The sequence below is a fragment of the Galendromus occidentalis genome, unplaced genomic scaffold, assembly GCF_000255335.2.
Source record: "Galendromus occidentalis unplaced genomic scaffold, Mocc_1.1 scf7180000077524, whole genome shotgun sequence".
Taxonomy (NCBI): Eukaryota; Metazoa; Arthropoda; class Arachnida; order Mesostigmata; family Phytoseiidae; genus Galendromus; species Galendromus occidentalis.
Genome location: NW_003805512.1, coordinates 444,302 through 511,570, shown reverse-complemented (window position 1 = coordinate 511,570; position 67,269 = coordinate 444,302). Strand labels below are relative to the sequence as shown.

Sequence of the window (67,269 nt, the reverse complement as noted above, 5' to 3'; positions counted from 1 at the left end):
TTGAACCTAGTGAGTCATTATGCATCTCAAAGAGAATTCCGACGTGGTCTTTGCAAAACTCCGACCAGCTCGTTGCAAGGAGTGTAGGATATGCGACTGGATTCCCGCGTTTTGCAGGCCCGCTGTGAGCTTTTGATCGTCTCGGACGAATTCTCGGTCCAAAATTTCCATTCGATACTTCAAGTCCTGATTCCTGATCTCGATGTCTCGTCCCCTGGCCAAATCGAATCGTCGAGGGTTCCACAACTAAAAACCATCATCAATATCGGTTCAGAACAAAAAAGGTGAGACGGTTAGATATTGAGGAGAGCTGCATCAGGAGACGCATATGAGATTTCGATCATTCAATGTGTCGCTTTCTTTCTCAGCGGCTGTATCCGATATACTGATGTTCTTGCCTCGGCGACCGCGGCATTGGAGAACCTCGCTGACCAGGTCAATTCGAGTCTTGACATGGATTCGATTGTTAATGTGCAATTCACATCGGGCACCACCGGGAAGCCGAAAGTGAGTTCTTGCTTCGTTGATCGGCCTTGACGTCAGGCTCCCATTCGGGTCGCGATCGGGTAGCACTCGAATACGTCACCAACCTCGACCCTCGGAAGAAAGGTTCCGAATATCGCTTGAGACTTCTTGAGGTGGTTCCTCGATTCAGGGTCCTCTTTGTCAACAGGCTGTTCCCTTGACTCACCACAATATTGTAAACAACGCCTCCACTCTCGGACATTGGTCAGGAATAGCAGAAGACTCGCATGCTGCAATTTGTCTAAATGTGCCCCTGATACACTGTTTCGGCTGCGTCATTGGATCCTTGAACTCGGTCATCCATGGCGCGAAAATAGTCCTCCCAGCGCCTCGCTTCAATGCGAAGGCCGCATTGTCGGCGATCTCAAAACATAAGTGAGTTTGGACGCTCTGCCCGCCTCCTGAAGCTTTCTTCTGGCGTCAATCATACGCCGAAGTCTTTCGCCCGTTGACCGGAGTGACTGCCTCCACAGATGCACTATAGTCTACGGGACGCCGACGATGTACGTGGACATGCTTTCCGAGCTGACGCCGGATCACAAATTGGACTCTCTGAGCACTGGACTGATGTCCGGATCGCCCTGCCCTCCCCTCCTGCAGCGCAAGGTTGCCGACAGAATGGGGATCAAGACGCTTCACGTGAGCAGGGACCAAGGGAATTTCGGGCGGAATGTTTCGACTCTGATTCCCTCGTCAACCGGACGAATACCCATGTCTGATATCAGAAGAGATATCGAATTGCTTGCAGATTGCGTACGGAGCCACGGAGCTGAGCCCCGTCACGACTTTCACTCGACCCGATTCTTTGATGAAGCGTCCCGATACCGTCGGGCAACCGATCGATCACACTGAAGTCAAAGTCGTTGACAAAACAGGCAAAGTGGTTCCATTTGGTGTCCGAGGCGAGCTTTGCTCTCGGGGCTATCACGTGTTTGGGGGTTATTTGAACGAGCCGGAAAGGAGCGCGGAAATTCTCAAGGATGGCTGGTATCACTCAGGGTGAGTGGGGGAAATCGTCCTGACTGAGAATACTAGTTTTCGGTCCGCCGTAGCGGCTGAGATTGCCAGATGTGACGCACGGGCTCCTACTGTTTCCCCAACTCCGCAGAGATGAAGCTACAATGCACGAAGACGGCTTGATAACGATCACTGGCAGAATTAAAGACATGATAATCCGAGGAGGCGAAAATATTTATCCGACTGAAATCGAGGATCATCTTCTCAAAATGCCCGGGGTAGGTGGAGGCAGACGACGTGCACGCTTATTCCCGACGATGCTAAGATCATCCGATCTCTTTAGAGCCAACCTGAGGGAGACATTCACAGTCGTCCGTTTCCCGGTGATATGAGCCATTGAAGCAATGATCGCGACTCGAGGCCAACCGATCGCGGCAAACTCCGATTCTGACGGAGATCGGCGATCTTTCGGAAGATATTTATTCTCGAGACCTGCTATCCACATCAATGCCCACCGCAAACCGCCCGTGTGCGAGTTCTGGCGGATGGGGCTCTCTCAGAATCAGCGCAGAACTGGAGACATTTCGGGCATCCCCAAACCAAGAGATTCGCTAATAAGAGGTTCCGGGAGAGCTCCGGCGGCGATGCTCGTGAATCATCCCTGAACGGACCCCCGTACTTGAGCTTTTATCGGCGGACTTTCGCATGAATTACTAGTTTTCCGTCGCAGGTCACAGAGGTGAACGTGTGCGGTGTGCCCGACGGCAGACTTGGCGAGGAAGTCTGCGCGTGGATAAAAGTTACCGCCGGTCATTCAATCGCCGAGGAAGATGTTCGGAAATTCTGCAAGGGACAGGTGATTGAGAATCCGAGGAGGACTGGGAACCGATCACGGTAGAGCCTCATTTCTAATTCTCGTATTCGACTTGATTCCAGCTGAGCCACTACAAGATACCTCGATATGTTGTATTCGTTGACTCATTCCCGAAAACCCTGTCGGGAAAGATTCAGAAACATGTCATGCGCCAAGAAATGTGTCGACGCCTAGCCGTCAACGACCGATTCTGAAAGAGACACCTGAGGCATAGAGCTTACATTCCATCATGTTGACAAGTGCGCTCTCCCGGACCCTCAGATGGAATCGCGGAGGGTTGGGCTCAAATCCATCGCAGCCACAGTTGGGAAGATTAGAAAGAATAAACGAGTTCGTGGCTCTGAAACCGGACGATATCGCCTCTTTACACTATTGGCTGAAATCACTCTCGATTTTGCTCGTCGAACGACGCTTCGTCTCATCGTCTGCAGACTGGCGCGCCATGCTCCATTCGAGGCTCCGTCTCCCGATTCGATATCCGTCTCGCTCCTTGTTCCGATCGCAAGAGTCACTTCAGATCGGGACCCGCTCTGTATAGGGAGCCACTCTTGGTAGGGTTTTGTCCGTAGGGTGACGCTCACCCAGACGCATTTCGACTTCTCCGGTTCAGATTCGACGGACTTACGGAAAGTTTGAACCATTATGGAGATCCCATCGAGATTACGCATGCGTTCCCTGGAGCTGCGGAAATGGCTCGACTATAACGGGTCATTTTTTCGGACTCTCCCTATGCGAATCGAGATAAAAGTTTTTCTCATCTCTGAGGCTCTCGAATGATCACGCATAATGCTCTGCACAACCTACCCAGCTGGAAGCGCAAAGTTTCCTCACCCTTCGCGGATTGGATGGAGTGTGATTCGCCCATCCGTTAGTGCCCGAACGAAGGAGGTCGATTCAGAACTCGTTTCTGCGGACTTCCATCGGAAACCTGATTGATTGCATTGACGCGCTATCGTCGATTGCAAGATGACGATAGAGAGCCTGGAGTGGGAATGGCCAGTGAGATCTTCCCCTCTGTGCTCAAATGGGTATCGTTGCCCCCTCTTCGATCTACTCAGTCAGAGATGGAATTGAGTCCGAGGTGGCACCCAATGAGCATGTCTTCGATTTCCGGAACGAATGAAAATCGCAGTGCTCTCTGCTCTGGATTCCGAAGTCAACGATCGCTATGTATCGCTTGACGTACTCCGGGGCTCCATTTTCGTCGGTGCTTTTGGCCCAATTGCTCTATGTGTAGCTCCTTCTCTTGAAGATATAATCTATCATTTGGCCACCCTCGCGAAGCTTCTCTCTACCATCCAGCTCCATTGCTCTCGTTTGTTCAAGTATGCCGCTCAACAGACGCATTCTGCAGCCTAACTGTGGCGTAGCGAGCCTCTGCGCCCCCTAGGCGGCTCCGAACCTCCTGCCGCCCCTTCTCATGCGGCGCCGCCCCCGGAGAGGCTTTGAGGGGCTCCCCGGTAATCTCCCAGAAAATCAACGTTTCGTCGGTCGTCAGAAAGTGCCGGCCCTCGGAAGTGCCGCCTCAGGCGGTCCGCCCCGCTTCCGGCGCCCGAGCTTGGGACATTCGGCGCGAGTTCAGTGCCTGATCCAAGAATCCACCGGAGGGAAGGGGAAACGCGACCAATATGTCGAGGAGGCGGCAGATTGATATGTATGTCCTGCTCTAGGAATCCAGCCTGATGGGGACTTGGATCCAGCCAAGGAGGAGTATAGAATCCTAGCGAAATCTGAAGTTCAGGCTTTGGACAAGACACCCGAAGATTAATTCGTTCGGGAGTTCCATCTGCGGAACGCAGTACCACAGGACTACAGAATTTGAGAGGAAGTCGTATCTGAGGATGCTCGGCATAAGGAACCGGAAATCCTTAGAGTTTCACCCACCGAGTGCTCCCAGACTCACAGAGAGGGGAGTCCGCGCCAGCCGAGTCTGTGTTTGTTTACGTAAAAGCCATAGCAGTCGACATCTCTCTCTCCCTCTCATCAGCCCGGCGCTCCGCCGACAGACGTTCTACGAATTATTTGCTCCACTGTCAGCCGTACTCACCAGAATGGATGAGAGGGAAGGAGGTGTGATTAGAGAAACGGGAAGTTCAGGGAGCGCTCTCCTGCGTGTGGTCGTGAGAGGCAGCGGATTGCACTACGAGAATCCTCTAAATCTGCGTCAGCTGTTTTAGGGAGGCCTGCTGCTTGCTGGTTCCTACGCTCCAGCTGAAACTGCTCAGCTGGAGATTGTGCTTGTTTGGATGATCCTCGTGGAGACAACTCTCGGAGAGAACTCTATGCTCGGCACAGGCCAGCGTGGAAAGGCCCGAAGCCTTTGGACTACTCCTGCCATTGGGGCAGTTCTCATCTAGCGACTTCAGTGTGCGGCTAAAGAGATATCGGAGTCCTCTCAGCAACATGGAATCGTGCGGAACAGGCCGTGCTGATATCCGTACGATACTCGACCACGCGGGAAGTGATAGCCGTTAGCTTCTGTCTGAGGCGTCAAATTACGCGGAGTGTTGAGTTTCCCAGACCTTGCCCGCTGTTCGATGACATCATGGCAACATCCCATTCCCCACAAGGAGGAGAGGGTGAGATTAATCGGAAATTGCTCGAGAAAACTCATAACAGATGAGCCTTAGCGGAATTCTGGGGCGATTGGATCACCTGCACCAGGGCCCGAGCACCGGGAAAGCTTCCGGTGCAAAGCGGTTGAGGCAGGAGGGAGGGGGGGGGTTGGGAAAACATCACCGCTTCACGCCAGGGCGAATAACCTCATCGTCGTGGGATACCGTTCAGCGAAGTACCACCCATAGCTCGACGCTGCTTCGCTGTCAGGAAGAAGTTGACACCTCTCCTCGGGATGCGAATGCCGAGTCTTGGTGGACGAGTGTAGGAGCTCACGACTGACTTCTTCGATTCAGAGGCGGTATCGGATGGGGTCGAAGAAGCTTTCGCACCCACAGAAGAGAATGACGGAGAGAGTCCCTTTGATGATGCTGTCTTCCACGCCCAGCTTAACCACCATTTCCTCACTCATTCTCGGTAAAGATTCTTCTCGAGTCCCATTGCGGCGGAACATAGTTGGCAGAGTGAATATCCGGCTCTGATTTGAAATTCTAGGGGATCGTCCATCAATTTGTCCTTCGACCTTTCGTCGTCGTCATCTGAGGGGGACGAGGATTCGGAGGGAGATGAATTCAGGGAGCAGATTCTCACCGATCCGAGCCGTGTCCGGTTGTACATAAAAGTTTGTGTCTAGCTCCGAATATGTACATTTCTCCTCGGGCCTTCCGCCGATGACAACAGACGCAAGTCTAACGATATCCGTCACGTCATTCCCCAGGGGAAACTCCAATATCACTTCATGAGTCCACTAGAGAAGTGGCGTTACAGACAAGTATTCCCGTGGAAATTGATCTTCCAAGTTGTTAAGATATTCGTTGTCACATTTCAAATTCTCTTGTTTGGCATGGACAGTACTCAATTCTACAAAGAAGAAGCCGCAACAGCTACAGCCCTCAAAGTGAGTCCAGGCGATCCGAGTATTTTATAAATCCTAATTCGGCGAATCATTCCAGGGGACGTCTGGGCTCAATAAGGATCAGTGATCTCTCGTTGTAAAAAAAATCTGTTACCGCTTGCAGGCGTATTTCCTCACGGATTGGGATCCAATTCGAGATGTGTATTTCTATCCGCCCACGGACGGCCCTTACGCAGTATACACGATGACGGAACTCTTTGATAGCATCGATACGGTCGTTCAACGATACGCGAATATAACGGAGGAACCGATTGGTAAGAACTCTGCTTTGAATGAAGTATTTCCGGGCCCGGGAAGGCTAATGAAAGTGAAAAACGAGAAGCGATATGAACTCGGTCAATTCCGAACCGACCTGTTGCATAATTATTGATCATGACGCTGGAATGATGGTGACGAAGCGATTCCTCTGGCTTCCAGGCTCGTTTCGTTACGACTCCGCCGATGGACATCTGGTTCCCCCGAAGCTTTGTCTTGAATTCTACGAAACTGTCAAAGTGTTTCCCTTCAACTCATCGATAAGTTTCAACAACAAGGTAAATTGAAGCAATGAACAGTCTTCCAGAGGGCGGCACTGAATGGCCATGCTGCACACAGTATTCTCTTAACGAAAAAATCGTTCTCATGAAGGTCAAGTTCCGATGTCTACCGATTGATCCGCCGAGCTACAACAACTTCTCTATCCTTGCCTTCCTGAATGAGACTGCCGCACTTGATCTTCAGAGGTTAGTTCCTGAGCACGACCCATGGTCTTTGAAACACCTCTCGGGGAAATACATAAGTTCCTCTGCTTGAGGGGATCTCCCAATCCAGAATCCAACCTTTCTCCCCATTCCTTCCAGATTGATAACAGCCAGAATAAACTTCTCGCTGAGAACTGTATATCGACGGTCTCGACCCGTACATGACTATTTTGTTGCCTACCGAATGGATACAAACATCATTTACGACAATATGCATCATGACGGAATGATCAAGGCGAGTCAGGAAGATGACCTCGTTTCACGGCTTCTCAGGAATTCTGGATTCGTGGAGCTTCGGAGGACCTCCAAGATCCGTACTTAAGATGCTTTCCAATTCACAGGTTCTGCTGAAAGTCAGCGGCGCGACGAACGAGGGTGAGAAGACATTCTTGGATGAGGGCGTGCATCCAAGCGAGCTCCTTGCGCGACAGGCTTTGAATGTCTCCGTCATAGTCCTCTGTGTGATATCACTGTTCCTCTGCTTGCGATCGATGGTGCGGTGCAATTACTTGCTGAAAAAAACCAAAGAATTCTTCGTCACCAACATGGGGACCGAACTCTCGTTCGGAGACAAGGTGGAATTCGTTGATTTCTGGCTCTGCTTGATCGTCTTGAACGACATTCTCGTCATTTGTGGAACCGCGGTGAAAATCACAATCGACCTTCAGATCATTTCAAAGACGCGCTTCATGTGCGCGTCCGTTCTGCTCGGAACTGGGATTCTCCTCGTTTGGTGTGGCGTTTTGAGATACCTGGGATATTTGAAAACATACAATGTCCTCATATTGACTCTGAAGCGATCGACGCCGAATCTTCTCAAGTTCTTGATCGGGGCCATGACCCTTTTCTTCGGCTACGCCATCTGCGGATGGGTGGTGCTGGGCCCGCATCATCTCAAGTTCAAAACTTTTTCGACGAGTATGGAGTGCCTTTACGCCATAACGAACGGTGACGACATTTTCGCAACCTTCGCGCTCGCCACAGACGAATACGCTAGTCTGCATATATCGCCGATGATCTGGTGGTTCACGAGATTTTTTTGTACTCGTTCGTCATCTTGTTCATCTGTGTTGTGATCAATTTGTTGTACGCGGTAATCATCGACGCATACGAATCGATAAAGGAGACGTCGGATGCGAGTAGGCAGCCTAAGAAAAGTCTCGTTAGAGACTTCATCCAGGAACGTCTCGAAAAAGCTTCGAGCATCAATTACATCCTCGATGAAGAATTCGAAGGGCGAATGAGCACGCTGGAGGTGAGCTCTATGGCCCGACGATTCCCGTACTGTTCCTATTGTTCGTCTCCGATTCTTCGCCGTATAAGACCCGCTCCCTTCTTCCAGCTCCTCTTGTGCTGCTTCCCTTCGTGGTTCAGAAGGGGAGCGCAATCCGACGATCAAGCTCTGATGGCTCGAAGGAACTCACGGCGACAATCGCGCTTGGTTAGACAGGACGCGATCGTCATCGACGAATGAAACCCACAGTCGCGCCAACGGAACTCCTCCAGTGATCAGCTGCCAAAGTTCATAAATCGAGTCCCTCGAAGCCAATGTTCGGCGGGAGGCTGCGAAGCACGGAGTGGTCGTGTGATTTATCCGCTGGGCGAGAGTCTGAAATCTCACGGAGAAAAGATCAACCAGATACGTCAAACTTCTGTAAATACGTTACAACAGATATAGCGGGGGCAGAACAAGGATTCACGATGAATCGTACACCCGGGTTCATTCGAGAAATTATTCGACGGATACGTCATGAATTGAGGCGAAACACTGATTACGTATGTGAATTACCCAGTGAATATTGAAGAAACGGTCGCTGGAATTTTTCATCATTGTCTTCGCAATATGAACAATGTGCCTAAACGCTCGTGCAAGGATTTCTCGCCAATTCGGAACAACAACGTCATCGTCGCGATACGGGTGGAAATCATCTCCTGCCCATCCAGTTAAATTTCTTCATCATGTTATCCCACAAGTTCTTATTGTCCTGAGGCCGGGAGCTGTTCGAGTCGATAAACTCCAGAACTCCGCTCGGCCTCGCATCTTCGGGCGGAGGGGTAGATTTTCTGTTCGGCGAGTTTTGAGTGACCGCCTGAGGCATGGAGTGTGCGGCGTATTGGGGCCTATGATGCGAGAGGTCGGGCCGTCGATGAACTTTTTCAAAACTAGGCTCGGTTATCTGGAACTTCTTCGGCGGATCCTGAGGTCGCCGCGAATCCGAATCCTTGTGCGATTTCGACGGCAAATCAAACTCGGGCGAACGATCAGCTTGATCTTCGTTTTCGTCGGAGGTTTCCGGTTTCCCAAAGTTGTGCCAAGGCTTCTTGGGTCGAGGAGACGCAGGTTTCCTGTCTTTGTGTGACATCTCGATGATTCCTGGGTCGACGTGCATAGCGTACTGCGGCTTGTGTTTGCTGTGACCGTAGGAATAATGGTAGCTGCGGTGACGGTTTTTTCCATATGATGGATGGTGATGGTAAGACTTCCTCCTCACGTACACTGGGTACGGTACATGTATGTGACGTTTAACGAACACCGGTTTGAAAATAGGAATAGTCACCGGCACATGGTACGGCTTTGGTACGTGGATCACTTTGTGAATGTGGACCGGATAGACATGTGGCACTTTCACGGGCTTGGGCACGTACATCGTTCGCTTGTACGGCACCGGTTTGTAGATGGGCAGTGCTTTATGACGGATGTACGGTTTCGGTACGGGTATGCCGAAATACTTCTTCACGATCCTGATCTTGGGCAGAGGGATGATTTTCGCGATGGGCATAATTTTCGGGACGTGTTTCGTCACGGGTATCCAGTAGGGAACCTTGACGGGATAAGGAACGTGGACCTGCTTGTAGACGGGATAATAATGCGGTACTCTCACCGCTTTGTACACGTGAACAGGATGCGCGACCGGAACCACTCTTCGGATAATCTTCACAACGCTCTCGGGTTTCCAGATCGACGCGACAGATGAAAAGAGAGCGTGTATAACAAGAAAACTAATCCAATGAGGTCTCGGGATCATTTTGGCACGGGAAGCTGGGGATTATCTCCGATGAATCGTCACATATCCTCGGATGTCGGAACCTCAGCCTTATCATACCGGAATTCGGCGCCTCGGTTGACCACACATGGCAGAGGGTTTAAGGCTCTCGTACGCTTCGACACCGATGCCTTATGTTTTCGGGAGTTCTTGGTGTCGGCAGTCCAGAGATACAGTCGATTTTTCGAGCACTTGATGAGCACACGTTATATCACCGCTGAGGGGAATAATCCGCGACGTACGGTGCTTCGCAGAGCATCACCGGTACCAGAGTGAAAGTCCGCTTTGCTCCGGTGGGATCTTTCCCCCCTTCTCGATTGGGGCTAACGAAGTTCCGAGGCAGAGAGGGAGAGAAAGTTAAAATTTGTCACCAGAAAGAAGTCGAAAGTGAAGCGGATAGACTCTCTGATGTTAGACGTAACGCATCACTGGGCGGCCCAGTGAAGTCGAGGAAGCTCTCGGGAAACAGCTCTGGGGATGAACAATGAGCACATCTGAGCATGGTGGAGAAGAAAACACCTCCTATGCAAAACGCTCGGGACCAACGTCTCTAGCCGAAACAGACGGAACAGGTAGCCTGCCTAGCCTTTCAAGGAAGAGAATAAAAAAGAACAACCAACTGCAGGCCGAGCATTTTTCCGCATTCGAAGCGAGTCTCTGCCCCAAGCTGACAGTGAATGAAATCGCAGCTCGGAAACACGCACACCTTCTTATTCTCCCTTCATTAGAAACCGCTAAATGTGAATGCTCGATCTATTCCGCACCACGCCCCTATCAAGGTCCCTGCTCTTGGAAGAGATTTGCTTTGGGCGCAATGTCCCGACGTCAATCCGAAAGGAAAAGTTGGCCCTTGGAAGTTTGGGTTGGAATTTCCAGGAATCGCACCCATTGGATGGATCGTGAGCTGCACGAAATGATGTCTTCCGAAACGAAATAGGAGCATCCATAGAAGGTTGTTTCCAAGGAGCCTGATCCCCAAACTTGATGGAAATGAGAGTCATCGTCGGAATATTCGATATTTTCGAAGGGGATATTAAAAAAATCGAGCATGAGAGCGATTCCTGCGAAATGAGAAACCGAGATGATCTCTCGAATTTCAATGTTCCGCGAGAACGTTCAAATTAGTTTAATGGACGAGATTCCTTGCCCACTATCATATTGTACGACGAGCGGGAACTCCCCCGGGGATGAAAGACGGTGCTAACCCTCCTCGCTTGGGATGCGGGAATTTCGAAACACCGGATGGATCTGAGTGAGTTTGCAGGTCTTCTTCCCAGAAACTAATGTCGCGAACTTCCGCATTTTTATGATAAGCTTGACTGACTCCGAAGTTGGGGAAAAAACGCTCCAGTTTTTTCCCTAGGTCCTACTCTTCATTCTTTCCTCCAGTTCTGTGAAAGTTTCAGCAGACCTTTCTCCCCCGAGCCGAATTGCGGCAGGACACGTAGCTTCCGTATGCTTCACGGGAAACGGAATCACGCAATAAGTTTTCGGAATGAGCGAGTAAGGGTCCGCCCGAGAGTCGACGGCCTCCGGCTAGCTTTATCGTTACAATCGACTCTGCCATTCCATCCGGAAGCCCTCACAAATATTTTCACGATTCGGACTGCCGAAATCGTATTCCGCTCTGCTGATCGAAACCCAGTTTCTCGCGTCGATGATAATCAGACGTCTCAGCGATGGTGCAGTCTCTACGGAACATTCCGGGATGTGTAACCGAGAAAGTTGGAACGTCTCCGCACCAATGGACTCGTGCGACGAGGCCCGAGCGGAGTGAGCAATCATCGAAACTCGGGTATGTGGGCCCTAGAGACGGACTCGCGAATCGACGCGACGCTCTCTGGGGCAATGTCGCCTCCTCCTCTCGCATGTTAGCGACCCCGGTCCCGGTGGAGAAGGAGGGAGTGAGACTTGCTCGCTCGTTCTCTGCGATTTTCCGATGAACGCTCATCCAGGGAACCACGAGCGGTGGATGATTCCTTCTTGCTTCCTTGTGTCTCATCCCCTCCCCTCTTCTTCCCCTTCCGATATTTTGCGCTTCGAGGATTGAGTCGGGGAGAGTCCAAGGAGAACGAAGAAATACGTCGGAGAAGAGTAGTCGATGAATTGGAGCAAGTCTCCCCAATACATGAATACGAATGTATGTATGAAAGTTTTTCTTTGATCTTATCGGTATAGGAGACCAAAACGGGGAGCCTGACGATATGCAAGCTCGGAATATCGCGCAGGACTCCATGCGAATCGCGCCTCCATGCGCCTTCCAGATTTGCGAAGGGATAAGGCAGTCATTGGCCAGGGCGGTCGTCAGTCATTGTCAGTCCCCAGCGGCGCGATTTCGGATTCGAATGCCGGATAAAAGTCTCTAGTAAGGATGATGCTTGTAGGTGCGACAATCCGCGGCTGAGACCGCGTAGAAACATCGAACGAGGCGCAACAGATAAGTTCTAGGCGGATCTTCGTGGAAAATTCGAGAAGTTCCGGAATCCACAATGGTAGGATCACCTCCAATAACTCCGCTATGCATGCAATATACACGGAGTACAGGTGAAATGAGTACTAGAAACGGGCAAAATAAGCTCTATAGCACGGGAGATATCTGTGCACGAGCGACAGTTTTGCTCGGAATTAGAACTTCGGTGTCGATCAAAGGATGCATTATACTTACAGCTTCGATTTCACCGGTCATTCTTTCGACAGGAACCGCACAAAGGTCCGGCGGACATTACAGCTTGTGCCGGACACGAAATCGGACTCTAAAAAAATTTATGTTGCCGTCGGGATCTCTTGAGAGATTACAGTCTATTTTTTCCTCTTCGAACAAAAGACTCGTATTGAACTGCAAGAGAATATATCTCTCAAGATTGAGCTCAGTGGAATGAATGTCGACGATCTGTCACGAGATTTTCGTATAAAGAAAACGACCGTCCAACATAGGGGTTCGATTGAAGCGCATGTTAGGAAATTTTGGCCCTCTCTCCACTCAGGTCCGACAAGCGATGGAAATCAGGGCTACGGAAGATTCCCCGCATTCTACATGATTCACCTCTGAGCTCACGTTGGATGGAGTTTTTAATCTCCATCTGTTGAGTTGAAGAGATAGAATGGGATTCAAGCTCTGTGATGGCACCGGGAATAGCTGCGAAGCGCGATATATCGTCGAGCTCATTCCTAAGCTGAGGATCTCCGATGAGCACTTCCAGGGATCCCACATCTGATACTTCTCCATCGTTCTTCGCGACGAAGAGCTTTAATTTATCGAAATTCTTGGGATGTTGTAGAGCGGTTTTCAGAAACGTTCCCCACCTGAAGTTGACTGGTGTTGGCGGCATCGACCCTCGAGTTGAAATGGGACAGCACGCTTCTCACGTGGGAAACGAGGGCCTTAACCTTGTCGAAGCTCTCGCGGTAGAACTCACAGACCTAATGGAGTCCATGCGCGAAGCAAGTGATGTGCCAGAAATCCTTGTGGAAGATGCGTAGGTCTCGGCCCGTCGCTATATTCGTGCGACACTGATCCGTCACGAGTGGTTTGGACAAACCCGGATGTGAGGGGGACACATAGCCACCCTGTTTATGATTCCGGCTAGGGTGACTCGACGAAGTCTGTATCGTACCGGAGCGCGGTTCTTCGGCGCCTCCTATTAGGGGCATCACAAGAGTGTCGACAACCTTTCTTCTGCGTTTGTCTAGAGTCTCGTCGGTAAAGGTGGCGTAAGAGACACCCTGCAACGTCTGATCAATCTTCCCAACGATGGACCTGTGGCCGAAAGCCCAGTACTTCTCGGGCTTTCCCCCCAGAGGAATTGCTGGTTGCTATGCTTCAACAAAAAATCCTTGGAGCGTTGGGTAGAGTGATGCCTCAACGAAATGATTGAGGATGCGAACAGAAGAAAGAGTTCGCAGTCCAATGCGCCAACACCATCTCCCCCTTGATCAGCCAATGACTTCAATATGCCTGTCTTCGGAGAGTCGGGCACTTCCCTTGCGAGCTTGATATTCAAAGAGAAGGAGCAATTTCCTCACGCGACCGTTTTTCCATCCAGCCGGGAACACTTATTCTCCGATTTCGCTAACAAAGCTCTAAGCAATCTCCTTATGCTCGCATGAATTTTGTGTGCCGAAGACGGAACATCGAGCTCTGAATTTTCCAGAGCCCAACTACTGACTCGAGGTCATGTAGATAACAATCAGAGTTCTACATAGGTGATCCGCCGATGACAATACGCCGATGTGTCGTTCCACAAAATCCGAATCGCTTCCGAAATAGCTTCTCATCGGAGAGCTCCGCCAGTGCGACCTCCAGGTTGTCGCTGGATGAACGTGCACGACGTGTACGGGTTCGTGCAGCTTCTCTTGCCTTCCATCCACGCAACAAGAGCGATTCAGAACGGAAATTTGAATCTGTGACAAACATGATTTTCGACAACACCAATCGACCCCGCCATCCCTTATTCCTCTGAGCTTGGCGCCGTGAGACGGGGAAGCCATTCCTCAACCGGACACATTCCTTGAATTGACCGATAACCGGACGTGTCCGTTAGAATCGAAGCTCTAATTACCATGCTCGAGTGGCCGAATGTACAAGGAATTTTGGAATCGTCGACTCACCAAGACTGAAATCGTGCGGTCTGCCGTCGAGGTCGGGGCGCTTCTATCTGAGAGAATTCTATTCTGCGGTTGCCATGATCGGGACTCGGACTAAGTAAGAGCAGATCGGAGCTTCGATTGGGATTCTCGCGGCTGTCGGATTATGGGCTTTTCGGAGGAATTTGGAAACTTGAGAAACGCCGACGCTGTGCACGAGCAGAACTTCTCCTGCCCCCGCTCCCACTATCAGGCAGTCTCATTGTCAGCCGCAAGAATACGACAACTCCGAAGCGTGTATCCGGCATTGAATGCTGGGATATTCATTTTATAGAGCGAAGTCTGGAAATATGCATTTGCAGAAACGAAGATCAAGCATTGTTTATATCTTACAACTCCTTCTCGATACCAAAGTACAAGCGTCGAACACTGCAGTCCAGGCCACCCGTCACCCGAAGAAGGCCTCAAGCCGAGAACTACAGCGGCGTTCCTCCTCTGAACCTCGATCGACAGTCGCTGGAACACAGTGGCCCTCTCGTCGCCCGGAACCGCCACGATACGACCCCTTAGATCCCCGAGAATTGACTCCGTGCCATCAAAGAATACGCCAAGACTTCCGATTGCCACTGATTACATAATGGAGCGGCTCTCAAGGACTTGGTACGTGTCGAGCTTTTCCTCGCCAAGAGACCGGTAAGCTCACCTCCCGAACCGATCGCAAGAGGGCGATGGGAGCGAGCAGAAGTGTCCCATGAGCCGCCGCTTTGTTCGGACATATACTGGCAGCGAGCGACTTTGAGCGCCTCCCACGCATACTACGCGCTGCTACGAAACTCGATAGGTGAGAGGGGCCGCCCCTTTTCGAGCACAATCGGGCTATCTCGGATCGTAGGGGGGGGGGGAATAGAGCTGAGGGCAGGCGGGATGAAGAAAGCGGAGTAGTGTTCTATTCGCTCGTTTATCATTCATCGATCATGGGGACCTATAATTACGCTCAAAAAATGCATTTTCAGCAGAGAATCCAAGTTATTCATTTCCAGCAGGGAATGTCTAACTTATTCATTTTTAACATTCAGCGAGGAAAACTCGAAGTACCTATGCATTTTTAACAGGCAAGATCTAAGTTATGCATTTTCAGCACGGAAAGACCAAAATACGCATTTTTAGCAGGGGAGATCAAACGTATGCATTCTTAGCAGGGAAGATCCACCATTCGCACGTATATGCAGAATATGCATTTTGCAGGAAAGTCCGAGCTCTGAATCTAAAGGTTACCTCTTCCAGGCCTAGAGATATTAGGAACCGTCCACGCAACATGGCTATTCGCTCCGTTCCGAACCTGTCGATAGAACAATGTCGAAGACTACAATCGTGCACTGTCAGAGGCTTCCAAGGCTCGCTCCGCGAAGGGAAAGACCCTCTTGAGTAACTTCAGAGCATAATTCCTCGAGAGAATTGGGGACCGGGAAGATCTGCGACCCATGCTCCGTGGGGGTACCCTCTAGGATTAGGCGTAGAGTTGTCAAAGACGAGTGGACTGGATAGCAATACTTCGTGTGCTCTTCCGTCGAGTTCTCCGAGGTCCTACAAGGAGGGAAACAGAGAAAGTCATTGGCCTCAGCTCCCAATAGATGAATGAATGAATGGATGAATGAATGAGCTTGTTCATCGATCCAAGCCACGAGATCTCTGCAGAATTCAGTCATGGGCTTGACTTCCTCATCGAGCTGTCCGCCGATGCTTCCGTTCACGCATCGGATGACCCCTCGTTTGGAATATCATCGTGGCGGATTAGTGGTACTGCGCACTGTCGAAAGGCAATCCAGACGACCTAATGATCTTTGCAAGACACGATAGGGAGGAGAAACACGGACAGCTGCCGGAAGTTGCATCTTCGGAACTTTCAGCTCGCCTTCCCACGGCGATCAGCAAAAACTTTCGTGTGATGAATTTTCGCAGGGCTGGGCTTTCCTTTGGAATTGCGAGCAACTGGAACACTGGTGTCACCCACGACAAAAAACGCCGAGGATGAAGCGTTGAAGTTAATGAGCAGTGTCGACGGGCTCGGTTCAACGCAGACACGTGCCAAAGTGTCGCGAAGGTCAACAGAGTTATCTCAAATTTCTTCTGGGGAATGGCCCCGTCGATGACCAGCGCCGGCGGGAGTTGACAGGCAATCAGCTGAGCAATTCGAATTGGAGCGCAATTTAATTCCACAGATGCCGCCGAAATCCTCCGGGGCTCAAATGTCTTCCATCTCGTCCGGAGGCGTTGAGAGAAATTGCGATTTTTTTATCCGCGCACCTCTGAGGCAATATCATGTGCCCGGCGTGAGCAGCCCTCGAATTTCCACTGTTGCTTCCCGAGTAGTTGGAGGCGTGCTTTGATGGGAGCGTCATTCTGGGAATAATTCCACACCGGGTATACAACCGCGCTCGCTCCAGCCATAGGAGCGAGGCTATCGGGTGCGATCCCGCTTACCGGCGGGGACTCGACTGCCCCTCGAGTAATCTCAGAGACTACCCGCATCAAACAAGGTTTTCTTGTCTCTCAATCTCGAGGGTCCGCGTCATATAGTGAGGCACAAACGATCGCGTGGGCATGGGAGGAGATACATCGACCCGGTGACAACGGTGCGGATTCGAGCCTCCGCGCCATCCCACCTGATTCTAGATGCGACATCCGAGGGAAAAACGCGAGATAAGCGTCGTTCCGGAATCTTGCCTCAGAATTCCATCCTTACGGATGCAACAACGCGGCGGAGGTTCGAGATCAATCACAATCATGATTTAGCGAGCTCCGATAAACCGATCAGGCAAACTCAAATCATGGACAATCCAAGACTGACCCTCGGGGATCGAGAATTCCGGAGCCATTGCCGTAGCAGGGTTCTTCCAAATTTCGGGGACAGGGGAGACATGTTCGCTGATTCTTCTGCGGGGAATCACAGATTACCCAGGCGGTAAGATTCGGGACTCCAACGAAGAGCATGTCGACACTCTCTCGATAAGTAGAATTCCCTAGCCAGCGTCAGACACGAGTTTTTCCCATGCCTAGTCGGAGAATTCTCTTCCTTGTTTCTGTTGAGCGATAGCACGAGCTCGAAGACGAGCAAATGAGCACGGAGATAAAGTTGGGGTTCGTAGCGATGAGCGCCGAGCATTCTAATCGTCATTCAACTTTTCTCGCTCACTTTGTCTACCTGTTGTTCAATGACGACATTGTCTTTCGCCAACCAGTCCGTCCGTCAGCTAGCTAGCTAGCTTGCCTGCCGGCTGGCTTGAGCTAGCAGTCAACCAAGCAAGCTGCCGCCAGCCTCTGCATTTGTGTGGCTGACCCGCTTGCTGACTGACTGACTGGCTGGCTGGTTGCAGCTATCAGGCTCCTTTCTTTCTTGGCAGCGGGTCACTGGCCTCGCGCATCGACCCGGCGGCAACGCTCGCTAGTTCGCTCTCTCGCTCACTCGTTCGGCTGTGGGGAGCAGAAGAACTAGTACAGGCTGGCTGGCTGGTTGGTTGGTTGGCTGACTGCTCGAATGACTGGTTGGAATAGTCAGCCGTCCGCAGACAGACGGGCCAGCCGCTTGGCTGACATGCGATCGCAGACAACGACCGCCCGACCGACCAACAGAAGGACTCACAGACAGATGCACAGACTACTGCCAGACGAGAAGTCTGGCGGGTGCACCGGCTGACCGAGCGAACCGGAGAACGACCGATGCTTCAACTCTTGGTTAGACGTACTGTTCCGCTGTCGAATGGATGACGAAGAAGTCTCAAAATCTTCACCATCGATTCCAGTCTGAAATTTCTCTTCGGAGGACTTGAGGCCTCCGATGTGTCTGAAAAAGTCCTGAGCTCTGGGCTCGATCCGGCAGGTCAATGGGAAACTCTCGACCTGATCGAGTTCTGGAGATGGCGCAGAACGGCTTCTCGTCGAGTGTTCGTCGGAGAATTGTCTCGACGCCGACGTGTCGGACTTTCTGACCTGAAACAGTGTAGTATCGTCATACAGTACTTTCCTCACTCTTTGGCTCAGCGGAAACTTCCTCGGACCTCGACCCTAGGTCGTTCGGGTTTGAAAAATATACAGGGCTGGCAACATGTATGCTCTCCACGGGAGCGAGAAACTGTACGTTCAGCGATGCTAACTGAATTTCAAACATCTGATACCCTCACTGCCGTGTAGGCTCAGAATCCACCGGATCATCATTCAGAATTTCGACAGAAACGATAAATGCCGCCCGATCTACGTCGGATATGGATCAGGGCTCAAGATCCGGAGCGAGACTGGATCCTTCTCGGGAACAGCGACCGACAAAAGATGAGGACAGACGTAAACACGAATCGACGTACATGGAGACATTCCGGTTGCGGGATGAGGTCGGATTCTGATGCGCCTGAGGGAAGCCCCATACGGAGGCAAATCAGCGACATAATCTCTACACTCTCTAGATCAGGGTTCCCCGAGCTTACTGTCCACCGCGCTGCTCTCGGCATTTCATTGGGTTTGTGGTAAGAATCCTCGATGCCGGATCGAAACTCCGCCGAGCCTCAATGTTCGATCACACCGATCGCAGTTCACTGCTCCCGCAGAAGTCACGCTCAGAGGATGGGAATCAGCTGGTGCGACGGAGATTCGAGAGCAAGAGATCCCTAATATCCCATGTTGTAGGCACTGGAGGTTGGCTCATCCACCGAGGGGCTGGAGATGCTGGAGCTGCCAGAGACAGCTATAGGAACATACGTTTCACCTCACTCAGTTTCCGACGTCGACGGTTCGGCTCATCCTTTACATGAAGAAACGTGAGGAATAGCCTACGTAGCCTCAGCTGGGGGAAGGACAATCTCACAGTCTGGTCAGGAGCCGACACGATCGACTGATTCTACTCAATGCAGCACGTTCACCTAGGTGTTTTTTTTCTCACATGAGTCCGATGTTTTGCGATTGATAATCGCATAGCACGTTGAGAAAAGCGCGGAAACTCAGTGCCCCCACAGGGTCTCTGGCGCTCTGCTGGGGAGCGTGACCCATGGTCGGAAGACGCTTCCCCAGATTATGCCTCTGGTCCGTGATTTGGAGTGTCGACGTGGATCACGACGAGTGGAAACCGCCAGTCTTCTCTTGATGGTCGGAATGCGTCGTTTCGGGATAGTCTCGATGGTTCCTGATAATCACAATTGAGCCTACAAAGCTCTAGTCTTTCCTCTCATCCTTCTCGGATCGGAGGTGTGGCGCCCTCGGCTCAAGGGCTCCTCAGACTCGCTTGGAAGATTCCAGCGTAAAATAATTGAGTCAGAGTCGCGTATAGATGTCGGGTCGAATCTGGCTCCCTCTCCTCATCACCCATTTGAGATATGTATGCTCGCGATTTGTACGAAAAGACAACAAACCCGCATCAACCATACAAAGGTTGCAGTGTACAATATGTATGGGTGAATTGTTTGTCACTCGACCGACCGGCGCTCTTGGCGTCTTCATGTTTTCTCCCGCGCTCACAATTACCTATTCGCAAATGCTTTCCGCTCGCGACTATCGGAGAAGTTTAATGATTCTTGCCACATGTTTCCCCCAGTTCGAATTGAATAGACCCGGCTGTGTATTACCAGATTATCTTTCGACGCCAAACTTGAGAACACACTCAGCCCGATCACGACAATATGGAAGTCTATTGAGACCGTGTCAGGGAGGCTTCTTCCTGACAAGGCGTTAGGGACTTCTGACTACCGCAAAACGGAGTTCGATCAAGGCGGATAATCGCAAATCTCCGGTTCAGGTTACGATCAATGATCAGAGTCAAATCAAAGCTCCGGCGGTGAACACGAGAGAGCCGCCGCGCATTCGCTGCCTCGAAATGCTTCAATAAGAAGAAAAATCAGAGAACTTAGCAGAAGACGAGGCCCCCAAGTCCGATGCACAGCTGAGTCTCCTCAGGAACCATTCGAGGCCCTGGAAACTCGAGTCCGACCTGAGAAACCGTGGGGGCGGGTTTTCCCCATGTGCTTGAGAGCTACACATGTCAAGTCTCTAGACGCCAAGTAAAGCAAGCGTCCACTGGCCAATCGTCGAACGAAAAGGGAAATCAGTTAAAATTATGTATCATTATGGATGAGAATAATCGTGGGGAGTCGTTCGGGGGCTCGCTCACGAGTCCACTCCGGCGATAGCGTGCCATCAGTTGTTGTTGATTTTTAACCGACGACGAAGAGGTCAACATTCGAATAGGCGAAGCCACGCCGCTTCTATCGGAGGAGCCCGCTCTGTGCAGAACTCTCAGAGCCGTGCTCCCTCGGCCAGAAACAACGATAATAATCAGACTGTCGGCACCGAGCACTCATTGCGTACGACATTCGCTTGCCCGACGCTCGGTCGGCCCGAGCGACGTCTCGGGATCTTGAGAGAATTGCATGTTTTTCAATCAATAAACGGTGTTAACAGCGACCCAAAATAAAGGATGTACGGTCTACTGAGTCTGAATTACATCGGGTTGGGGTCCGTCTACGGTCCCTTCTGCAGTTCGTTCGGAGACAGAGCACCGCGCCGAACAAATCAACCGGGCAGGCGGCGGCGGCAGCAGCAGCAGCAACTACAGCTAGACAACCCTTTCAGAGCTGCGCCCAGAATGCTTTGCTGCGGCTACAACGCGCGTCGCCAACAACCCATGCTTTTTGCCAAGCGTCCAACCAAGCGGCGACCAGCCAACCATCCAGTCGGATGACCAGACCGACACAGCACGCGGCGCGGCCGTCTGGTTCTACCCGTGCCTAAATTACGGCGCTACTCGAGGAAATCGGACTCCAGAGATTCCAGTGATGCTCCAGGAAAATCCACGTGAGTATCTGGCCGGGATTCTAGTCAACAAGGTCTCGGAGCCTTGACTCTCTGAAACAAAGAGCTCGAGCTCGTTCGACCGGCCTAGAGACCAGGAGATTTCACGCACGGCACGTGGACAGCTCGAGTTCCCCCGCACGGCATCGTGTCGATCGCGAGAAGAGTCTTCTTGAAATTGCATGCAAGTGGTGGCGAAACTCGCATGCAACGACCTGCCGTAATAATCAGCTGGTTGGCTGACGCCTGTCGTTTCGGTGAACGCTATTACTGAAAGCGAAAGTTCAAAGCACTCTGACTGCGTTCACATGGACGGCATCGACCCACGGCGCGGCGTTGCCCTAACGTTCGGTTCCTCGCGAGCGTGCTCTGAGGTAAATTTCGGTTCTCACTCAGGACATGGCGGTCCTCGAGATGCAGCGTTTATTCGCTCTTGTATCCGCTCGTTCGCCCGTCGGTCGGTCGGTCCGTCGACTGTCTATTTAAGAGAAACCGCGCGGACAGCGACGTCATACATCGATGGAAATCCGTCGCTCAGAATGGCAGGGCCGACGAGAGGAACGAGTGTGTTCGAGCCGTGGTGCGAGAGGCGATAGTCTTGCGTGGACTCCCATGGCTGACGCGGTTTCCAATCCAGGGGCTGACCCGACAAAGGGTTAGCCCGCCGAGCCAGAGTTCGGTGATTGATTATTATCGGGCTGACTGAGTGAATCCTGTGACCAACCGTCAGTAGCGGCGGCGATGGTGGCGGCGGCGCGGCAGCGGCTGAGGTCGGTTGGCCAGTCGTTTCGTTGACTGCGTGCTTGGATGTGTGGCTGGTTGGTTGGTTGCTTGACTGGTAGGTTCGTTGCCGTTGGTTGCTGTGTTGGAGTAGTAGTAGTAGTTGGCAGTGGTTGTGTTAGTAATGACCGAACGGACGAGGGAAAGAAGGATGCGGTCGTTGGCCGTTCGCTTGGGACGCCCGCCGTTCGCTTGCAATCGCCACTGACATCCAAAGCACCACGCAACGTCACTCAGTCAGTCGGACCGATGATGCGCTCGAGGATGAACGCCTGTCTGTCTGCCTGCTAGTCGGTCTGGGCCTGGATCGTGTTCAGAGGTTCACCAAAACTCTCTCGATTCAACTCGCTCGAGAGAATTCTGTGGCAACTACTGGTAAGTGTCCGCGACTGACTGACTGAGTGTCTGGTGGTGGTGGAGCACCTGTTGGAACGGAGCACGCTCAGACAGATTTCAGATTTAACCCTTTGAGCGCTCCTTGGTCGTCGGATTAGAAGATTTCTGTCCGGAAACTCGAAGAGTTCTCGACTCGATTTTCCGGGAGATTCGGCCTGTCTCGATTCTGAAGCCCCCGGAGGTCTTCACGTGGTTTCCGTCTCCGATCCTCATACTCCGCCACGCTAACCATGACGCTTCTGGTGCGAAGTTCATAGAGAAAAAGATCGATCAGATCCTGGATCTGAGCCCATCCCCGCAAAATGAGTTTTTTCGCATCGAGCTCGATACCGAGCTCTAGTCCTATGGCGCCGTCGAGCTCTCACGAGCGTGAACTCGAGATTTTTCGTGTACTCGACATGGTACGAGGATGAGAGACTCCCCGATCAATGATCATGCTCTTCGGATCGGAGTTAGGAGAATCTGGCGCGAGAAGCCAATTCTCTTCTTTTCGGATGGAAGGCTATTCGGGAAATAGCCGTAACGGTGTGCTGCGCGTGTCCGATTAAAAATTATTTGTTGTAACGAACTGATCCTTGAACAGTGGAAGACTCCTCTCATTACCTTCGATTAAAAGCAACTGTAGAAACAGCAGCTAAAGAGTAATGATTTCTTCGACCTGACCACAAATTTCACGCTTCGGAATCGAGCGAGAGCTCAGAGATATCTAATGCGTCGGTCTTCGTCCCAGGACCCCGTGCCTCTCGCCTTCTTGCCGTTGTTTTCTCTTCTGGTCTTCGAACGTCTCAGATCGGGTTTTCCCCGCGTGTGAGCATGAGCTAGCTCGGAGAGGAAACTCCGTTACGATTTTCGGGCGCACACGGTCGTGGTTCGATATCATATCGAGCCGTCTTGGTGCGGACTGCGCTGATTTCGCACGACGACTTCAAGTTGCGTGCGATGATTTGCTTCGACTTTCAACTCATTCGGTGTTGTACACCTGTCCATTCCGCAACATTGTTCTTCTACTCACTCAGACCCAGCGAGCCGAACGACGTCAACGACCCATCGCCCGCCACATCAACGTTCATCACAACGCCCAGTTGGTCCGTTTGGACTAACATTGGCAACTAACAACAAGCAAGCGCGCAAGAGATATAGCTAGCATGCGAAATCCAGGCGGACAAACAGACCGACCCACAGACTGTTTGGTCGGCTGCCTCGCTGAAAAGTAATTTGTGATTTAGCATGACTCGTTCCGATCCTCCCGAGCCGCTAGCATCTAATCAACTCTCGATTGTTATTGTCAAACTGTGTCGTTCAACCAAATGAACGGAAACGTTTGACCGAAGACTGCGGAGCTGTTGTGGGGGATTCCGGACGAGCATGCGTCGGCATCCAGAACCACCGTAACATCAACACTTCCCAATGCCCCTAATCGAGGTTCCGAATGGGAAATTCGGAACAGCGCTTTTAAAATCACTCGAGACTCGTTCCACGTCGAATGTCTTGTCTTCCTTTCTGTACGACGATGAGCTATTGAATACCGGGGAAAAAGGTGTGGCTCAGACAGCTTTCCGGGGCGATCTCATGGAAGGAATAATTAGTCCGCGGACAGCGAACGAGACCGCTTGAATAATGTCTCCCGTGAAGGAGTTTCTGGAACGAGATGCGATTCGTCCGACAGCTTCGGACTGGAACCTGCTTCGGGCGTTCGACCGTTGCCGCGGGCCCTCGCCTTCCCCGGCGTGTGTGATGAGCCGTATACGGTACTAAGCTCCTTGATACATGGAATCTCCCAGGAAGCGAGTCATGGCAATCCATCTGTCGAGGCCTCTATTGACGCGGAGGAGCTTCAGAACTCGGCGTGCAGATTCAATATCCTCTTCCAAAGAAGTTGCAGCAGCCCCGAATCGAGGAGCATGATAAGGGATTGATTTTGCCCGATTCAGATCGGGAGGACAGCTATGACTCTTCTCTTCGGATAGATGTCTCCCACCGCGTCGTTTTGAATCGTGAGACAGCTCGGGCGTTCCCTGGCGCATTTTCATTCTGTTTCGACTTCGACAATGCCCAAGGAAACCCCGAACGGGTCCACGAAATCCAACCTGTAAACCAATCATGGCACCGAACATCGATGTACAAGCACGACCGCAGCTCGTGGACAACGTTCGCCAGGACGGGTCGAATTATCCATGGAACAAATCGTAAGTAGGCGGAGTAAGGAAATAATTTGAATCTCACGATGGGGATCTTGCATGATCAAAGTAGTGTGAGTTTGCGAATTTCTCTGAGTCAGATACATGAACCGACACATACAGACTTCGTCCATTCGTTCTCTTCGGTGCGACCTCTCAGAATACTATTTCACGAGTGCGACGCCGACAATAGGCTCAACACCTGTTCAGAAGTCCACAGCGCATTTCCCCATCGTGATCCCGATCCGAAAATTGCAAACCCAGTGTTCACGATGGATCGCGAAACGAGTGAATCCTTCCGCAGAGGACATCCAAAATTTCAATTAGGCTGCTCGCTCCTGGGGAGATTCATCTGCTCATCAAGGGTGCGAGAAATACGAGCTCTCTGACGAGTTCCGCAGCGACAATCTCGCTGAGCTCTCTCTGTTGGACGATTCCCGCGATGCTCACCTGTGCAACCTTTCCTTCTAACATTCCAATCCAAAATAAATTTCGCTCTGGTCCGTTGTTCCAGACTCGATCATCTGTCTCAGACCTCCTGTCCTGATCTTCGAAGAAATGCGAATCTGATTCGGCTCCGCACTCGCCAGAAGGCAGTTCGGTCTGTCTGTCTGCCTCAACGTACGTACATAGCTCCTGGGTGAGGTGGCCCCGCTCGGAGCTTTTGGGAGCATGATATCGAGCCAGAGAGGGGCAGCTCGCCCGAATTCTCGAGGCAGTGGCGTACCCGGGGGCATCCCGTGTGCTCGAGTAGGGTATGAGTTAGAACGAGTTGTCAATCAGCTACAGATACTTTATTCACATACAAGTCGGGGCTCGAGCTCCTATAAATCCGGGGGAGTCTCGTAAGTCTCGGGGGTCGAATCGAGGTACGCTCTCGACATTTGGGCCGTTGCCATGAATACATCCTTGTCGAGTTGGCTCATATTATCGATCGGTGCGAATCTCACGCTGCCGCGGCTCAAGCCCCAGAATTTCTGTGGCTGAAGATTTTTTTGCGTCGAAAATCTGAAATATTTCGTATCATGAAACGGAATTCGGCCCAAGTCGTAATCATGATGATCTGGATTCATATAGGTTCAGATCTGGAGAATGCGTCGAACCTCCAGCCGACATGCATGCCGCATTCTGCGCACTCGATAATGTGCCAGGCGTAGCCAGGGAACCAGGAATAATGCTCTGAACTTGCTCCAACGTAAGAAACCCCATCCACCAGTCGGACCGTCAACATTTCGTGAATATAGCCTGCCATGTTCACGAACGTTCCCTGGAAGAAGTTCCCGAGACCGGGATGGAACTCGAGTTCGAATAAAAAACTTTTCTGCGAAAAGCTTCTCCATTTTTTTGATTCCTCGAGATTTGAGCCGAATGTGTTGACAAGTCAGCTCACCTGTGCGCCCGAAGTCGACATGCTGAACATGTGGTCCTTCGTGGAGATTTCCGACAAGCATTCCGCACAGCATATTTTACAATTCAATTTCAGGTAGTGTTTGGCCATGAAAAGCCTCTCCTGAGACGAGTTCAGCGCCAGGAGAACTTTCCTGTCGCCCTCATTTATAGGGACATTGGCGACCACCCAGTAGGAAAAGGCCGTGGGATCCTTGACGGGCGGGTCCTGCGGGGAAAAGCGAGAGTCGGCTCGGTGATTCTCGATCGATTCATAGGACAATGAATGCTCGTATCAAAGACAGAGAATCGCGGATTCAAGCTGTCGGTTCCTTGGGACGATCAGGGACCTTGGGACGACTGGAGTATATGTGCTTGCATCACCCGCCAACTAACTAAGACATCACCTTGCCCAGGATGCTTTTCATAACTTCGCTGAGCTCCTTCATCAAGATTCTCTCGTGACACTGATTGTAGACCCATTGCGGGAAAGGGGTCAATTTCCCCATTACGTTTCGAAGTCGATTCCCCTCGAGCAGCAGGTGCTGTTCTGGTGGTAGTAGCCTCCTGTCCGGCAAAATTCGCACTTCAGCCATGAAGATGACTTGCGATATAATTCTCTTCTCGATGACTTTGAAACGTTGTGAGCCTTCGGCTTTAACAGTTAGGGTCCAATATCCATCGTGGCTCTGCTCTTCTTTGAAACTCCGCAGATCCGCCGTGGTGCCGTACACCGTCTGCCGCGGATACAGGATACCGAATACCTGTGAAAGATTCCTTCCTTGATTCACCTCCTTCAGCTGATCCACAGGTTTCTCCGGTATAATTCCAGGCCCGAACGGGGACAGATCGTTCCCACTGACGGATTCGGAGGGGATAAGATCCTAGTCCCCGATATTTTTCCCGATATGCCAGCATCTTGTTCGCCGAGTGATAGAGTAAGGGGCGTAAAGCGACCGGAGGTGTCTGGACAACAAGAACAGACCTATATTGATTCTTGCCGAGGCTTCGTTCTCTCCACGGGGTTTTCGCGAAGTCTGCGGCCAAACTGTATGCCCCAGCATATCGATAGGGAAAAGCGCGGGAACCCGTCGGGAAGTCGGAACGTTCTTAGCCTTCAATTGGTATGGTCTCGTGCGATAGGCCGCGAGCCCCAATATGGCTGGAGGGTTTGGGGAGGAGGGCTGGGGGTAGGAGGATTCCACAAACCTTGTGAGTTTTCAACCATGGCCGGACTTCTTCGTTATGATGCAACAGCAGCGGCAGCGTCTCCCCGGGAATTAAGGTGACATTTCTGCCTGCGAGGACTAGCATTTGGTGCGTTACCGTATCGTCGAGTATCGTCCTGGAGAAAATTCGATTTCATTAGGCACCCCTCTCAGAATTCACAACACCTGCAGGGTCATTGGCGGCGCGAACTTGAGCAAATGTCACCCAATATTATATTTATATAATAATGATAATAATAATGTATGAGAGAGATGATGTCAAGGTCCTTGACGGGCACTAAAGGGTTGAGGAAAAAAGCTCACCTGCCACGCATGTTCTCGAGTCCTTCCCCGAGGTAAGTGTGGGCCTCCGTCAGGGAGGTATCGTATTCTTCTGTCTGTTCTTCAGAATCCATATCACCTTTGAGCTTCCTCGATGTTGCGATCAGAACCTTCGATAATTATTATTATCGATCGACACTCGACGGACTTATTCCGTTCTGAATCGACGACGATCTGAATGGTCGTTCAAGACGAGTAACTTCCGCGACAAATCGAATCCGAATTTGTCATTCCACACTTCCGGAGCGTTTTCTGATGCAGATGTTCCATCCGGATACGTCGATTTAGGATACCTACTTATACGCACAATCGTTGCATCGGCTCGCGCTATTCCCTCTCGGAATTATTCCCCCCGTTCGACTGGAATCGATTGCCTCGAGAATAGAGGAGTGACTTCATATCAGAGTACACTTCACTCGTGACGATGAGATACGCACTCAGGGATTTCAGACTCTTGTCAAAACTGGCATGAACGCCGCCGGAGAGCCGCAGTGCAACCTCAGACAGCTGACATGAGAGAAGACTGTTTTCGTGTGATCAGTCGTCTGAAGTCTGACCACCGAGCGAGCCGAGAAGGAGGGAGAGCCGCTTGTTTTCGACGACGAACATCTGATGCAGACGACACGGAACGCGGATACGGATTTCGATACGAATCAGATGTTCATCGTTTTGTTCGAGCAGATGCGAATACCGCGGAGGAATATGTATATCAGGTCGATGAGAGCCGTGGCCACAGGAATGGAGGCCGAAGATCGCTCGATCAGACCTCGAAGGTTCGGACTTGAAGATAGACGGACAATCTATAACGCATCCGACGTGGAGACGCGCGCTTTCTGAATTTCGATCGACACAGACACGATCTTACGAGGAGTTCGCAGCGAATTATGAAATTCAAGAACCTAAGCCACATGAAACTTCGAACTTACGAGGGACCGAAATGTATGAGCCTAAATTTGTGCGGAAGAACTGCGACGCGAGTAAAACACAAAGTTCTTAAATTCCTAAGCTATATTATCCATCGTGGAAGCTATCTCGATGAATCGATTCGCTGGGGACCTCGCGAGCCTCCGGAATTCGGAGGCCATTTCGACTCCTGAGGTAGAGATCCGTTGATCCGATATGCTCCAATATTTTGGAAAAAGGAGATTTTCGTTGTGAGGGATCCTATATCCCATGCCCATCTGACTGGAACACCTTGGTAGATACCGAAAGCGGGACCAACCTTTGTCGCGAGGCTCATTCCGCAACGCGGCGATCTTGATTCCCAATGCATTAGATTGGTCATAGCCTCATAGCCCGTGAGAACATGCTTCCGAAGAGCACGCACCAAGGGCACCACTGCGCCGACTTCATTTTCTTTCAATTTCGAATTCCTCGAGGGGGGAACTCGCTTTCTACCTACCCTGGAAAGTGCCGGCTTGATCACCTGAACGAGCGGAATATATGAAGTCTCCCGAGAGGACGCAAATAATTTTCCATTGCAAAGAACCTAGCCCCTTTCCTCCCCATTACGAGATTTCGGTCGCTTTCTCCTCCAAGAGGGGTGTTGAGGTGAGCCCCCTGGAATGAGGCCCACCTCCTCGAGAACCCTGCCCCCGGAGCCGTGCTTCAAGAAGCCAATTCGATTGCTCATGAGCTTCATTGGAGTCCTTCAGGATCACTGTATTCATTGAGTGAGCTAAATGTCAAATCACGAGAGGCTGCGATGTCAAATATTTAAGGTTTATCTTTTGAGGGGGAGCCAGTTCCTTGTGAAGCATCTTTCCGAGCTGTTGCGATCAGCTCTTGAGCTTGGAGAGTTGCATCGCACTCAGTCTCTTTTCGACCTGCGTCCATATCACCACCGAGTCTGCGACATGGGGTATATCATACCGATACGGATGTCATAGCTGTTGACTGATCATCAGCGAGCAGTATCTGCGCAGGAAGGCTCGCCTATCGAGGAATGAAGAGCTGTGGGTATGGATAGTCGAGGGAGAGGGAAAGACAGCGAGAAAGCTCACTGTAGAATCCTACCTGTTACAAGCGGAGAATTTTCACTCCCACTGGAGCGAGATGGTCTGAAGGTCGATTTCAGCTGCGAGATCGACTCGGAGCAAGTCTGTCAGCTGGATTCCTCCTGCCTTGTGGGAAGACTCGAAGTGATTTCGGTCGGAATGCTGCGGCCGATGCGAAGGATTCATCACACGGAGATAGATTGCCCACTCAGATTCTGAGGGTTCTCGACTGGCGCGGTCAGAAAGTTCATTCCGTAATCGGGAACGAAAGCCTCTCCATGAGATCGTCAACTTTGTTCAGAAGGGTATCGATGATTTCACTGGCGATGAATAGATGGGTTTCATCAAGGTCCTACAAGAGGACGTGAACAATATTACAGTGCGCTTTCCCTGGGCACGACGGGAATCAAAGGGTCTCTCTATTCCATCCACAGAAATTCCTTCTCGGATTCATCCAGCACCCACCTGGATAATGAATGTTTGTCCTAAAGCTCTAGTTTCGTCCAGATGATTCAGGAACTCCTTCATCGCCGCGTCGCATTCGACGAGAATGCCTCTCACCACATTGACCATTGGCAGATTTTGAATCAAAGTCAAGAGAGCACGGTACAAGGATCAGGGATGATCCTAGAATTGCACGACGTCCCGACTTCGAAGTAAGAGTGTTCCCCGAGAGTGCACGAGACTCAACTCGGCTCACAGTGGCGTCTTCGATACTGTCGGTGTACTCGGCGCGCCTACCACGTACAGACGGCGTACATTCGCCGACCTGCTCGCGGCGTTCTATGCTGTCATTTCTTTTCTCAAAGGCGGAGAATTCGAATTTGAATTCAACTCAGTGGTGCGGCGCAGTCTGCTTCCCAAGTCGAGAGCGGCGTCGTCTGCTGCGAATTACAGGCGCTCCGGTTGGAGAGGAATTTTGCCAGAGATTCCCGTATCAGAGGACAGTCCTCCGGAGTCGTTCAGGTCATCCACATCCTCGACCCCGGTAAAATCGGCCCGGAGGAAAAACGGGGAGATCTCGCCTGTTCCTAACAGTTGCAGCTCAGAAGTACTGAACATGTGTACTTCATTCCGGCGGCCCTCACTTCTTCACGGATTCATACGCTTGAAGGGATGATCCAGATTGAGCCGATGATGGGAACAGTCGATAAAGAATTGTCCTCTCCGACGATCCATCGTTTCATCTGACCGGGTACGATAGAGCTCCTAAAGCGCGATACACCGGTACGAGCACCGTCTCAGAGCCGTGCCGGCACGCGCGGCGGCTGGTCCGAGTGCTTGCCGGAGATCCTCTCCCAATCAGACCCGACGTCTTCGGGGGACTCGAGCGTTCCATCATATACCGCCTTCCATCATATATCCGCTTGGATGGAGATCGAAACTCTCATCCGGTCCAGATGCATGTCTCTGAGTGAGTCTCACGTCGGTGATACGGGACACAGTCGGCTCCACAGGCGTGTGTCTGGGGTAAAAGAGTATCTTTTCTCAAAGGATAATCCCTCATGGACGGGGGAAAGGGACATCACCAAGAAAGCGCCGACTTCTTGCGACCGATACCGGTTGATGATGGCTGAGTTTCTGAGTTTTCGTGACCACCGTGGACTTCGGGGAGCGACTCCAATGTCCTATCCTTAATCGCCAAGGGATCAGACGGACTGGACGCAATCCTTGCCGAAACGACTCGTTCGACGAACCGAAGTGCATCTTGCCCTCTCCTACGTCACCAGCCCTGGTTGAGGCTGCCACGAAGACAGCAGATGAAGTTTGAAGCACCGCTGTCATCGATACGAACTGAGCATCTCGATTGTTCGAAAACTCCGAGAAGCGGCTCCATTCCCATTCTGAAGATGTCGGAGTGAAAACGTTGAGTCGTGAGTTTGAGACATGGCTGGCGGTGGTGGAGAAGTGAGGAAACGGAAGAATGCGCCCATATCAACCCAATCCGTAGATTCTACGGTAGGGGAAGCATCGCCAGAGGTTTGTCGAATTTTTTGACGGGAGGGCCCTTTGTTACGTCTTTGGCGAGGATCTCGAAGTCTCGACCAGATATTCGAAGCTTCCGATCAGATAAGCTCCCAAAGTACTATATTGAGAAACAATCATCTTTCTGCGATCCACAGGTTTCCAGCTCAAGTGACGATCTACCCGCCCCGGAGAAACGAAAAGATGAGGGGCTCTTCTTCACATCGAAAAGGAATCTCTTCAGCATTCGAATCACGCTCGACGGACCATCGATTGGTCTTTTCGTTCTCGCTTTGGCCATGCGTCTGTACCGATTGGAGTTCCCACGATCTGTCGTGTATGTTTTTCAGCAGCCCTGTCGAGTAGACAGGAATTCGAGCCAATGTTCATATAATCGACATGTCCAAGAATCCTATGACTGAGTGTGTCGCGGTATTCCACAGGTTCGACGAGCTGCACTTCGTCAAGTACGCTTCGCTATACGCATCGAACACCTTCTTCTTCGACTCGCAGCCGCCTCTCGGAAAACAGATAATCTCCATGGTGGCTTACCTCTGTGGTTTCCGGAACTCGCAGCTCGATCGGATCGGAGGGGAGTATCCCGCCGAAGTTCCCGTTTTCGCGCTGCGTCTCGTCCCAGCGCTATTCGGGTCCTTGCTGATACCATTGTGCTATAAGATTTGTCTGCTCCTGGGTTTCTCACAGCCTTCGGCCACATTGGCGGGCGTTCTCCTGCTCACTGACACCGCGCTCCTGACGCAGAGTCGATTTGTTTTAATGGAAGCGATTCTGATATTCTTTGCCATGCTCGGCCTCTTCTGCACACTAAAGTTCCGTCAGTTGCCTCGGAATGAAGTTTTCGGGCCGGCCTGGTGGACGTTCCTCATCGGAGCAGCTGCTTCGTACGGATTCGCCTTGTGGTGAGTAAGCGAATCCGGAGTCGATGCAGGGTAGGGATTCTTCCGCGAGATACAGAGAATGATTCCTCCTTCCAGCGTGAAAAATGTTGGGGCATTATCACTGCTTCTCGGAATTTACATTCTATTGCGCGACCTCTGGGAGATGCTTTCCGATCGGTCCGTCACGGATCAAATGCTAGCGATTCACACCCTGATTCGGGCTGCGGTAATTACGATCGTCCCCTTGTCCATCTACATCGGGGTGTTTTATATTCATCTGAGTATTCTGACTAAGGCTGGACCCCACGATACGATTATGACCAGCGGATTCCAAGCCAGTCTCGAGGGAGGACTCGCAAGCATCACGAAAGGTGAGGTTTCTTAGATATCCGACTCATTCAGTGGCATCCCACACGACGTCTAGCTCAAGGACGTTTTCTTTCCTCCTTCAAGGTCAGCCGAGTTATATCGCCCATGGTTCGCAGATCACCTTGAGACATTCTCTGGGCAGAACTTGCTGGTTACATTCCCACAACGAGGTCTATCCTCTACGGTAAGATTGGTTTTGGGAAGAAACGTGCCCGATCCACCGCGATTCAAATGGCCTTATTTCCTAAATTCGAAGAATCAAAATTGCTTCCGAACCGATTTTAACTGCTTACGCGCGGCCCCAGGTACCCGGATGGACGCGGCTCGTCCCACCAGCAGCAGGTGACCTGTTACTCATACAAGGACGTGAACAATTGGTGGATCGTGAAGAGACCCGGGATGAATGAGTTGGTCGTTGATGAACCGATCGATCGTATCAAACACGGAGACGTAGTCGAGTTTGTTCATGGAATCACAATGAGGTATGTACATCAGACGATTCATATCGGGAGAGAAAGAGACCGGGGAAGACAAGGACGGCCTGAAAAGCAAGATAGAGCCAGCAGTTTTCTATCGACATTATTGCAACAGATTGCTGAACTCCCACGATGTGGCATCTCCGCTCAGTCCTGCCCTCCAGGAAGTGTCTTGCTACATCGATTACAACATCACTCGCTTCCCTCCGCACACGCAGTGGAGAGTGGTGAGTGACGAATTCTTTGAGCTGACCCGCACTTCGATTCTGGGAGTCAAGTCGAGCCGTCAGAAATATTGAGGAGTCTGCTCATTGGATTTCTAGGAAATTCTCAATCGAGACGCCATAGGAGACTATTGGGCGACGATCCACTCGCAAGTTCGCTTTATCCATGTGGATTCCGGGCAAGCTCTGAAGTTCTCAGGGAAACAACTCCCAGATTGGGGTTTCAATCAGCACGAAATAGTCACAGATCGAGTGATCGATCAGGATGACACCATTTGGAATGTCGAGGAACACAGGTACGATTCGCGACTGACGTAGCTGATCCAAATCGAGCCGCACTTAGCCAAAGAGTCCACGTCGCGGTCGGCAAACGACCGTATCGAGAATCATCCGAATTCCTCCGTACAGGTACACGAAAAAGAAAGACGACAAAGAAAGAGAATTGGACATGGTCACTGCAGAGTTCGTCCCTCTCGAGCCAACCAGGCTTTCGTTTTGGCAGAAATTCGCCGAACTTCAGTATAAGATGCTGATTGCCGACAATGTAAGCAAAGACGCCCCGCGAGGCTTCGCGCAATAATGTGGAGCAAGCTTTCAATTGTGTTCGTCTCGCGTTCATCGGAAAACCGTTTCAGGAGAATGTGGAAGATCACATGTTCGCATCTTCCCCGGTAGAGTGGCCATTCCTCCTCCGAGGGGTCGCCTACTGGATAAGTCCGGACTCGAACGCTCAAATTTTCCTTCTCGGAAACCCCATCCTATGGTGGACCGGAAGCCTAGCAGTCCCATCCTTCGCCTCAGTTTTATTGATTTTACTCCTAAGAAGGAGGCGGATGTGTTACGACATTCCTGAAGGTGAGCGAATTGCTGGCTCATTTGGAGTGCCGGTTGAAAGGAACTTCCGTGGAGCACAGATCATGTCCGGAGCTGTTACGATGAATACGAGATTTCTACGAACAATAATTCCCCAGACATGTTCCGGTCGGTATTCCTCATCACCGAGGTTTTGGTCGGAGGCTTCTTGATCCATTATTTGCCATATTTCTTCTGCGATCGATCTCTGTTCTTGCATCACTATCTCCCAGCCGCTGTCTTCAAACCTCTCCTCATCGCGGCGCTCATCCAATTCGTCGACCAGATACTCAGGTGAGTGATTTAATGTCTTTGCGTGATCCGAATGCCGAACATGGAGAAATGTAATCCCCGTGGAACTCCTTGAATGACGTCTAGAATGTATACCATTCTTCCAATCCGCAGCACTCTCGTGCCTACTCGATACTCTTGGATGCGGCGGTCGTTCTACGTGGGAGTTTTCTCGTGGCTCGTCGTCGTCATCTGGGCTGCATTCCATTTCACAACATTCGCTTACGGCGGCCAGGCACTCTCCGCACAAGAGCTCGAGCGACTCCGATGGCTCGAATCCTGGCAGTTCATCATCCACAAAAAATAACACAAGAAAGGCCATGCCTATAGGGAGGACCAGTTTGCTCTGAGGCATTTCATTATTTATTGATTTATTTATCCATACGAACCGCATCCGAGATCGCGAGCGACAGATTGTGTAAGCCAATCGTGTACAGTTTCTTGTACATATACATAATATGGTCATGATGTCCTGATGTTGGAAAAATGACGAAGCAATAAAATCAATCGATGTCCTAACTCGAGCCTGATTCTGGACCATCCTCTCGATCCTTAAGTTAAAACACAAGCCTCGAAGAATCATTGAACTACTACTATTACAACATGATTCAACAATCTACATAGGTACATACATATATCTACAGAGCTGAAATTATTAGTCATTATTGTATCAACACAGAGCTCGCTCACAGGGCTTCGCCTCAAATGCTGAACGAGAAATCCGACGAGAGTGATCGCCGCGAACTCTCGTCGTCTCTTGGACATGAGCTATGGCTCAAATCGAGGTTCTTCCCAGGGGTCTCGGGTGGTTTCATTAGGTCGAATGATTCTTCATCCATCCATTTCGAACTCAACATATCGGCAGTCGGCAAAGCATGGAGAGGGGACGATGTGACATGGTTTGTCGGGGATACTGATGGCGTTTTCAACCGGCAGTCAGCCGGCGTCCTGTGGCGGCTCATTGGAGGCTCGTCCACCAAACTCTGAAGCAGGGCTGTGTCGCTCTCGGTAAAACCTTTTGTCTGAACTTTCCGGGGCGATCGTCTCGGCGAAAAATCAGTCGGCGTCTGCAATATAGGATCGCGATGCCTCTCCTCGCTAGGAGGCGAGGTCATCCAGAAGACGGCCTGGAGGAGCACCGGAGTCCTGGCTTCGAGACGCGCACGGGGATCTCTGCAAACACCGATGCGTTCCTTCGGGATTCGTCGGGGCTCTTTACTATGGCGATTCCTAGAGCCGGGACGGGCCCCATGAGGGCTCGCAATGAGTCCCGGGAGGGGCGAGCGATCGGCGTTCCCGCGAACTGAATGATCCCGCATGAGCTTCCTTGGACTTCTCCGGAGCTCAATGACGTCATCTGGAGGGAAGCAAAACTCAGATATAAGACGCCGTAATTCAAGAATGAGTCTGTTCATTCATTCTTCGTACAGTCGAATCAGGAGCTTATTCTGTCTCCACCCTGACGGCTCACCTTGGTGAAACTCCTCCTCACATCGGAGCGGATCCTCGTCTCGCGGACAAGGTTTCTTCGGAACATAAATTTCGCGATCACCTCGTGCCTTGACCCCGAGGTCGCTCCTGATACTTTCGGGTTGAGAGATTGTTGAATCGCTCCTCCTTTCACTCCTGGTTGACGGCGTACTCCATGAATCTGAGCTACTCGTCACAGTTCCTGAACTTTTTCCGGGAATCTCTGCTACACTATCGAATTGGGGTTCTGGAGAGGTACCGGGTACTTTGCTCGATATAGACGAAATACTGACATCACTGAACGACCCGGAGCTCTGGTTGGGGGAAACTGCGGGACACGCCTTGGCCGTGACCGGCCCCTCCTTACGCCTTTTCCGAGGCGTACTCCGGGCTATCTTCTTCGGGTCGCCAGCATACCGGGGAATGTCATCTCGAGCTTCACAAGCTTCCAGGGTCTCGTCTCGTCGCCCCGAGATCCTGCCATTTCCCGAGTCGACGGGATCTGAAACTTTGGGCTCCGACAATCCGCCATCGAGCTGCCCCGCTCTGGCAGTTGACTCGTCTCCACCAGGCTCCGTCTGTCTGTGTCCGCGGGTATCTAGGGGCATTTCTGACCCGACAGGACTGACTCTTCTTCGTTCGATTCTCGCTAGCTCTTGTCTCCTGCTGTCTTGACTCTTCGAGTCAGATTCGGTGCTCGCATGACTTAGGCTACCGATACTGCCGCACCTCACAGGGCTCCGGCGCGAGTCTCTCCTCGAATCTCCGCGAGGTCGATGGTTCCGTTCGGGATCCTTTTTTATAGGGATGTTCCGTCTCTCCTTTGCCTCCTTGTCGGAGATAATTTTTTCGTCCCTAGAGGATCCTCCACTATTTCCGTCAGATATATCTTTTTGCCCAGTTGAACGAGCACGATCTCCTCTCTCCCGTGGCCTGACTCCGGATTTCTCCCGGGATCTCTCGAGGGGACGTCCGTTCCTACTCTTCTGAGTTCTGGTAGCGTCATCCCTCCCTTTGGCTTGTTCTGATCGCTCGCGTTCATCGATTCGACCGCGATCCTCGTCTGATTCCGGATCTCTTTTCCGAGTTCTTTTCGGTCCTCGCAGCTCCACGGAAGACTCTCGAGGTCTTTTCCGATCCCGCGAATCTCCGTGTCGGAGATCTTGCGACTCTCCGTGCTTGAGCTCCCGCTCGGGAGGATTCCGGGATCTCCTGCTCGGCACTCTACCGTTTTCCTCTCGAAGCTCTTTCCGTTCGGCATCAGGCCCCAGATGTCGAGAACTCTTCCGAGGTGCATCTGGCGAGGAAGATTGGTGAGATGGCTTGTTTCGACCTTCAGTCGCTTTCCTAGACCTGCTGTTCCGTGAATCTGGACAACTCCTTCGCGGCGAAAGTTTAGGATCTCGTTGCAGCAGTTCAGTGGTTGGATGTCCCGCGTCCGACCGCACTTCTGGCTTCTTCACGTTCGAGCCGGGGGGTCGCTTACGCTCGGAATAATTCTTCAACATAGAAAACTCTGTAGACATCGGGGGTCGGCCCAGTCGCTCCGGTACTGGACGCGATGTAGGACCGGCCGACTCGGTCTGCTCAGGAGCTCGCGTGCATCCCTTGAGAGCTCTCGGATTCTCGCTCGCGGAATACGGAGTCCCGTTCGCAGGCCCTCGAGGAGCTATAGACGGCAGAGCTGCAGGATTGGCCTGGTCACGTCGACGAAAACACATATCATCATACCTGAAATAGGCAGACGCTCATGAAAATGAGTACATTACACCCCAATATTCGTGTCGATTCTTAGGAAGACTGCCTCGATCCTCAATCGAATCACTCACTTCGTTCGAAGATTGTTCAATTCCTTGTCTTTCAGTTGGAAGATGTGATGAGCTGTCTTGTACAGGAGAACAAGATTTTTCTCCAATATCTGGTTCTTCTCTCTCAGGGAAGACACCTCATGTTTGAGCTGCAGTCGAGAATGAATGTTTGGATCAACATTGGAGCGCGATTCCTGATACACATTAGGCTATTTCATCGTAGATGGTCGAGGTATAATAGTCTCACCTTTTCCACTTCGATATCTACTCTTGGAGGGGGTGCCACTCTCGGAGTGAGAGATGATTTGAATTTATTGGTTAGTCCCTCATCCATTAGGTCCATTTCGGTCGCATCTCCTTTCGCTTCTTGGTCACCATGATTCTCGTTCTCCTCTCCCTCAGAGTTCGACAACTCCAGATCCGCATACAGGTCGTCTTCCATGATGAGCACTGTTTCCTAGAGGAGACTGTCCTAAAGGGTTTGTAAGAACGAATGATTCAAGAAGCAGATCATGTCTCAAGATCCTTCTGTATTCCATGAAAGTCTCCGGGGGGACTCGACGCTCTTCAGACTGCCTTTGGAATATGTGAGGGACTTGTACGACGGATTTACTCACGGTAGATCGGAAAATTTAGAGTTTCAAATTCTCCGAATTCAATCCTCCCATCCAACTTGCATATGGCTCGGGACAGGTGACGGCTCGACGCACACAAATCTCATGCGATACAAAATCTCTAATCTCTAGCCACTGGTTCTTCACGCTAAAATTTCATCGCACTGCATCGAGAGCACTCCTTCGAACAGCGTCTCCTTCCATGTACCCTGTTCTTTTTGGGGTAGGCCCCTCTCCAACTACCGCAGTTTGGCGCGCACTTTAAAGGGTTCACACACAATCGCCACACACATACATACACATCCGTCGCCGTGTCGTCGTGAAAAGTCGTATTTACCAACAGCATATCTTCCCGCGAAATACCACACACCTTCTCACGCAGTTCGCCTCCGTCTCCGTAGGAGAGAAGTGGGAGAGAGAGGCGGTGAGATCACTTCATCATTGTAACAGCCGATTTTCTCTAGATCATAAACGAAACCACTCAGGAGTGCGCGGCCGCGGTTACTCACTTCATCCTGGTGCTCAGAACGGTATTTGCCGGTCATTGGCGTGCCGACACGCCCGAGACGGCAGATCTCCAGAACATCGATTCGAAGCCCGCCTGATGATTTTCCTGTAGCCGCCATATTCATCGTGCGATTCGGAGATGATCAATCTATGAGGGAACTATAATTTTCCACGAACGGGACTTCTGACTTCTGGCTCAGTTGCCGGGGAATCAGTCGCCTCTGCGTGTCTTGGTTTTTGACGCCTCGGCCGCCGCACAGCAAGTGATGGGGGTCCTTTCGTAGGGTTCCCGACTCGGCAACCGAGTCTAGCATTCCGAGTAGACATTTTCAAAACCGGGATCTCGGAGGACTCTATTTCAAACGTGGATAAAGGGGTGTGGGCAACCAGTTTCCGGGCAGGACTTGCGAGTACGAACTCCTTTCGTCTCCTATCCGGCAAAGGGTTTCTTGCAAGAGGAGAGAGCGTCTCTCGACCAGAACCGGAGTCTGGGTCCAAGTGGCTCAGAAACGGAACTACGAGAGTACACGCGAAGCTAGGTCTCCACATCGGCATCGATGATAATGAGCGAACTAAAGGCTTCGAGCGAGGAGCTTCGACTTCGGACGGGCTCTCAAAATCCAGCTTCGCCCGTCGAAGAGTCTGACGGGACGATACCCGAGCCCATGGCCTTAATATCGTACTATCGCAGAGAAGGACGACCTACGTCAGTGTCGTTCTGACGGATCGCGCGCGCTCTGGATCCACCTAATCAGCGGAACTCTCAGTCCGGCACTCAATGTCGGAATTCCGCTTTGCACTTATCGCGTGCTCTGCGACATTCGAGAAGGCAATGTGAACCTACTTCGGCGGGGACAGGGCTCAGAATTTCCCCCCATCTGGGAACACAAAGGAAACACACCCCGGGTGGATGCCAGTCCGGTTCCGGACTCCCCGCGATCCGACGCTTAGGAATTTCGCGGTAAGGTCTGCTCACCGATTCTGAGCGCTTTGGCGATTGCCACACATATGCAGTTGTTCGCCTATCCTCTGCAGCGCTCTCTTGGAATATACGGCAGGGTGTTCTTGAGCGGCGGAGCTACGAGGTAGTGTCCTGTCTTCCCTGGTGTGATGTGAAGAACCACGATCAGCTGGACAGCTCCTCGGAACAACGCGCTCTCACCGAGACCCGAACGATCGACGAGCCGGCACAACGAACCTCTTGGAAGTTGAGGTCCATAAGCGATGCGATGACTATCCGATGGTCCTGAGTCGGACCAGTCCTCGCCTAGGCGACGGCCAGCCATAATCCGCCTCTTTGGGGCATCGACGGCATTCTGTCAGAACGTTTGGATCGGCAACGCTTTCATCCCGTCCCGGGAGGTCGTCGGGAGCTGATCAGTGCTTATAGTTTCTTATTACCATGGCTGCAAAGAACAAAGATAAGCCTTCGGTATTCAGCCGCTTCGCCGTAGTGGTTCTAGCCGTTTTGTATAGAATGCTCACGCTACATCAGTATATGAGTTTCGTGTTCTACAAAATGAAGCATGGGATTCGATACCTCTGGGAACGATGCCCAGAAAAGCTGCTTCACGTGAGTGGATTTCCAAAGTTTAGAGTTCACTCGCAGCTGCGGACTGCTTCTAAATTGAGACTTGGTCGAACTATCTACGGGTCTCCTGAATCATCATGATCATGCCATGAGATAATACATGAAATCGAATCTCGAGGAGATTAGATGTTCTTGTCTGAGGAACCGCCCCTCCACCGCAGAATATTCAGAAGAGACCAGATCATTTAGCGATCGTCTTCAGTGAGCCCGAGATAAGCTTCGGCGATGTTGCCAAACTCATCTGTTGGTGTCATGAAGCAGGAATAAATTATGTGACGCTGTATGAGCCGAGAGGTGAGTCCGAGTTTCTCTGAATTTCAGCTCCTGCGCCCATGTATGTGACGCGACGAGATCATATCATATATCAGATGCATTGAGACCGGAAACTCATTCCCGCAGGAATCCTCAAAAAGTCAGACGAGAAACTACTCCGCAGCATCCAGAAGCTCGCGCCGAGCAAATTCAGTATCAAGTTCCATTCTTTCAGCTCGGCTGACCACCAAGAAGTCGGTTCGTGAGATTCCTTTGTAGGTTCCTCACAGACGGATACGGAGTCTGAAAGTATTTTTCTCTCTCATCATAGATTCAATCGACGCAGTTCGGGAGGAAGTTCACGTCCACTTGGCAGCAGCCGAGGACGGCCGAGGAGCCATCGTGGAAGCTGCTAGAAAATTGCATCAAGTTCAGACAGGAGTCACCATGAAGAGTGTTGATAACATGCTCAAAGGTATTTCCAACGATATTTCATTCAGAAGAATTATTCACTTCAAGGGCATTAATTCGAGGGACCCTCCCCGAGGGGTCTCGTCCCTGCCAACCGGCAGAGATGGGAGCATGCGAGCCGGAAATTTTCCCTCGGGCTGATCTTGCAGTCTCAATTCCCCGCTTTTCAGTAACCTGTGATTGGCCAGAACCAGATCTGTTAATACGTTGCGGTGGTCTGAATTCGCACCTCGGTTTCCTGCCCTGGGCTCTGCGTTTGACTGAATTCGCGGATCTGTACTCTCATCACCGACTTTTCCCAAGCGAGTTCCGAGACATTCTCGCCACGTTTTCGATCACAGACAGGCGTTGTGGTCGGTGATTCCTTGTTGCTCGATCAGTTGATTTTACGGTGTTCGCATTGTACACAAAACTATATCATCATCAATAAACACACATACAGCGCAGGGAGGCTGCTTACGCGAGCTCTCGTGGTGGAATTAAGATTGACAATGCGTCCTCGAGTGACAACGTCCCACCACGAGGATGTCGGGGCTTACGCCTTTATTCGTATAGATAGATGGATGAGAACCAATTGCTCACCCCTTAGAGTGACTGCTCTATAATTACTTCGGCCTGCGGCACAGACGCGAACCGCTGACGAATTAGTATCGTATGGAAAATTACACAATCACGATGACCTAGCAAGCCAGGTTAAGGTCGGGCGAAATCACTATCTCTCGATGTGTGGATGTCTGATGGAGGGAGTGCTAGCTGCAAAACAGAAGAGAAATAGCAAAAATATTCTCATTCGCGTGCGTGAAGCCCCGGTTGCTTAACGTGGAGCGTGCGCCGAGGCGAGCGCAGCCTCTCGCAGTTCTGAACCCATCAGTGAAAAGTATGCACCGTATCTTTCTGAGTGCCTCTTGTCTTGCGTACGTTTGCCTTTCTCGACTTGGATAAATAATTAGCGACGAGCCAATCGAACGATGAGGTCAAATGAACCTACCTGCTCTTGGAGCTCAGTGTGCAAGACATGTGATTTACCTTGGCCATTCAACTTTTTTCTATACAACGTCTTTTCCGCTCTCTGCTATAGTCGCGTCGGCGTCTTCTGTCACGAGAGGCGTCTCTCGAACCCCTCCGCTCCCAGGACCTGTCCCGGGTCGATTTCCTGTCTCGAGACCTATCCCTCGAGCTTTTCCTTTGGTAAGACCTTGACCTGTCTCGGCGTCGGTCGCGACTTCTCGACCTGATCAAGCACTCGTTAGTGACTCCGAGCATTTTCCGAGCATCTTTTCCCTCCGGCGCTATAATTCACGCGCCCATTCGATTCGGAGGAGAAATCGAAAGAAAATCGTAACTCGGATCGGAAAATACCTTTGACGTCGATTTCTACTACCCGACCTGCCTCTCCGGTGATCGCGGCTGCGACTCCGACTTCGACTCCGCGAAGATGAGTCTTTCCTTCTTCGGGTTTGATCCCGATTCCGTGATCTAGGAGGAATCTCCGCATTATAATTCATAGGCGAACCCTACCGGAAACCCATGACCGACCTCGGTATCTACGGTAGGACAGCGAGGGAGCTCCGCGAGACTCATGGGGAACCTTCGGACTCGTGGGACACTAGGATCCAACACGATAACAGAAACTACCAACGGAGAACCCAGCACACATAGAGAGTGCATCTATATGTAGCAGACCTTCGTCGATCCTTCTTAGAACTTCTCTTCCGTTTTCCGCTAGATCTACTGCTCGCAGAACTGGAGCTCCGGGAGCTATTTCTTCTCCTTATTTTTTCCTTCTTCTGGTATTCCTTGGTATTGCTGCGAGATCGCGACGGACTCTTTTGCGCGTCATCTGCAATAACCGCAATATTCCATTCTGACGACCCGTCATACGAAATCCCCGACAAGGTTCCGCTCAAAGAGAAACCATGAGCTCATTGTGATCGGCGAACTCACGATCTTTGCTGGAGATCCTTTCCTGGTTCTTCTCTGGGATTTCCGTCCGACTTTGCTTCGGCGACCTCGACGCTGAGCGATCGGCTCTCGCCCTCTGTGCGGAGACTTTCGGAGACGGTGTTCGCGAAGCTGCCCGGCCTCCGCGACCCGGCGGACTGGCAGACTCCTCCCTATTGTCTCCGTGCATTCTCCTTTCTTGTTCCTTCTCTTTCTCGTCGAGGGCTCTCAGAGCCGATTCCTCCCATCTCCGGAACTCCCTGCGTCGCGTTTTGATGCGTTCTTCAAGATCCGACTCTTCATCGTCGTCCTCGCGACGCCCTCTCGAGCGACGGCCCTGATCATCACTATCAGAGCCTTCTGAATCGGAGTAACCGCCTGCACGGCATAGTGGGAGAAAAGGATTTTGAATAATTGTAGCATCGGACGGAGACTCGTAAACGGTGGATTGCACAGGAACGAGAGGGGCATGAAGGAGGCCTCACCTAGGCCAACGATGCTGGCTAGCGCAGTGGTGACTTTCTTTGGCTTGGCAGCAAAGCGCTTCCTGGCACGACGGATCTCTTCCTGAGCAACTTCTGCTGTCTCTGACTGGAGCACCGACATCAAAATCTCGGTTATGAGTCTCTTCACCTGCAAACGGGATGAGACTCGCAGTAAGTCAAATATCTTCAGAGGTTGTCCGTACGTAAATTAAAATTGAGATGAGCCACGAGGGATGTGGACAGAGATGACTCACGTTAAGCGCAAATTGGAGCTCTTTCTCCTCAGGACTCAGGAGAATCAGCGGGGGACTGGCTTTCCGGCGACTACGCTCGTCTGCATGCGGAGCATCTAGATTTGAAACTTCTTTGAGGGAGCTCGCTTCCACGTCCGGGAGCTCTTCGTCGGACTCTTCCTCGCGTCGTCTGCCTGTTCCTGACGACGGCCGTACCTCAGAGTCATCCTCTGCCTCCTCTTCATCTGATTTGGAATGGGGTTCCGGAATGAATAACTCGGAATGCTATCAATACTGTAGCTGGATAGATATAAATCGACGCGGGGGCGGCGAGATCCCCCGGAGGGCTTAGTCACCTTCTCGGGTCCAGAGTGGTCTTTTAGACGCTTCTAATTTCCTGCGTCGATCCTCTTCTTCTTTCCTCTTTTGTTTTTCTCGCTCCATCTTCTCCAAGCCATCCCGAATCCATGCCGGTAAATTTTTCCGTTTCATCGCGTCTGGAATGAAATCTCGTGGCTGATAGTCATCCTCTGAAGTCTTGGGCTCCAAGGATCCGTGCGTCAGGGCTGCTCATGTGTGTTCATGAGTCTTTCGTGAGGAAATCTCAGATAACGGTGGCCCACCGGTGGACTGACTAACCGATAGCAATCGTAGAATCAGCAGCGATGACCGGTGCGACGGCAGGAACTGCCGCAGCTTGGGTGACCGGTGGAACTACCGGGGGTAGAGAGCTGCTTCCTCCGGACTGACTGAACCCATGTCCGTAGTCCACGACCCGCCTCTCGGGAACATTGGCATTACCTCCGTCCCCATGAGCGTAGTCCATAACGACGCTCGACGAACGGCTCGAGGCCGTCGAGCTCCCGTGGCTGTAGTCGACAACTTTCCGCGTAGTGGGCGGGAATTCCGGGGGTGGCGCAATCCATATGCTCGGATCCGCAGACGGTAACGGTGGTGTCGGGGGAGGTGGCGGAGGAGGGGGCGGGCCAATTCTCTTGAAATAAGCGTCTGAATTGCTTCCTTGGGGATTCTGTGACCACGTGTCCTGCAAATCAGGAAATCTGTGATATTGCTGATCGAGCTGCGAGGGAATCGCTCAATCCACCGTATCGAAGAGCAACACTGGTGGATTAGCGCGCGGCATGAAGCGATCATGAATGATGAATCAATGAATGAGGCGATGGAATGAGACATGTGGCTCTAGATGGGAGGCGACAATTCACCTGATGGAGCGTCACATTGTCTCTCGGAGGATCAAGTGACCGAAGCTCCGGGGGGAATGCCGGTGCAGGTGGAAGTATAGGAGGCATCATCGGATGCGTTGGCTGCTGCTGCATGGTGATCCATTGCTTCGCCAGAGATGCCCAATCCACTGTGGAATGAAAAATAATTTATTGGACTGTCTGATGAATTGATGATTGCCGCCTCCAAATTTTCGTCACTGTGGAGAAAAGCCCAAATTTAAGCCGTTCTGCAGCTTGGAGACATCGAGATCTGCCGCCTTCCCGAAGAAACTGGCGTCGGAAACTTCCGATTTCATCCCTCAACCGAATCGACATCATATCAATCGAATTTTTTCATGGTATCTCCGAGGAATTCGGAACAAGAGGATGCCAGGGGGCGATCGTCCAGTGCGAACTAATCATAATCATCATCATCATAGTTTTCACCATGCCCAGAATTAAAGAAACACCGAGGCGTCCAGTCATTAGTGTATGTTGTCGTGGAATATTTCTGCTAGAGACATGAACACTGAGACACAACTCACCTTGATTGTGGGGGACATTCTCGTAATGGGAAGCTTGGAGCCATTGCGGGGGTTGGCTCCACATCCTCTACGACTGACAACTCGGAGAGTTAAAAAAATTGCACAAAAGATAAACACCGTCGGGCTGATACCACGGACGAGCGGACTACGACTACGGGGCTGACCATCGAGACGACAGTCCCGGCTCATCCTCAGTAGAGCATTCTCAGAAAAAATTCTGTTCGAACGCGTGGCTTCAGCGAGAGCGAGCATTCGCCCGTCGATCCTAAATCAATTCTGCTCATGATGAGCTCACTTACCTCTCGTCTGATGAACGCTGAGTCAAGTCCGACTTGGGTTCTCCAAAATCACCCGTGTTCGCCCAGTTGGTGTTATTTTGGTTCCGTGCACTGCATTGACGTGTACAGTTTCAGATCGCGGCTCCGTGGGCTGGCTCGGTGGTCTTCTCTCTCACTTCCGAAAAAGTTCCGAATCTAAGATTGCTCGATCCTCGAATTCTCTTCCTGGGCAAGGGAAGATCCAGTACCGATCCCATCGTCTAGGCTCAATACGGAGCGGGATTTTCAATCCGTATCCGGAGAGAGACCGTCTCGTTTGCAATAGTCGCAGGCGCCGGGCTCTGTGTCTGGCGACAAGTTAGGTGAGTTCGCGCCACATTGAGCGATTGAGAGCAGCAGGGGCAGGAGGAGCGCTTGCATCGCGGTCAGTCGTCGTCGTCGTGTGCGTGTGTGTGTGTTTTTCTCCGTGTTCTGTTTTCGACAATGGCAAAGCGGCGTGCGGAAAAAACTTTAACGCAGGATGATTTGGAAGAGGACGACACTCCCGAAGAAGCCGGGGAGTTCGAGAGAGCTTCAGATGAGGTGCTTGCTCGGAGGACGTTCCGGAAAGCGAAAAGAACTCTGCCAACAACCAACAATGGTGGGTAGGCGACTCGAGCTCAACATCGCGCTTGGTGCGAATGAAAAGCTGGCAATTGCCTCCGCTTGATACAAATCGACGTTCATGGGTTCTGCTATCGGATCCGGCTGATTTCATTTTCTACGTGCCGTAGTGTTTCATGGCCTCTAGGCTTCTCTCGGAAGCGACCACTTCGTCTCGCTACCGGTACCTTGCGTGTTCCGTAGCAAAGGAATTGGAGACTCGTGTCCCTTCCCAATCGACGGATACCGCTCCATTCCCGTCCCGGTCCTCGAAATTCATAGCATCGAGTTCAGCCATACTCGGCTCCGAACTCTCATTTCTCATTTGCGCGGAAGAAGAAACTGCGGACGAGAATTCTCAAGTCGAGCTTCCAGCCGATCGACTCTCTTTCGAGTGCGTCTTCAAGAACGTGCTTAGCTGCTCAATGGTCGCTCATAGAGCAACTTTTGGCCGAGATCATTTCCGGCCACTCCGTACCAATTTTCGGTTTCCCCCTTTTTGATCTCATGCAAGTGCCGGCGCAATTCTAGTCCGCCGCTTCGGACTGAATCATGAGTAAGCTTAAACTATGTAACGTGAGAAACACACTACGACAACTCACATCCTGAATTCTGAATCCCAGCGTCAGCGCCGCGGGTGTCGCCATTTGCCGGATTCTCGTTCTTAGGGAACGGTGGACCGAATCCGCCGGGTCAATCAACATCAATGACGAATTCCACGGTGAGCCCCTCGAATGGGGTCAAAACATCAGACGAATACCTTAGCAAAGTGAGTAAATGCTAGCGTTGATAAGAAATAAGAGACAAGAGATATCTTTTCTGCGATGGGGCAGATACCTACAATATTCCTCGATGTACTAAGCGACACCAGTGAAACTGACTTGTTCTCTCTTCCCTACCCAGGTGGCGAAGTTGAATAAAGACATTCTCGACTGTATAACACGCCTCATGGGCAACGGCGCCTATATTAACCTGACGCCGTGCTTCGAGGATTACATGAAGCATTTTCAGAGACTAACCGAGGAAGAAGAAGAGCGGCAGCGAAAAAATAACAACAACGGGACAGCCAGTAACAATGTTCTCGTACCGACTCCGGCGGGGACCTCGATAGCCGAACCGAGCCCAACGAAGTCACAGACCGAAGCCCCGAAACAAACATTCAGTTTCCAAACCCAGGGCGCGAGTAAAACGACCATGTTCGGCGGCAATGCAACAACTTCGCTGTTCAACTTCGACACGACGCCGAAGTCCGCGAGCCCGGAGAACAATTCCAAGCCGGAGTTCCAGTTCGCTAAGCCCGTGGACCCAGGCAAGAAGTTCTCTTTTGGCTTGAGTTCAACCTCTGGGAAGGCTGACGGAGAATCCGAGGACCCGGCTGCGAGCCCCATACCTGCCGCGAAGTCGCTCCCGTTCGGTGCTCCGCCTACATCAGCCTCTACCTCGGGAAATCCGCAGACTAAGGCCCCGTTATTCAGTTTCGGTCTCGGGACAACTCCGACTTCGGGTTTCCAAGGTTTTGGCACGACAGGTATCCAAGCCCCCGCGAGTGCTTCACAGGCGACAGCGAATCACGAGGACGAGGAGGATCAGCCCCCGAAGGTGGAAATCGCACCAGTTGAGGTCGAGGGATCGCTGTACTCGAAAAAAGTGAAACTCTACTACAAGAAGAAACAGCCCGACGATAAAGGCGCTTTCGCGGAAAAAGGTGTAGGCTTCCTGCACATCATCGCGCTCGACGGCGGAGGACATCAGCTGCTCGTGCGAGCGCAGACAACCCTCGGGAACATCCTGCTCAATATTCGTCTGAGTGAGTTATTTTTCGATTTTGAAACCTTCGAGACCTTCGGGCCATCCGTCCCGATGACCATGGGCTCTTATTCCATATTATAATTCGATTTCCCCTCTCCCCAGACAAGAACATGCCAGTCAGTCGGATGAAGAACAATAACGTCGCCATCATTTGCGTTCCGAATCCGCCGCTAAATCCGAACCCGAAGCAGGACGATGAAGCGCCGGCACCGACGATGTTCTTGATTAAAGTGAAAAGCAAAGAAGATGCCGCTGAGCTTCACGATAAGCTCGTAGAGTTTAAAGAAAGTGCGTAAGAGCCCGTCTCGGGTGAACAATATCTCATGTGGGGAAGGTATGTATTTTTTCAAGTTCACGGGGGACTCCGATGGACTCCGCTCGCGTCGATTAGGAGAACAAGCGGGGGGAATCATTGGAAATGCGCAATCAGACATCCGCCTGATGATCACCTAAGGTGCAGCGCAGAGTGAGCTCGCGGATCAGATCATCAGCGATCGGTTGAAGACTCGTTCGCAATATTTGGCTGAACGATTTTCTTGCGTGGAGACTAGTTTTAATCGCTTATTGAGCTGCGTCGGCACTATACATACATGTACTGAATCACTCCAGACGCGATCCGGGTCGGGAATTTCCCAACGGACTCAATACCTGGCCCTCCACCTGACTTTTAGACGAGGGGAGCTATTTTCAAAAACCGAATGAATGGGATGGACTGTATATGGAGTAAGTGTGAGAGGCTTATAATAAATGTACCATATTGTTGAAGATGGGAGCAACTTGAAACATCCAATGCGTATGATGGCCGGGGTACTAGAGTTTCATTCACGAATGATGAGATACTTCGTATAGATTGGGGTAAAATAAAATGATGTTGTCGAAGCTACTTCATTCACAAGGTTTTTTCCTTCGATGATCGGGCAAGCCGATCGATTTTTAGCTAGATAGAATCGTGATGTACTCTCCTACATGAGGAAATGTTGCCCCTCTTCCGTTGGTCCGCTTTCCATTCGCCATTGCCATATTGTCTCCGTTTTTCGGGTGGTTCATGCGGTCAGTCATAGATCTGAATGCCTTATCAGTCGTGAACGGCGAGTTATTCCCGAGTGATACGACTCGAAGCAAGGAGACAGCGTTCTTCTTGTACTGGAGATACCCATGCTCTGTTGACTAGCTGAGCGCTAAGGAGTTCAAAACGAAGTTCACTACTGTGATACGGTATCATCGAATCTGGGGAAGCAGAACTTTTTCGGCGACTCGATGCGAATAGCTCGCGGGATGGAGATATTCGGGATAGGACGAAATGAAACCTGAGCCTCAGGCATCGACGGGAGTAGCTTTCGTGGATCATCCTTCGCGGTGAATAGATGCGAATCCTGGATTCACTGTTTTAATCTGATAAGAGATGTTCGGATTCGGAAATTATGAGCTGGGGCCAACTCGGAACGATCGTAAGCATGCTCGTTTTCTCGTCCTTTTCCACCAAGTGGTCTACTCTCCGGCAAAGAAACACCCTCGTATGATGACTGACTGATGACCCTCTGCTGTGGTGTGGGATCGGGAACGCGAATCCAATCGAAAGATGACCCAGGAATATCGTGGAGCTTGACTCTTTTATTGGAAACAAATCTTCATCCAGCCTTGCTTGACTCGATGATGAACGACGCACATCTTCAGGACTCGAACTCCGTATCCTGACGATCACGACCATAGAGGGCGGAGAGTTTTGCTTGAATTTCGCTGATCGATCCCTCGACAGGGCATCGGAGATGATTTCCGGAGGAAGTATGAGAAATCGTTAATTACGTGTCGAGGCCGCATCGCTTCCCCATCGGTTGAGCCTCGATATACATAAATGGACAAGACGAGAAGGATGTTGAGAATTCCATCAAGACTCAGGATTCTATTCCGATAAATGCTGAATAAATACTCGGAAATGCTTTGTACATGAGATAAATGGATGACTGACTACCCTCGGTATGGAGAGCGACAGGATAGCAACGAACTCAATGGAGAAAGAGCCACCGAGAGCAGTCGATCCTGAAGTCCCATAAATAGAGTATAAAAGCCTCGATGTTACCTAGCGATCGTTTACCAGAAATTACACATGGTGGAGCTCGTCGCGAGAGCCTAGGTCATTCGCGAAGGAAACTACGATCGATCGCGAGTTTCGGAAGCCAGAATCAAGGGGAAGCTCCCTTTGTAGTTTACTAATCTATTTCACATGTCGTCGCTCAATTCATTGCTTTTCAGCTCAATCCTCTTTAGCTTTTACAACCTATTCACACACATATGCTTCACGCTACGCTTCTCGGAAGTGGGAAATGCAGCCCGACGGGAACGGCTCCGATTCAATATTCCATCAATATCGCGTCCTCGAGGAGGAAGCCGAGGCATCATCGAAAAATAAGTGAAAGGTGGAGTTACGGTAAACATGACATAACCTGGCAGGCCGATGATGTGAGTGAGTCGAGGAGAGGGACGTTCGACCAGGAGCTGACCATTCGGCCTGTGTCCCGTGTCTGCTCCTTGCTCCCCACAAGGAACCTCACGTATGAAATGTACCAATTGAGTAAGCCGCTGTTCTGCGACCGAGTTTCCGCTTGATAATTACAGAATGCGGGGAGTATGATTGAACGACTTCACCATGTCCTTCGGTATCCGTGCTGTGATCTCAGGCCGCGAACTCCAGTTTGGCCTCGAGAAAGTTCCTCGCCCTCAAACCCGCGCCTGGTGACGGTAAGCTGTTCTCGGTAGGAAGTTTGTTCCTTTATGAGTTTCTTTCCGGCCTCGTTTCGCCACACCTCTCTTATTGATAGCAACGAACCAACGTATCGGGGCTCCGTGCAAGGTGGTGCGTAGCGTCGAAAATGTCAACGAGCCATTCGGTCGATGAGAAGCGTGAAAGAGACACTTTTCCGAGCGCCGCCTCTGGAACAGGAAAATGGAAGTTGGTCAACTCGAAACGTCATTGAAAGCCCTGTGAAGAATGTTATTGACGGAAAAGTTGTGGATAGGTATTATACTACGACGATTTTTTACCGCGCTGAGAAGGAACGATTGATTGTCGAGGAAAATATGTTTCCAGCCGCGGCTAATCGCGCCCCTTCTCGGAAAGAAAAGTCGTATTAAACCGCAGAGGGAGAATGTGCTAAGTTCAATGAGAGATGTCCGGTAGAACTTCTCTATGAGGTTCCATGAGGATGTTCCGAAAAAAAGGCGATTATGGTTTGGAGAATATGAGTGGGCTCCACAGCCCCTCTAGACGATATTGGCGTCGCCGAAATATGCATGTTGAGGAGGCTCAGACCAGCCCTTCGAAGCGAAAGCGATTCTTTCCGACTATAACTAGATCGCCGGAAATGGCGGTTTTTCGAATGTGCGCCAAGTCTCAACGCTCACTTGCAAATTGTTCCCGTTAGCACGAAGAGGCTTCCGGAAGCTGTGATTTGAAGAAAGCTTGGTGTCGACGCGACATCTCTCTGCGGGGGTTTCCCAGATGTCAATGATCATAACTCCTTCGTTCGTTGAAGGGGACATCGAGGAAGTGGCGCATGAGAGAGACCTGTGCAGGCCATCCGAAATTCCATGGGGGACTTTTTTCACAGCTTTCTGGCGATGAGGAACCACATCAGCGTTCCCGTAATTGCAAGCAACGAACCCTTGCAACGACAGCGAATCGCCGCTTCCCAGACCTTTATGATATGACATGACATCCCGAAAGAATTTCCCCATTGCTCCCTTCCCCATGGTGTTGTGACGAATTTCAGTCTTCTCGACAGGAGTAAAGGAGCGGTTCGCCGGGAGAATATTGTGATCCAGGCTGTACATTGCCGTAGAATTAACCTGTAAACACCGCTGACCGATCGACCGCGGTAGTCTGCATTGCGATCCAGCAGCTCGCCGGCTTCAAATGACCAGGATAAAGGGCCATTCCACCTTCGAGTCGAACGCCGACCGATGCCATCTGAGTGACTGAGTCCGCTAGAGGGGCAACGCTCTCGTAGATATGCTGAAGGCAGAGTCAGCGATTCCGCCGAAGCTGCCGTAAGCCCCGATATCTTCTGAGCTTACATAAACGAGCGATAGAGGAATCCCTCCCATCTCGTCGGAACGTCAGCTATGCCGAAGCATCTACATAGAGCGAAGGAATCCAAGTATTCGCCAAGTACTCGGGGCCTTGAACTCCGAGTCGGCCCTGCGACCTTCAACGAGGTTAATCAACTAGCGAGAACTTCTTCGTCTCCCTGAGAACAGACGCCGCGCCGCCTCGCCAACGAAAACACAGAGCCACACTCTCACCAGCTACACTATGTTTCATGTGTACTCAGGAATGACGAATGGTTTCCTGCTGTCACAGTTTCTTACTGGCTCTTGCCCAAAGTTTGCTCTGATGTTCCTGACTTCCACTTTGCTCTTGGGGCTCTTGTTCGGAGAGAAAGGAAGAAAATGCTACGTCCAATCGATGAAAAAGACCTAAGCGTCGATTTGGCCCTCGGAAGAGGTCGGAGTTACGCAACCATGCCAAGGCTCTCTCTTACGCTCAAAGAGCTCCATCAGCGGACGCCGCCTCGCATAACGTTGCGTCACTTTGTGAATCTTCAACCCCTATTCGCTCTCCAGGTCAGTGCTCTGCTCGGAGCCCGATATCGAATGTGACGTCACTTCCCGCTTTCTCTTCCCGGGCCAAGAGCGAGGATTGGAGAGAGGCTCGCCCGGTATTCGAAATGTCGTGCGCAATACACTTCTCCCTCTTTTAAGGAGGTTTCGTTCCCCTCGAGAGATCCATTGTCAACAGATTCAGCCTGGGAGGGGAATCATAAGGGGCAGGAACCAATCAAGTAATCCGTGATTCGGCCTGCACTCGGAGCCGATTCTGTATTCCCCGAACCTTCGCGCGCCCCCTGATGAAACTGTGACCTCAAAATCGAGTCGTCGATCCGTGCCAGAGAAACCCTTTTCGAGATATCTTATTTAAACGTGAACTGAAAGAGAGAGCGGGGGAGTTCCTTGTCTCTCGCCTTTCAGAGATCACTCGAGAGCTCGATGGCTCCTCATTGAAAATGTATCCCTATCTGAAACGACCCAAGTTCATTCTACGTAAGTTGGATTCATCGGGCGGTATCGGAATCTTCAATCACCCCTCTTTCGAGGAGGACCCGAAACATGCAGATGTTCCTACTCCGAACGTCCACAGCAACGGGAGACGGGTGGATCGGAACACGGGCTAAATAGTTCACTCCCGGGCGTGACCCTCTTCTAGTTGGAGAGTTCAAGGGCACTTTCGACCAAGACGTTGACGTTGCGCGAATTCGAGCTCCCCGAGTCCACTTACCGCAAAAAATCAACAGCTCGTTTCGGTATCAACATCCAATGCTGACGGCGATCCAAGTGACTTGCATTCGCACATTCCATAGCGAGCCTACTCGGATTCAAAGTTTCGGGTGTAAGGCTCGGAGGAATCTGGATCGATCCGATTCCTGTGAAACCTTGGGCCACCAGAGATCGATAGAGTGGAGACAAATAAACGGAGCGTGGAACAGAAAATCAAGGACCGCAGCCGGATATAATCCAGGGTAAGCTCGGGACGCTCTCGCTGCTGAATGCGAGATGGAGCGATGAAGCACTCTCTTCGCTGATGTTCGGCTCGACTCGAGCTAATGTGAACAAGGAGGAGCTTCTCGAGCCCACCTTCCCCGATTTCTCGAGAGAAGCCCCTCCACAACAAGATTAGCGACGAGCCAATCTCACAAGCTGGGCGAGAACAAGCCCCCGTGTTGTTTTTCATTCATTGATTCGAAAGAGCATTTTGAGACGCTCCACTGGAGTGACCCGGTGCTTGCGTCGTCGAAAATTCCATGAGGTCACGAGGATCCCGGGACGAGCTCGAATCGGATAAGACGTCGTAGCACCCGTAAGCAAAATGGTGTATAATACAACGTTCTTACTCACCATGCCGATGAGTCGACCTTTTGCGTCCATGCACAAGTACCGCTTCGCTTTCACTCCTTTTATGCTGTAAAGGCGCAGAGCGACCGGTTCCAATTCCAGTATTGCTGAAACAGTCCAAAAATTTCTATCAGTTCGAAGCAGCTCTCCTAGCGACACTCGTCGTGAATGGGTGTAGAGGGCCCTCCCGATAGAGCCGGGGGCCGTGAGAGTTCGATCAGAAATCGACTCGAGCCCTTCATTTGATAGCGAGCAAGATCGAATTGCGTCCATTGATGTCTTAATCCGCTGCTCTCTTGCTATATTTCCCGGTTCTCGATTTGAGCTCGATGGCTGTGACGCTTCGGCGTCGCGTCGCCAGCTAGAGAACCATGAACGACTCAAAGCGATATCTATGTACATTGTCGTAGGAAGCAGAGATGGTATCCGAGCGCTACGATGAACGGCACGTTAATCCTCCCAATATGGGTCCGGAGCATTCGAAGCATTAGGAAATCCCCTCTTCTCTTGTTTTGTTCGAAAGAGTTACATTTTACGATGTTTATTTGGAAGCGTGGAGAGAAGACGCGTGCATGGGTGATAAGGATGAGATAGGCAAACCAGCGGCATATCACCCGCATTTGATACATTCGCAATTAAATAACGTGCTCCCCTTTGGTTGAAAAAAAATCTTCCTCCCACAGAAAACCAACAAGTTCTGGATTCTGAGCTGCTCTGCCCGATTCTGCAACTCTCCGGTCAAGGAAACGCTGATCTTCATGTCAGCACCGGTCAGATCGCACTTAAACCTCGCACCTATTGAAATCATTACAGCTTTAATCGGAAAACGAAAATTATCTAAAGAGAGAAATTCCGCTCGGCGCAGAGGCAGCACTACACGACCCCAAAAAATCCTGACAGCGGATGAAGACAACGCTGAGACCAAATCCAAGATGGGAATCCCGTATACCTGATTGGCGGAAGACGAATATCGCGTTCATTTTCGGTGCGTGATCGGTTTCCAGTCGCCTTGTGAGCGTATATAGTAGTACATGTATGTGTAGTTGACGGGAGCCGCGGACGAAGTCCGAAGAAACAAGCTTATCATAGAATGCTGTAAATCACGCTGGCGATCTTCGAGCGACGTCGGTGCTCATTCTGTTTGAGGACAGCTCCGTCAAGACGCCACCGCCTGTCGGGAATCCTCCAGTGAACCTGCTGGGGTCCCTGTGGATTCGGACGCCCCTTGTGGCGACATACTGAACCATTTATGGCTTGATAATGACAGAAAGCAAGGGCGGGCGGACGGACGAGCAGGTATGGGAGGCATCCCAGACAACAGCAAAGCGTGAGCGACTTATGGCTCTTATGCCCATTAAGATTACGTCGAGTAGCGTGCGGTGCCGTCGCCGCAATATGAAGTTGCTGGTGAAATGCTGCGAATCGTCTTGGCAGCCATCGATCAGATAACTTGAGAGGCCGAATAGATCTACGGACGGGATACCACCAGAAATCGAACGACATGAACTCCATTCGAAGCGTTCGCTTTCACTCACTTTATCGCTCGCTTGTGTCTCGAATTAATTTTCGTCTGGCTTGTCGTCCATGAAATCCAGAAGAAAAACTCTTTCGATCGAGGAATCTGCTCGGGGGAGTACTCGAATCTTTCGCCCCACGGGCGGTTGGATTGATTGTTTCGACCTTTACAAAGTCAAATAGTGCGGATCAATGCTCCGCGTATTCATACATATGTGACCCGAAAAATCTTATGGGAACTTCGACGCATCCAATGTTTTCTACTTTGGAAGCGGCCCCTTACAGTGACATTTTATGTCCCGGAAGGGTCGAAGCTATCGTTCCATTCGACTTCACGGCTACGGCCGTCTGAGGTCCTAAGAGAGCATCGCAGCGAATTCCTGCGGAAGCGCGCTCGGACACCCCCTTCAAAACTGATGGCAAACAGTAATAAACATATACTCACGACGAACCGCGCGTCACCGGCAGAATCGCTCCGTTGCAACGGAGACTCACTGCAACGGAATACTTCCAGAAGTATCTCTACGGAAAGCCAGCCGACGGATTGGGGAAAAATGTCGGTCTACGGCAAATTCGCTGTGTAGGTTTTCGTTGTTCGGAGACTCTTCTTCAGTGTGATTGATAAATAATCCACTGATATTTTCGGCTCCGCATGTACCCTATTAGACTCGGGCTCGTAGGTGTCTGAGATGAGGTTGATTGAGAATTGCTGCGCTTGCTGAGCGCTGCTGCCCTTGCTGCTAGGGTGACATCTCCTGCGGCCCGCACTCTTTCTCTTTACTACGAACAGCTCACTTGACACTTGACGCTCACCCGCCCCCCCCCCCCGTGATGCTACTGGCTCCGAAACTCACGGAAATGCACCTTCTCCGAGGGTGTACGAGTACCGTTATCGCGTCCCGAGAGCACGGTATCCCGACGGCTCTTACGGGCGTCTTTGAATACGAACATCTAGTAGTAAAACGCCGAACTGGACACAGCATATTTGCCGGTGTTGTCTACGCCAATTTTATCCGAAGGGATGGATTCCGTCCCGATACGTCGCGGTTTACGACGTCGACCGCCTGTATCATCCCAATCGTTAAGTTACAAGTATCGATCCTTATTCAGCTGTCGTCGATTCCGGGTACGTAGAGATCATCAGAAGAGTATCGGGTCGGCAAAAAATACAAATCGGATATCTTCGAATCACCCCAGCCAGGGACTAGTCGAAGAAATCGAAGGAACGTACGGGGTTCGGAGCGGGAAATTATCCTCGCTTGAGCCTGCGGTTCCGCAGCAATCTTAGGGTGCAGCCTCTTTCAATACTGTCACAGGGAGCACCGGCGGCACGTTTCGTCCGCGTTGAGGGTAGAACGAAGAAGAAGGCTTTCTGGGAACGATTCGTTCAAATATCCGCGGACGAATAAATCTTTCAGGTGCCCTTTTGAGAAGATTCGAATAACTCCGTGTGAAGTATGTCAAGGATTCAGAGTTAATCGACTACATAACAAGCGAACGTCTCCGGCTGCTCAGTCGCGGTAAAGTTGCTTGTGGTGGCGGTTCGACGAGCGCTTCCTCACCGAGCGCTTTCCCGCCCGATCCGAATTGCGAATCGCAGAACTTCCCGAACTTTGACTACCGATAACATTAGTACTATTGTAGTTCAAATGATTTTCCGGGTTGTATTTCTGTCCGATAATGAGCTTGCGTGGCTTGCCGCTTGCCTATCGAAATTCCCAGCCGCGACAGCCTATCATTCGGTGCCCTCCCGGATGGAAGACATTGGAGTACGTACATATGTATAAATGACGCATGAATGAGCTATGCTGCTTGCCCGAGAAGCCCGTGAATGGAGTCTGTGGTTGGTGGGTAGGTAGGTAGGTAGGTACCCCGTGGAAAGCATATCTGCGCATAATTGACGCTCCGGGAATTATCTAGACCCCGAACCGTGTCCAGGGAGCGGACTTACGACGTTTCGAATCCGCGTCGAAGCAGCGAATGGAGTGGCAAATGATGATGCACACCCCGGCTGTCTCCGAGAACACTACAAGCTATGCTCCGCCATTTAATTCCACAATTGTGGTGACTTGATCCTGATAATTCTGGGTTACGTCTCAAAATATTTATGATTCTAAAACTATCCGTCTTTCTCAAAACTGCATTGCCACGTTGCACGTGAGTTGAGGAATGCCTCTCATGGAGCTCCGATGAGAGTCTCCGGAATCAGGACGAGCGCCCAAGATGTGAAGCCGATTCTTCCTGAGCTCTCGAGTGCTCTCCAAGATTCTGTGCCCACCGTGCGTGTCAGTCATAGCCGTGTCAGCGAGCTCTCGCAGAAATATTCGAAAGAGGGTGAGAAGTTTGCGCTTCTCGATTCCCTTAATACCGCACTCGAGCAGCTCGGAAACGAAGATGTGCCAAATGGTCATCACTGCAGAGAGATGGATGGATTAATGAACGATGATGCGCCCTGGATGATGACGAGTTCACCAACCTCATCGACTGATCTAGATAAGGAAGCAAACAGCCTCGCACTACATACACCACCCTCCAGTCATCTACTCTACAGATCGTGGCACCGAGTTTTCCGATCGCCCTGACTGCCGAATTCCGCGATTCCACTCCCCTCACCGAGACATGATGAGCAATCAGGATCTCAGAATCGAGTGGGGAATGCCGGCGGGCGTCGCATCGATTGAAAATTGTCCTGTTCCCCATGATTTTCCAGTCATTGAATCGGTGAAAACGAATACACTGCTGGCTGCTGCCTACTTAGAGAATACGTATTTTTTCTCGGAGATAGAAAAGCAGGTTAAGTCCTCCCATGGCGAACAAGCGGCACCCCACCAGCTCCCTCAGGGCGGATAGACATTTCGTCTGCATCCTTAATAGGAAAATTGTCGCATCCAGAATGATGGAATGATTGCCATGCTCTGGTCAAGGTCCTGCGGCCACTACAAAGCCACCGGAGCACCTCTGAGGCGCCATAAAGCGTTCCGGTCAGCAATAATTTTTCTTCCTCATCAAGAAGAGTAAGAGTTGTCCTCTGGAGTACTAAGACGCTCCTGATTTACCGCGAAACACATTTATCGCTGGAGCTTTCCGCGACATTCGGCTCAATCGACCAATAGTCGCTCCTATACCCTGAATTCAACTATTGAAGCTCCCCGTGAGGAGGGGGCGATTGGTCAAGAGCCGGGATCGCAGTCTATTGAGTCTATACATTGCAATCCCTCCACAACCAGGCGCGGAATTCGCATGCATGTACGGTAACTCTCATCCGCGCCCTGTGACAGAGGGAGACTAATGGTGCCATTGGTTCCAAGTCGGGGCTGGGTAAGACTTTTGACGATATGGTGTAAAGCAAAAAAATATCCATGACGCTTTCCTCCACAATTGTTTCGAGAGTCGCTCCTGAAATCTGAAATCCCCAGCTCACGATCGTCTCGTATCGCCAGTTCCCGAGACGTTTCTCCGGCATGCGTTCGCTCCCGACGAAAATCTCCAGTGCGGCATTCGAGCCAGCGACAAAGTTATCACCGTGTCGTGAGGAAGAAGAACATTTCTAGCGAGTCCTTGATGATGGTTCTAATGCCGTCGATTTGTTACACTGATAAGGGGCAACCTTCCGCCGTTGATCTGATACAAGCGATTCGGGATCATCAATAAAATTCGCGCTGTTTCATCATCAGGACAATGTCTTCCCGAAGTTCAGGAGGATTGTCGAAAGGTTGGGGAAATCGATATTCGGAACCAGCGACCTCTCGGCATTGCCTCAGCCTTTGGGGAAAGATCGAACCTGAGAGCCTCGAACGTATCGACGGCGAAATATCAATCCCTCGATGAAAAACACAAACAAGTTCGAGACAGTCGAGCCGGAACGATCGAGAGGCGAGCAATGAATGCGCGACCCAATCAAAACGATTTTCACAACGAATCGTCCCAGGGAACGCCCACAATATCTGGTGCTTTCTGAAAATATTTCATTGAAGTCCCAGATTCAGAGCAACGGCAATCTTCCAAACCATGCCGTGGTCGCTCTAAGTCTTCATCGGGCTATTCCAGGCGTTTGGGTCATAGATCCGAGTGATATGAAGCAATCAAAAAGCGACCCTCTCAAAAGGTGCATTGGCAGCCGAAAGGTATCTGAGCTACGCTGTATTTCCCGCGGTATCCCCGACGTCTGAAATCATAGTGTCGCCAAGACGCTCTACGAAGAAAGAAGAGAGAAACCTAAATCGATGGATGGCTTCACCGGATACACTCACAATTGATGGAGTTCAGGTTTTCCGAGCTAAAGTCGTGAAGCTTCAATTTCACGCTCAACGGGAGACTTCACGGGGGGCGAAGGCGATATCTGGAGCTTTCAACACAGAGACTCTCCTACATCGCGACCTGCGGTCGAGCCGATGTGCTAGCAAGCAACAAAAACCGATGCTCGGGCATCTCTGTACGATATCGGCCCGGCTCCGCAGTCATTCTCTTTGAGAATGATGTCTCCTACGTTGCAACGGAGTGAAAGTTTTCACTCATCGGCCATGGCTTTGACGTTCGTATTCGCTCCGATTGGAGTCCCCGCGAGAGGTTCTCGTTGAGTGCCGTAATAAGATCGCTCGCATTGTGGCGACTCACAAGATATGGTCATCTTTATTGATTGGCTTCAGAAAATTCGATGCAGAACTTACGGGTCAGAAGCTCCCGGAAGCCTTCTTATTGATGGACTATGACTGTATATATCCCTGTCTGATAGGCTCTCCCGCTGTCGAGTATCGGAGGGATGAACTTCGAAAACCTTTAATCTCGATCGGTTCCGATTCGGAGGAAAAAAACTATGCTCATGAGAAGTCCACGGGTGAGCTCGTAATTTTTCCCCATCAGAGACGCGGGACGGATACTTCGGCAATCAGGCAGCCCAATAGTGTCTCGAAGCAGATCCGATGGTCTTGATCATCGTTGACGTTATCAAATGTCTTGCACTTTTAAGACACGAATACAGTACAGCTGCTCCTCCCTCTTCTAGAGCCTGTACCGCGTAGAAGCGATCGGGATTCCCCCGATTCGCGAGCGAGGCTTTCCCTCTTTCCGAAGAGCCGGCTCAACGCGATTCGAATGTACCGATTTTTTGTTGCTCTTCAATCAAATTGTGCACATTCACGAGACGAACGTTCTTTTTTCGGGTGGCACTTGAGCGGCTCGTAACTCTTTGAGTGCCGCTCCGATGCGGGTAAGCAGGGCATCTAGGGAGGTTGTAACTTCTAATCGTTATTAGCCCTTTCAGTTTCTGCGATGACGTCCGTATACTTCGTCTTGAGAAGGTGAATTATCCGTCGTAACGGGACGCTCCTCTTCACCGAAGACGAAGGGTTCGTTTTTCTGATATAATTCTGGTCATTGCGGGAGCGTTACAGATGCTGCCCGATGGCACTCGGTCGCTGGGAAGTCGCGAAACCGCAGTGTCTGATTTCCGAAGAATACCTCACTCCACAGAATTTCAGCAGCGGATGCCGAAGGCTCCACGGAAGGTTTTGAAGTCTTGATCTAAAAATTGCGTTGCGAACACGTTTCAGAGAATCCCTTATTCTAAAACAACGGAGGCCATCGCTTGATCCTTCGAACGCGAGCGTAAATGACAATATATGTCGCTGTTATTATCATTTTCAGACCTCGTCTTTCCCGTTTTGTTTCGGAAAGGCGTTCTACGTAACGTCGGAGCACTGTCGGGGGAGCGGAACATTGTCACAGAGAAACGATTGAAATCCTTCCAGTGCGCAGTGAAAATCAAAGAGAACTTGCTTCACCCACGGGATCAGCTGACAACAGCCTGATTAATGATTTCTTAAACTTTACGGCAACGAAACAATCGGAAATTGAAATCGCCGTGAGATGCTACTTTTCGAGTGACTCGTTTCGTGATGCCCAACCGACGTGTCAAGCCGAGCCGCGGACGGCGGAAAAACGATGGATGAAGTATAAATGTCTGAAATTTTTGACAGTGTGTAAAATCCATTCATTATGGATGGCTTTGTGAGTGGAAACCGCAGGCATGGAGAAATAGAAGAAATGGAAGTATCACTCACGCTCGTTTGAAAGAAAAATCGAGGCCAAGTGTGAGCTCTACTCAAAATGTTTCTCCGCCGCTGCCGCTTCTCGATCGTGGGTGTTGGACCCCTTCCTCATAGGGGCGGATGTAATTCTTCTTCGGTTGTTTCGCCCATTCACTCCGGCAGCAACTACTGAAAAATCACTTGCCGCTCAGCGGGGCGAGCCGTGACCCAAGTCAAGTTGACGGAGTGCCAATAGTTAGTCGAAGTTGGGTTGACCGCTAACGCCGAGTCGTAGCAATGGTTTTGAGTGGCGTCGGGAGGGGCAGATTCTGCGGACCCAATCGGTGGACCAATCGATCGACACCGTCGCTTCTGGGTTTCTCCACCTCATGCGAGTGCAGCCCTGACACAGAAGTCAGGAACGCCGCCTAAGATCAGGGAACGCTTGCGATTTCCATAGCGTTCAACCTTCGCGACGCTTTCAATCTCTGAGCCTTGGAGAATCCGCGAGCTCGCGCACGACATGACATTGCGCTCGTAGCTCACCTCCACGCTGAAAGAACATCGTTGAGCTATTGAACGATCCGAGCCACCTCTCGAAACGATGGCTGGACTCCTGCGCCGAGATCCGCCGAGAGAATCCGAGGCAGATTTTGAAAATGCGAATTGTTCGTGCTTATTCAAGTGAACCTGTCGTCGAATCGATCGAAATAATTTGACAGCGCTTCCCAGAGGACCGGATCAAACGGCTTCCAGTTTTGATGCGAGGCTCTCAAATGGTCCTCGATTGCTCGGTCGACGACGGGGGATTTCGGATTTCCCGGTCTTATTCAAGTCGTGTTCCGATCCAATTCTAACCGAGAGATGCTTCTGGGCTCGATGACCCTGTCAGAGCGCGTATCGATGCCGAAAAGACTCTTATACCCTGTTCCCCTCAATGTGTATCTTATCCATCGACCATATGGATCCGGTCGCCAAGTCGCATCCAGTCGCATTCAGTCGCCAAGTTGCATCCACGGTTGTGTGAGCTAACAATATTCGAGACTACTCTAGGAGGACGAGTTCCCTCAGAAGAGCGTTCGAGGGGTCTTATAAATATTTGTGTCTGGAAGCGCCCGTGTCTGCCTTCAAGAGCTCTTCAAATTAGTTTTGTCGGTCTTTTACATCGCATCGTAGATCGGTCTTGAACTCTGCAGCGAGTTCCAAACTCTCAGCAGGTAGAGCTGTTCTTGTCGGTTTTCTTGAAAAATTCCAAATGCGTCTCTTTGAGTCTACTCGAGATCTACAAAAAACAACACTCGATCCTACATCGGTGAGCTGATGAACAAACGGAAGACTGACGGGGCGAACAAGCGAATGCCATGAAGCTGAACTCGATTAGCCCTCTTTGTACGTCTGAGTGATTCTTCTCGGTGAAACTAGCGGGGCACTCGAGATTGCCGCGTCTTTTTATTCATTACACACAGTTTCTCCCCGTGGATATTGCTCTTTTGTGAAGACCCGAGAAACAAACAGTGAGTCGCGCACGAGGCGCCAGAGTTCAAGGTACGCTTCGTTCTGACAGAGAGAGTTTTACCTTCGCTTCCTACTAGTAGAATTTTTCATTCATAGTAGGTGTGCCGCAGGAACGCTGCGCAATCTGAGTAGGCATTGTCACCGCTCGGACTCGACGATCGGCTGCCGCGAGGACCTCAGTCTTTCATTAGGAATACACTCGGTAAACCCCGAGACGACTGATGCTAATAAAGCTCTGCTGAGAAGCGTAATCAAGGTGAGTCTTGGACGTGCCCATTAGCACCGGTTGAAGATTCGGGAGCGATTTGATGGCTGCAACGAGTCCCGGTACCGAGTCCGGTATCATAAATAATTGCAGCCGAAAAGAAGTGAGAATGCGCCGGGCTGGATACCCCGACATTCCGGTATGAGCCAAAGCTCGGCATCATTTTCCGGAATCAATGTCGGCCTTATCCGTTCGGCTAGATGCGAAGTAACCGGTGGCTTAATCGCGTCGGAGGTCCGACTGGGCTGTTTGGCAGTGTTTCGGCGGGACTCATTCAACGAGATCGCGTGGTCGAGGAATCCATCGAACTGCGATAAGGAACCAGAAAACCACTCGTTTCTGCATTTTGACAGCTACAAATCAAATCGCGTTTCGGAGATCCGACACCGGAGGAATATTCAAAGAGAAACCATCGAGCCGATTCGTTCGTCGAGCGAGTCCAGCGACGTGGCGGGACGATTTCTCTCCGGGATCGCACGAAGCCTATAATGGGCGATGCTTGAGAGCTTCCGCCCTGACAGCCTAAACTAGTTATACGGAGGAATGCAGAGGCGCTTTCAGAACTGTCATATACATATTCGGAAAACAATATCGATTTTGAGAAACTCTTCACCGTCTCTTTGAGTCATCGGGAGTTGATGAACGAGCAGCAGAAGCTCGGAACTCGATTTGTGGCCGGGTGAAGTGGCTGGCGATGAGGTCTGGACACTAATGAATAGAAGACCGGAGAGCTCTACCACGGAATTCTCCGAGTTTCCCTATGCTTCTAAATCTTAAGTTTATGCTCGTTTAGAGACTTGATACCACGTCTGAGATAGATTACAACAAATTTCTGGCCGAATCGCCTGCATATATATCCGTCCCCCGTCTGAGGGAAGGCTCATGGAAGCCGCACGTGGAACGCGATGCCACGCTTTCTACTAGAGAGCTCGCTCGAAGTCACCGTTCACGAGAACCAGTCCAAGCGTCTTGCTGCGCCGGAAGCCGTCGCAACTCGCGGTCCTCATTGGAGTCCGCGAGTTTTCCCGATTGGATCGGGATCCGGAGAGCGAATGTTCTGCCGGGTGTTGTAGCTGACACAGGGCGTCGTGATAGCTGTTGTAGGAATTCGGCGGACTCTCGGAAAGCATACGGACATTCACCCATACCCGTACATGGGGCATCGGGAGCCGAGAGCTGAGTCCTGCTCTGGCAGAGAATGCGGAAACGCAAACAACTATCTAGGGTCAGCGACACCCCTTGGTAGTGGCGATACGCCCTTTTCGTTCTCGCTCCCGGAATTAGGGGAAAATGGCGGGTCTATAGACCTTTGGAAACATCTTCGATCGAGCTCAGTCTCGCAAAATTAGCGGGTGATTAGGCACAGCGAGGTCGACATTCAGTTCGGAACCCTTTGGGGATCAGAATTGTGCACAATGATGCTTCTCTGAAGGAGAGTCATTCGGATTTGTTACTGTGTGACTATGGTCGAGGGGTCAGCTAGAGAATCCTCATGTACCGAGTTTTTCATCGTCTAGGATTTCGTCGTAACGAGGCTCGCACTTTATCAAAACTACAAAAACTACGTACACTCACCGAGATCACTGCGGACCTCACTTGTTCCCTCGACGGTTCCATTGGCTGTTATTTTGAGATTGTATCCATTCTTCGAGTAAAGTTGTAGGAATCGACCCAATTTTGAAGTATGGCCAGACGACGGGGCATGCTGGTGCTGGTGTCGGACACGGATCGGATGCGGGGTGGGTAGGATCATTTTCTTCTTCCTCGGATTCTCTTTTGATGCGATTTTCGCTTTCCCGTGCTGTGACTGGCTTTCCCGCTGATGTTCCTTGCGGTGATCTCGCCGCTCGTGAATCGGTCGTAAGGACTCAGTGCTCGCTTCATCGGCGGGGTAATCTTCCACGTTCTCGAGCTCTTCCGGGGACAGTGAGTCGTCTTCTTCCGAACTGTCGTCCTGAGACCCGTCCAAAACGACTTGTTCCGCTTGGAAATCCCGGAGTTGTCTATTTTCGTTTTCTAGTTCGTTTGAAGATGGAACCTCAGAGTGGCGGTGGTGGTGGTTGGGTTTTACAGGGGCAGCGCAGGCCCCCCTCCGAAGAGAGCCAGGACCAGCCCGGCTGCAAAAATGACCACAAGTCTGCGGGAGGCCGTCTTGTTGCATTTCCCGTTGGCCAACGTGATCCGAACCCGGGGGTTTTGCCTCTTCACCTAGGTCTCGCGACGTGCAGCCCCGTTCACTTCCAGTTTCTCTGACTGAGGGCTCACTTGGAACTATCAAAATGCGACGCTCGAGTAACACTGTCTATCGTCGCGATTCACCGTCCGTGCCTTGACGCACATTTGATAAATGAACAACCGAGCGATAATCATGAGTAGATCGAGACTCGAACAATCACCTTCGACCGGCGTACCGGATTCTTCTTCTGATCTTCACCCGCCGGTTACCCATGTGCTCGCGCCCTCCCCTTTGACGTCTCTCTCTCGACGTTTTCCCTTTCCGCGGTGGCAAGCGTGAGAGATAGCCGGACGAGCAGTCCTAGAGCACGACGATACCCTGCGCGCGGTCTCTTGGCTTCGTTCCTGAACCGGACAGATCTACCTATTAAGAGCTCATCCATGTATAGTATTTCCGTGCTCCTGAACACGCGCTCCTCCGCCTCAATCAACCGGTCAATTACCTGATTGGCTCAAGGCTGCCATTCCAGAAATGTCTGTCGCGAGGTCATCGCTGTCGTTCACTTTTACGAACGGAATCCGAATTCGATTGAATTCAAGGTTTCTACGTGTCTTGGAAACCTACAGAAAGGTCGCCGGTGACCGGCGAGATCCTTTCAGTCGCTCTGTGACGATTGTGGATCTTGAGGTATTGAATTTCTTCCGAAAAATATCAAGCGTTTCTATCTTCACTGGGGGAATGTTGAGAATGTTTATCCGATTTGTTCTGTATTTCAAGAATGGTGGACCTCGACCCCCGTTGTAAGAGTCCCGACAACAAGCGCTCCCGTGTCAGCCGAGTGAGGCGACAACATGTCCCTCGACCTCAGACGGGTGAACATGACTGGAACTTGCACGACTCGAGCGGCTCACGGCGCCGAAGTTGTATCCGGAATACCAAAGCGAGACGCGGGAAATTCTCCCGAAATTCTTCGAGACTCACGGCAATTTCAGTATCGCCGGCGAACAGCATTCCATTGGCTGAGGCCGCTGGACGGATCCCACCGCGAGTGCCGAATATATCGCACAGCGCTTCTCCATCAACCAGTGCTTCCTCACACAATGGGCATGTGATATTCGGGTCAGAGAGGGGTTCGAATATTCTCCTGGAAGTCATTCTCCTCGGTCAGTGCAGCCAGACGCTCGAAGCCGCCTTCTGGGCTCATTGTGCCTCGTCTCCAGCATTTGTGGTACAACCCCAGGATGCTTCGTAAACCTTTGAAAGAACCAGAAAGTCCATCACGGTCCGCGGGCGATTTCACGCTCTCGCGACTCGATGAGACATAGGCGGAAATCCGGGCCCGAGTCCCAGTCCCGGGTCATTGACAGACTCGCTGACTCGAGGTTGTAGTCTAGAGCCGCTTCGGAGCTCGGATGATCTTTTGTTATTAGTTCTGGCCCCCCAAATATAGGATAATTTTGAGCAACTTCAAGGCACGTGCTGTCGAAGCTGTCCCGATCTCGGAACACGCG

The 67,269-nt window shown here is 51.2% G+C and overlaps 8 protein-coding genes across 8 annotated transcripts in view; 5 read left to right on the top strand and 3 right to left on the bottom strand.

Annotated features, from left to right (window-relative positions):
- Positions 1-2,653, top strand: part of LOC100906319 (putative acyl-CoA synthetase YngI) — a 3,966-nt gene extending 1,313 nt beyond the window's left edge. Inside the window, exons 4-12 of the mRNA XM_003747676.2 lie at positions 1-9; positions 118-284; positions 369-507; positions 674-900; positions 999-1,164; positions 1,274-1,524; positions 1,634-1,760; positions 2,213-2,338; positions 2,419-2,653. The exon at positions 1-9 is cut by the window's left edge and continues 174 nt beyond it. Of these exons, the coding sequence (XP_003747724.2) occupies positions 1-9; positions 118-284; positions 369-507; positions 674-900; positions 999-1,164; positions 1,274-1,524; positions 1,634-1,760; positions 2,213-2,338; positions 2,419-2,550 (1,344 nt within the window). The 3' untranslated portion in view covers positions 2,551-2,653. The remainder of the gene's footprint in view (positions 10-117; positions 285-368; positions 508-673; positions 901-998; positions 1,165-1,273; positions 1,525-1,633; positions 1,761-2,212; positions 2,339-2,418) is intronic.
- Positions 2,654-4,641: 1,988 nt separating this feature from the next.
- Positions 4,642-8,331, top strand: LOC100906175 (mucolipin-3). Its single transcript, XM_018641089.2, is given in 11 exon segments — positions 4,642-4,935; positions 5,269-5,389; positions 5,468-5,594; positions 5,691-5,870; positions 5,992-6,142; positions 6,306-6,421; positions 6,516-6,610; positions 6,728-6,863; positions 6,970-7,654; positions 7,657-7,883; positions 7,971-8,331. Coding segments are annotated over 11 exon segments (2,004 nt in total). The 5' UTR covers positions 4,642-4,901; the 3' UTR covers positions 8,103-8,331.
- Positions 8,332-25,261: 16,930 nt separating this feature from the next.
- On the bottom strand, positions 25,262-27,921 carry ohgt (E3 ubiquitin ligase component cereblon). The gene is made up of 6 exons (XM_003747674.2): positions 27,356-27,921; positions 27,033-27,168; positions 26,231-26,587; positions 25,828-26,052; positions 25,541-25,704; positions 25,262-25,445 (listed from the first exon to the last, which is right to left on the bottom strand). Exons 1-6 carry the CDS (start codon positions 27,445-27,447, stop codon positions 25,262-25,264), a joined length of 1,158 nt encoding a protein of 385 aa, XP_003747722.1. The 5' UTR covers positions 27,448-27,921.
- A 3,229-nt stretch (positions 27,922-31,150) lies between these two features.
- Positions 31,151-34,952, top strand: rt (Protein O-mannosyltransferase rt). Its single transcript, XM_003747528.2, has 12 exons — positions 31,151-31,350; positions 31,494-31,672; positions 31,779-32,255; positions 32,331-32,605; positions 32,688-32,787; positions 32,909-33,085; positions 33,195-33,306; positions 33,403-33,599; positions 33,712-33,847; positions 33,939-34,158; positions 34,275-34,449; positions 34,561-34,952. Exons 1-12 carry the CDS (start codon positions 31,258-31,260, stop codon positions 34,751-34,753), a joined length of 2,334 nt encoding a protein of 777 aa, XP_003747576.1. The 5' UTR covers positions 31,151-31,257; the 3' UTR covers positions 34,754-34,952.
- A 4,882-nt stretch (positions 34,953-39,834) lies between these two features.
- Positions 39,835-41,626, top strand: LOC100908004 (dehydrodolichyl diphosphate synthase complex subunit nus1). Its single transcript, XM_003747527.2, has 5 exons — positions 39,835-40,418; positions 40,598-40,730; positions 40,836-40,946; positions 41,020-41,163; positions 41,330-41,626. The coding sequence occupies exons 1-5, from the start codon at positions 40,248-40,250 to the stop codon at positions 41,518-41,520; spliced, it is 750 nt and encodes a 249-aa protein (XP_003747575.1). The 5' UTR covers positions 39,835-40,247; the 3' UTR covers positions 41,521-41,626.
- Positions 41,627-41,661: 35 nt separating this feature from the next.
- LOC100905883 (arginine/serine-rich protein PNISR) lies at positions 41,662-45,650 on the bottom strand. Its single transcript, XM_003747673.2, has 11 exons — positions 45,587-45,650; positions 45,042-45,190; positions 44,458-44,863; positions 44,175-44,315; positions 43,840-44,063; positions 43,586-43,733; positions 43,104-43,478; positions 42,843-42,999; positions 42,519-42,635; positions 42,148-42,390; positions 41,662-41,912 (listed from the first exon to the last, which is right to left on the bottom strand). The coding sequence occupies exons 1-10, from the start codon at positions 45,648-45,650 to the stop codon at positions 42,195-42,197; spliced, it is 1,977 nt and encodes a 658-aa protein (XP_003747721.2). The 3' UTR covers positions 41,662-41,912; positions 42,148-42,194.
- A 610-nt stretch (positions 45,651-46,260) lies between these two features.
- On the top strand, positions 46,261-49,113 carry Nup50 (nuclear pore complex protein Nup50). The gene is made up of 4 exons (XM_003747526.2): positions 46,261-46,504; positions 47,130-47,275; positions 47,410-48,313; positions 48,418-49,113. Exons 1-4 carry the CDS (start codon positions 46,348-46,350, stop codon positions 48,609-48,611), a joined length of 1,401 nt encoding a protein of 466 aa, XP_003747574.1. The 5' UTR covers positions 46,261-46,347; the 3' UTR covers positions 48,612-49,113.
- A 1,917-nt stretch (positions 49,114-51,030) lies between these two features.
- Positions 51,031-65,743, bottom strand: LOC108864834 (fibroblast growth factor branchless). Its single transcript, XM_029112661.1, has 3 exons — positions 65,152-65,743; positions 54,265-54,368; positions 51,031-51,243 (listed from the first exon to the last, which is right to left on the bottom strand). The coding sequence occupies exons 1-3, from the start codon at positions 65,741-65,743 to the stop codon at positions 51,031-51,033; spliced, it is 909 nt and encodes a 302-aa protein (XP_028968494.1).
- Between the last annotated feature and the right edge of the window lie 1,526 nt (positions 65,744-67,269).

What these genes read in the sequence shown, in the direction of transcription:
- LOC100908004 (XM_003747527.2), top strand. Translation starts at nt 40,248, where the DNA reads ATGGCTGCAAAGAACAAAGATAAGCCTTCGGTATTCAGCCGCTTCGCC. An exon ending in GGCTGACCACCAAGAAGTCG is followed by an intron (nt 40,947 to 41,019) that starts GTTCGTGAGATT and finishes CTCTCATCATAG; the next exon opens with ATTCAATCGACGCAGTTCGG. An exon ending in TGTTGATAACATGCTCAAAG is followed by an intron (nt 41,164 to 41,329) that starts GTATTTCCAACG and finishes CCCGCTTTTCAG; the next exon opens with TAACCTGTGATTGGCCAGAA.
- LOC100905883 (XM_003747673.2), bottom strand. Translation starts at nt 45,650, where the DNA reads ATGTGGAGCCAACCCCCGCAATGGCTCCAAGCTTCCCATTACGAGAAT. An exon ending in GAATGTCCCCCACAATCAAG is followed by an intron (nt 45,191 to 45,586) that starts GTGAGTTGTGTC and finishes TTCATTCCACAG; the next exon opens with TGGATTGGGCATCTCTGGCG. An exon ending in ACAATGTGACGCTCCATCAG is followed by an intron (nt 44,864 to 45,041) that starts GTGAATTGTCGC and finishes CCTGATTTGCAG; the next exon opens with GACACGTGGTCACAGAATCC.
- rt (XM_003747528.2), top strand. Translation starts at nt 31,258, where the DNA reads ATGGCTGGCGGTGGTGGAGAAGTGAGGAAACGGAAGAATGCGCCCATA. An exon ending in TCGTACGGATTCGCCTTGTG is followed by an intron (nt 32,256 to 32,330) that starts GTGAGTAAGCGA and finishes TCCTCCTTCCAG; the next exon opens with CGTGAAAAATGTTGGGGCAT. An exon ending in GTTCATGGAATCACAATGAG is followed by an intron (nt 33,086 to 33,194) that starts GTATGTACATCA and finishes TTATTGCAACAG; the next exon opens with ATTGCTGAACTCCCACGATG.
- LOC108864834 (XM_029112661.1), bottom strand. Translation starts at nt 65,743, where the DNA reads ATGCAACAAGACGGCCTCCCGCAGACTTGTGGTCATTTTTGCAGCCGG. An exon ending in CCGCAGTGATCTCGGTGAGT is followed by an intron (nt 54,369 to 65,151) that starts GTACGTAGTTTT and finishes GGACTGTTTCAG; the next exon opens with CAATACTGGAATTGGAACCG. An exon ending in AAGGTCGACTCATCGGCATG is followed by an intron (nt 51,244 to 54,264) that starts GTGAGTAAGAAC and finishes TTCCTGTTCCAG; the next exon opens with AGGCGGCGCTCGGAAAAGTG.
- Nup50 (XM_003747526.2), top strand. Translation starts at nt 46,348, where the DNA reads ATGGCAAAGCGGCGTGCGGAAAAAACTTTAACGCAGGATGATTTGGAA. An exon ending in TCTGCCAACAACCAACAATG is followed by an intron (nt 46,505 to 47,129) that starts GTGGGTAGGCGA and finishes TCTGAATCCCAG; the next exon opens with CGTCAGCGCCGCGGGTGTCG. An exon ending in CCTGCTCAATATTCGTCTGA is followed by an intron (nt 48,314 to 48,417) that starts GTGAGTTATTTT and finishes CCCTCTCCCCAG; the next exon opens with ACAAGAACATGCCAGTCAGT.
- ohgt (XM_003747674.2), bottom strand. Translation starts at nt 27,447, where the DNA reads ATGGATTCTGAAGAACAGACAGAAGAATACGATACCTCCCTGACGGAG. An exon ending in CTCGAGAACATGCGTGGCAG is followed by an intron (nt 27,169 to 27,355) that starts GTGAGCTTTTTT and finishes AATTTTCTCCAG; the next exon opens with GACGATACTCGACGATACGG. An exon ending in GGCATGCATGTCGGCTGGAG is followed by an intron (nt 25,446 to 25,540) that starts GTTCGACGCATT and finishes GAAATATTTCAG; the next exon opens with ATTTTCGACGCAAAAAAATC.